We start from the raw sequence: 72,089 nt of genomic DNA, 5'->3' as shown, positions 1-72,089 counted from the left end.
AAAAAAATTCTAAATCCATTCTTGGATATAAATGAATCAAAAATAAATAAATAAATAGAATATTTATATTTATTTATTTATTTATTTTTAGAGTTGTTTGGATTCAATTCGTGTTTGAGGAGAAAATTATTTTATTCATTCAAATTCGATTCATTTAAATGATAACATATTTGTGTTTATTTTATATTCAGCTCGATTAAATTAAACGAACTTATTTATGAATAATAAATGAATATATTTACGAATATATATAAATAAAATATCTTCATAAACAATAAATAAAATAATTAAATAAATTTCAACAAATAAACCATAAATAAATATAAATGACTTAAAATGAATATAAACGACCTAAAATGAATATAAATAAAATTTAAAATAAGATTAAAATAAAAAATAAAATTATAATTTTTTTATTATTATAAATAATAAACAAATACTAAATGAATGAATTTTAAACTAACCTTAAATAAATATATTCCTAAATATAAATAAATTAAATATATTTTTATTTTTTATTTAATTTATTTAATAAATAAATATAAAAATATTATTTAACATTATTTATCAAACTTAATAAAAAATATAAAAATAAAAATTAAATATATTTACTGTAGATTTGTAAAAAATTCTATTCATTTACACTTTAAATAAGGGTTCAATTAATAAATTTTATCCAATTTTAGAGCACTATGGTAAAAGTGAAAGTAAAAATTTAAAGTATTGGAGTGTAGTTTGGTTAGATATTATCGTGGGATAGACACAGCTTCATTGAAGAAAAGAGCATCCAAATTGTCAAATAATTAATGAAAAAGAAGAAAAGCATCCACCGGCAAAAATAGACCATAGAGTGCACGCATATCGACATGAAAATGTCTTATCGGTATTGTGACCTTTTAATCTCGTTCTCAAATTTTTGTATCTAAACAAAAAAATAAATAAAAATTAGACATTAGACGGTTGGCTTGATTGTAGTTAAGCTCATGCAGTGGCTTGTTGGGGAATGAATGGAGGAAGGAGTTAGCAAGTGGCACAGTGTGCACACTTGAAATGTGTTGGAGAAGCTAAACTTGATAATTTATGGGATCATATCGTATTTCACATAAGATATAATTTTAAATATGATATAAATAATTTTAATAGAAATTGATATAAATAAATTCGATACAAATATCAGTGATGGAGTCACATTGAAACTAGCAGGGCCATGGCTCCCTAAACATTTTTAAAGGCCTTTACTATATATTGATACAATATATATAATTTATAAAGGGTTTTTTTAAAAATAAAAATAATTCTTTAAAAATGGAAAAATTATTCTTTGTGATTATAAATGTTTAGAATTTTAAGATTTTAGGTTCAAATTTTATTGTATATGAATTTTTTTTTCATTTTATGTTAAATTTATTTAGTTATATTCTAATTTGTTGATTGATTTATATGTTTAATTATTTAGTTATGTAATATTTAATTATAATTGTAATTTGTATTTATAATTTCAAAAAAAACCTTTTAAAAAATTCAATTCCCAAATTTTAATTAATTTGTAAAAATATTAATATTTATAATTTAATTCTCATTAAAAATTTTAAAAAATAAATATATTTATTAAATTTAAATATATTTAAAAATCGACAGATAACTCCGTAAGTCAAAAAATAATTAATCGATCAAATTTATGTCTGGAGGTCTTAGAAATCAACATCTTTGGATGCTCTTCTAATAAGAGGTCTGTAAACTTTGAAAATTTAAAAATCTTTTGCCTGAAAATCTTGAAAGTTGTGTCGAAGGCTTAGAGATTACACTCGAAGGTATTACAAGTCTCAAAATCTTTGAATACTTCTCCTAATTTGAGGCAATGAAACTTTTTTAAAATTTGAGAATCTTTTGCCTGGAGGTCTCGAAAGTTATGCCTAAAAGTATTAGAGATTATGCTTGGAGGTCTTGCAAATCTCCAAATCTTTGAACATTCCTCTTAATCAGAGGCAATGATACTTTAAAAATGGCTTTCGTATGATCGGAGATTTTTGAGACTTTAAAGGTCTTGTTTGAAGAAGGTTCCTCCTAAACAGAGGCTTCAAAATTTTGTTTCAAAAAGGTTCCCCTTAAATAGAGGTGTTGAAATTTTAAAATCTTGTTTTTCTTTTCTCTCTCTTTTTTCTTTTATATATATTCTTTTTTTTTTTTTGCTGCTAATGTGCAATCATGATACAAATATCCATTATCATCAAATGATGCTAATGGAAATGTCGATGCAAATGCCAATGCAAGAATGCGAATGCTTGGTGCAAATACACTTGACTTTTTCACAATGCAATTGACAATGTTCTTTTCATGTAAACGCCTCTACAACTACCTTTTCTTAAGATGCAGATGCCATGATGCAAATGCCAATTCTTCTTATGGTGTGAATGCAAATGTCTTATACAAGTGCCAATGCAAATGATGCAAATATGAATGTCTTTCTTATGATGCAGATACAAGCGATGCAAATGCAAAGACTCTTCTTACTTTTTTTTTTTTTGAAAAATTTCTGTTTAAATTGTCATTATCTCATTTTCACCCAAAAAATGATCTCAGTATTATGTACAAAATGCTTAAATAATCTTGAAAATTCTCAAAAGTGATAAAAAATTACCCCACATAAAATATCTTCGCAATTAATGAAAAATTTAGAATTCAAGACTTCTGAATCTCTTGGAAGTCGATGACTACTATTTGGAAAGCTTATGGATGGGAAGGTAATTGACAATTCAACTCATTTTATTGGTGGGCATATCTCATGGAAAGGCTCGATGAGGGTTGCAAGGATTTCTCTTTGGCTTACAAAATAGATAATTTTTTTAAAACACTTTTCTTTTATTAAAAATGTGATATTTCAATGTGAGTCAAAACTAGCCATTACTTTTCAAACAAGATTTGGGAAGAGAACAAGGCTATTTTTTTTTTTAAAAAGGTCTTTAATGGGTACTGGTCTTTCAAAAGGCTTTGCATCGAGATTTTTTATTTCTGATAGAAACTTAAAACTCTGAAATTCATTTTGGGGCCTAAAAAATGACTTTAGCTTTAAACTGTCCTCTTGGGGTTTTCACCTTAGAGTTATAATTTTCTGTCAATGAAGGATTCAACAAGTATATACAAATTTAAGGACATTACTCTTCAATCAAAGTGTCCACATTTGATCAAAATGAACGTTTCAAGGTGTGTAATGTAGGTCGAGGTTAGGGCTTCTGAAAGAATGGATAAATAGGCTTAAAATATATTATTCAGGGTAATTAGGCCAAGGATCCTTAGGAGCATTCTTTGACTTTCTTCTTTTACTTTTTTTTTGAAACATTTGGCTTTAATTTTAGCAACTTTATTCATTTTTTTTTAATTCTCATTTTCAAGGTACATTTTTTTTCCTTTTTTTTTTGAATTCTAATTGAAGCTTCAGATTCTTATCTCTAAGGTTTCTTTGCTCTTCCTTGGAAATGCCTAATTTCATTTTTAGCTATTCACTCTATTGAATTCTTGATATTCTAATTGAAGCTTTATTTATCTTTTACCCTAAACTTTCACCTCCGAGGGGTATGTTAAATGCTTTCAACACTTTCATTGAAGTTGATCTCTCAAAGGTATGCTTATTTTGCTCCCAATAGAAAATGATCCTTAGTCAGGGTTCATTTTGGAACGAAAATTTTAATAGGCTCAAATTGGTAACAAATAGATAATTTTTATATATGAGAAGGATAGAGAAAGATGGTCATTCATCATTTCAAATATGATCACTTGATTAAAAGAGCAAATCATCGAAGATGTCTTTTTTATTTTTTTTTTTGTGATGCCCCATCTTTTTTTTTTTTACTCAAGGTTCTAATGACGATCAAGTCGAATAGGATCGATCGCAGAGTTCAAAAAGGTTTTTTGGGCTTTAAAATTTTTCTAACATTTTTTTTTAGTAAAAAGAAGAGAAAAGATATAAAGGTATGAAACAAATTGTCTTAGGCAGAAAGGGATTATTTTTTCTTTTCCTTAATGTACCTTAAGACATGGAATAAAGGTTATTTAAGAGAAAAAAAAATCAGGTATTTTTGTGTTTATGATCATGGTAAAATTTTGACACACATTGAATTATCAATTAAAAATTTGAAAAAGTATTTGATTTTTGAAATTCAAAACAAACTTTTAAAATTAATCTCTTTTGTTCTTTGCCTAATAAAAGATTATCGGCCCTTTAAGGTGTGAACTCAAACTCACATTCCTTGAAAGGTTATGGTTGATGAGTCTAATCATTTGAATGAGTAAGGGCATGAAAGTATTTGAAAAAGTGTAGAGATATTTGATAAGCTTTTTCCTAATAGTAATCACCATTTCTCTTAAGAATCTTTTCATCTTTATTACAAAAGAAAACTTCTTTTTCTCTTTTTTCTTTTTTTGATTTTAATTTTTTTTTTTTGAAATCTTGAAAGTTACTTATGTGAGATTTTTTATTCAAACAAATGCACAAAGAGAATTTTCATAAAAAAAGATCCAAAATATTCAATTCTTTCAAAATAAGTTAGATAACTCCTAGAGACACAATACGCATGTCATACATACATAGTAAAAAAAAGATAAAAAAAAATCATTATATCCTGATTTTCAAAACTTGACACCTCTCTCTTCATCTCAACTTCTCACATTTGACAATTTGATGGAGTCAACAACTTTCATTGTTCTATTACCTTCGGAGTCAGAATATCATTCTTGATAAAATCTTTAACTTCTTCTTTCAACTGTCTGTATTTTTCAATTGAGTGCCCAATTGCCCCCATATGATAATCACACTTGCCATTGGGATCATAACTCCTTGTTGATGGATTTGATGTTATTTTTAGAGGCACAAGAGTGAGATATCGACCTTCTATTAGCAAAGGCAAAAGGTAAAAATTAGGGATGAGTAATTTTTCTTGATCATTCTTTGGTTTCTTTTGATTCTTTGTGGGTCGGGTGATGGCTTCAAATGTAAGAACAAGATCATGAATGGCTATTTGAGGATAAAAATTTACTGAAAGCCCAAATGCTGGCTTGGTTGACAAAGATATGGGTTTTGAGAGATATGACTTATGATAAGGTAATGAGGTTGATAAATAAGATAAAGATTGTATTGGATAAAACTATTAGATAGATGTCCCTCTATTGTGACTGCTTGCACCTCTCTTTTATTTTTTTTTTTATGTACTTTTCTCTTCAACATCTGTCGTCTCTTTTAACTTAATCCTGCCAGCATTTTATATAATTTCACTAGAAATCACCATGTCCGAAAAGTTTTTGGAGATATTCCCAATCATTCTTTCATAATAGAGAGTTTGTTCAAGGAATTGACAAACATAATAGTAATTTTTTTCTCAGACAAGGTTGGTTGTACTTGGACTGTTATGTCTCTCCATCTATGTGTATATTTTTTGAAAGTTTTAGTTGATCTTTTTTTCATGTTCTATAAGGACAACCTATTTGGCATCATGTTTTCAACATGCTTATATTATGCTAGGAAGGCCCTAGCCAAGTCATTTCAAGAGCAAATCTTATTTTGGTCTAGCTGTGTATACCATCTTACTACAGGCCCAGTGAGACCATCTTGAAAGTAATGGATTAACAACTTATCATCATGAGTGTAACCTATCATTTTTTGATAGTACATGATGATGTGTGTTAAAGGGCATTTCGTTCTATCATACTTTTCAAAATTTAAAGTTTGGAATTTCGATGAAATAACAAGATCAAGCACTAGACAAAGCTCGTTGGCATCAACCTTTTTTGTACACATCATGGCTTTTAATTACTTTCAATCTCCCTTTTAACAAATTAAATTTATCTTTCATCACTGTATCTCTTGATAGATCTAGCACCCTTTTTAATTTTTTTAATTTTTTAAGATCATTCATATTAGGCACAGCAGTGGAGCCATGAAGAGTATACCTAAGGTTAACATTTATCTGAACTGAGGGTAACTTAATAGAAATATCAGTAAAAGGTTGATGAGTAGTTGAAGGTGCTTGTAGCATATGGAGGTCTTGAACATATGTGAACTCAAATAGATACAATAGTGTCTCAACAACTATTTACTCATTTGCCCTATGTGTTTCAACAACTCTTTTTCCTTTGGTCAACTCTGCTAACATCTATTTTAATTCTGTCAACTATCTGTTCATGTTCTTTTGCATTCCCATAACTGTTTCACTGATGTCTCCTTAGGCCTTTTCTACTCTGTCCATTCGACTTACATCTTCATTTTTTATGATTCTGGTACTAACTTGAGTGCTATAAGTGCGCAGTCTTAACTAGTCTCGTTCTTAGGATAGCTATCCTTGAACCTTTTATTAATTATCAAAAGTAAGAAATGCATAACATGAATTTTATTATAAAAAATCTTTTGACTTTGAAGGTTTAACAAAAGCATATTCACAATCATCATCTTTTGTGCTTAGCTAGCATGAAGAACAATGAATTCAAACAGATGATGCATGATGTGCAAGTCAAATTTGTTATTATTAAAGAGGGAAAAACTTGAGTTTCATCCAATATTTTGGCTAGGTTATCTAAAGACATTCATTCCTCCTCAAAAGTTTGGTGAAACCATAATCACAACCATCTTTTTTTTTCACAGGCTCCTTTAGACAAGCAATTATTAAAAGTGGATAGAGGCATCAATTCATAAAAATTTAGGTTAAAAGAAGTTTTCATTCATTTCCAAAAGTATCAAGTTTACACATCATGAACTATTCTAAGGTTATGGCAAAAAAGTGCTAGACCTACTTCACTCCCATTTATCTCACCTAAGAAACCCAAAAACAATTGACTATGATTGCTGGAGAGGATACTCTTTTATTCATCATCATGGCCAACTTTACTGTTGCCTACAACACTGTTTACTATAGTGGCATAGATCAATGAAAGGTTCTTATGAACAACTGTCTTCATTTTGGTGTCAAAACCCAGATATCCGACCTTTATCAGTCCTTATACCTTATGTTTCAAAGTTGTGCAGTCTTCAAGAGAATGGCCTATAATGCCAAAATGGTATTCACATCGAGCATTAGAGTCGTACCATTTGGAAAAAGGTGGTTTACAAGGTTCAGCAGGGATAGGGGCAACGAGATAGCTTTTTAAGAGCAACGAGTATAACTCTGTGTAGGACATAGGTATTGGATCAATAAAGACTTTTCTTTTGGCGTTGCTAGAGTTTTTTTGTCCTATGATTGGTTTACTTTATTGAAAAGATGGTGGTATAATTGATTTTGAGGTGAATAAAAAAACTCTGGGTTAAAGATTGGGCTGATAAAATGGTGATTGGATAGCATGTTGAACAAACGATTGTGAAGTATGAGGTATGGGACGTGGATTTATGTGTGAAATTTTTAAAGGTTGCATGACACTTGGGGGCTTAAAAGAAGGTTGGAAGTAGTCATAAGAAGGATTTAGGCATGGGTTAGGACTCGAAATAGTTGGTGATGGTTGGTTGAAGCCAGGTGACTCCTTCTTGAAAATCAAACTTTTGAGCTCAATCATTTGCGTGGCTAGTTTACCCATTCTTCTCTTGAGTTCGTCCAAACTTCGATCATTGTTTAAATCACCCAATGCCTTAGTTTGTTCTGGAAAAGTGCTAAGACTAACAAAAGCTGATTGATTTTGACTTGATGGAATCGAAAGTGACAATGATCCTTGAGGAGGAACAAACTCAACTCCACCACTACCTTTAACCATTTCTATCAATTCAACCATCTGTTGCTTCATCTTTTAAAGCTCGAGCCATAATTTCTCTTGATTCAACTCTAAAGCATAATCCTTGCTTTCAATTAATCTTTTATTTTTGCCATTCTAATTTCTACCAAGACAGACATTTTATTCTAGGACTTAGACCAAAAATGCTAAATTACTACCCTTATTGAATGAATGTCACAAAAACAATGACACACAAAGTATGTTTATGAACACATGAATATGATGGCTAAAGAATGTCATGAAATGTATATATGCCTATGACAATGGATTTTTATATGTACAAGGACCCAAATAAAAATTTTTGTCAACCATGAATGTGTATGCAAGGAATCTAGTGTTATATTACAGGGATAGTGGGATATGAAATGCAATGTATCTTCTATAGACCCTATTATTCATGAATCTATATGCATGAAATGCAATGACATATTTACATGAATGATGAGATGTATTCTTATGACTAATGAGCATACTTGTATGGAATGCATGAACTTATCAAGTGCAAGTTATATTTTTACATGGAATGCAATGTTTGTGTTATGCCAACTTAGTGAAACTAACACTACCTTTAAACATGTAATGAGATGTAATGTGCGCACTACTTATTAAGACGCGTATGGTAGGCATGTATCATTTATCAATATGTGCATAACATGAGATGCATGTACTATCCATTGATATGGATGGGATGAAATGCTCATATCATCTTATCATGATGTGCATGGGATGAGATACATGTATTATTTCATCATGATGTATGAAATGCGAAAGATGAAACAAAAATACAAAAAAAAATTATTTTTTTACAAAAATAACTAGGACTTGAAAATTAATTTTTATTTGGCCAATAAATAAAAAATTTTTGAGAAACTCCTTTAATCTTTGAAAATGTTTTTTTAAAATTTTTTTTTACTTGTTGGATAACGCTAAAAATTATTCATTTTATTCTAAAATATTTTATCAAAATGTAAATTTTGGATAACTACCAAATGAATGAAATACATGTCAAAAGAAAAAAAAATTTCTCTTATTTCTACAAAAGGGCAATGCTCTATCGAAGGCTAGTCCCCTAAGGTTCACTATATGCTGAGTGAGGATTTGTTCATCTAAAGGTTCCCAAATTGTTCCTTACTGGCATCCGTACTGGACTAGTAAGGCATCCCGATTCTCACCAATTATAGGCTACGAACAAAAAGGGTTCAATTTGAGTGAAAGTGTTTCGCTAGCAAATGCGAAGGTTATTACCTCTCGAGAGCGTAGCTACTTCACTTCCTCTTAAAAGGGATGAAGTTTAGGTATAGAGCTTAAGCATGTGAGTGAATATGCAAAGTGTATGCAAAATAATGTATTAATCAAAATAACATAAATAAATCATAAAAATAAAGCAATGACCATCATGGAATTTATTTTATTTATTAACTTGTATATATATATTTTATGAAAAATTAAAATAAAAGAAATTAAATATCAAATAAAACCAATTAAATCCAATCATTGTTAATAGTGCATAATTAAAGTTTTGGCCTAACTCTCAAACGTCTCCAGTAGAGTCGCCAAGCTGTCGTAACGGTTTTGAGACCGCCAGACGTAAATATTTTAAAATAAAAAAGAATAAAAAGGAGTCACCACCAATCTTTGTTTGTGTGTGATTGGCCACCTAAAAGTTTATCTTTTTAATAAAACCATAAAAGCGAGTTTAAAGTTTATCAAAAAGATAAATTTTGGTCTACAAAAAATTAGGTTGGGTCCGAGAGTCGGTTACGTGTGGGAAAGGATTAGCACCCCCATAATGCCCATAACTTGGTACCATTTAATTACATGTTATTTTTGGTGTTGGATAAAAATGGTTTCAATTTGAAATTTAACACTAATTCCCTTCATTTGAAAAAATAAAATTTTGCTAAAGCTCTTTATTTAGGAATATTGAGAGAATCTTAAAGTTAAAAAATTATTTTAAAATTCTCCAACATCTAGGCAGAATTTAAAATAATTTTTTTTGCTTAAGATTTAACACGATAATCCTTAAAATGAAATAACAATTTTTATAGAAGATAATTGTTAGTGACTCTCCAACATCTAAGCAGAGTACCAGGAATCATTTCCTTCGGAATGTTATTTTTATTTTATTTTATAGTATTACAATTTTTTTGTTTTTGAAAAATGTATTATTCCAAGTAGTAAATAAAAATTAAAGACAGAATAATGCAAACAATTGCCAATGATAAGACGTTAATGTATGTATGCCAATGAATATTATGTATGATGAGATGCGATTTTAAAGTTGGATTCTTAGGTATAATGAGATCAGCCCAGCTCTCAAACATCTAGGTAGAACTTAGGTGCGATTTTTTATATTTAAGATCCTAATTTACTATTATACTTTTTATTTATTAATCTTATTATTAATGTGAATTAAGAACTCGTGTGAAAAAACTGAATGAAGTAAAGTTTCCTAAACACCTAATCATCTAGGTGGCATTCGAGAACAAATTACTTCAAATGAGATTTTCACACGTGTCTTTAGGATTTTCAGAATGTTTTGAGTAAGGGCTTGAGTAGAGGTTCTAAAGGTTAGGGTTTCAAAATTTTGAAGATTCGGATTTTAGGATTTTGGGTTGAGTTTTGAGAGTTTTAGGGTTTGGTTTTAAGGTTTAGATGATCTTAAGGCTTGGATTTTGGGGTATGAAAGGTTTAGGATTTTGATTTTAGAGTTTTGAGATTTTAGGGTTTTGGTTTTAAAATTTGAGGTTTGGGGTTTTGATTTAAGGGTTTGGATTTTAGAGATTTTGGGTTTTGGGGTTTGGATTTAAAGGTTAGGAGGTTTTAGGGTTTTGAAATTTAAGAATTAGCATTTAAATTTTCGTTTTGTTAAGAAAAGCGAACACCTCTAAAAATCTCCAACATTTAGACGGATTTTTGGAGCAAATTCGATTTTAGTGATTTTTGAAAATTAATTAAAAATTTTTTATATATTTTTTTTATGAAAATTTATTAATAATAATTTCTCAACATCTAGGTGAAATTATTTTTAGGAATATGTTTTATTCCCTCTAACATCTAGGCAGGAAAAATAATAAAAATTTATTTTATTATTATTATTATAAATTATTATTATTATTTAAAGCATTTTTAATTATTTTCTTACTTGTTTTCCTTTTTATTATTATTAAAATAATTAAATATTTATCCTAACAAACTTAAAAATTCATCATGCATAAATATAAAAAATATTCAAAATAACAAAAATAATAATATATATAAAAAAAATAAAAATTTTTTTTTACTTGAACTGGACTGATCAACAGTTCGATCAACAGCGGTTTGGTTGGACCGAAAATGGTTTGGTTTGGCATATGATTCGATTGAGCCGGTTTAGAAACAGTTCGGGTTGGTCTAGGGAACGGTTCGGTTCGATCTGGTCAAACTGGTTTAGAGCTGTTGATGAGCCGGGTTGTCGAGTCGGTGTGCGGACCTTGAGCCGAGTCCGAGTCCATGTGCGAATTTTTTTTTCCTAAAATGGTGTCGTTTTGACGTTTAGGCCTCTATATATAGCTAAAAGTTTTTTTGTTCATTCTTTTCTATTTCAGAAAAAAAAAAAGGTTAGAGCTTTGAGGGAAAGCTCCAGAGCTCTCGCCATCCGATAGCCGGACCATTGCGCCGGTCGTCGCCTGGGTCACCGCTGGCCATCACTGTCGATGGTTTCCAATTGTCGAAAAACATCACAATTCTTTTGGAAGCTCTCTTCAACGTTCTCTTTCCAGATCTAACTTTCTTTTCGTCAAAAACAACCCCGATCGTCGTAGATCGGGGCTCAAAGTTTTTTGAGTTTTTTGTTTCCCTATTTTTTTTTGAAAGCCCACACTGACAGTCTCTTTTCTTTGTTGTAGGAAAACTTGGCGCTGAGGTTCCTCCCTACGGGGAGGACTGTGTTGTTTTTTAGTTTTTCTATTTAGATGCTAGGGGGTTGTTTGCGATTTTTTACTTAGGGAGTTTGGTGGGAGTGAAAAAGATCTTGGGTTTCTAGATGTTTGTGTTTTTAGCTTCTGTCTGAGAGGGTTTTTTCTTCTTCTTTTTTTTTTTTTTGAAAAAAATGAGCTGGGGTTTTTGAAGAGATTCAAAAGGGGGGGACATATAGTGGTTGTTGGAGTGGTATAGTGGTTGTAGGGTGGCTGTTTGGTCTGGTGGTTGGATAGGGGTGGCAGCTGCGTCGTACCAACCCTCAATTTTCTGTCTCTTTTTTATTATTATATTAATAATAATATTTTTTAAATATATTTTATTATTATTATTAAAATTATTATTGTTATTATACTGAAAATGAAAACAGTATACTCGGATAAAACCGGTGTCTACATTATGTTATGTAAGATATGGTGCAAGCCTAGATGCTTTCTTTACCGACCACCTTAACATAGAAAAAATTTTAACAAAATACTAAGAGGCCATTTGATTCGCGAAATCTTAGATTAAAAAACATATGATCCTCGATAAAGTGTGATTTCAAAGGAAGAGTATTTTTTTTATAACATCCCATTTTTATATTTCTATGTTTGGTTGGGAGAAATTTGAGATTACTTAATCATGTATTTTTAATATAATATCCTTCACTATATAACAAACACAACAATATGTCAATTACTACATTAATTTCTACCAAAAAACGCAAGAAAGACAATATTCAAGTGGCCAATTATAAAAAAAAAAATTATTCATCAATTACTACATTAATTTTATCCAAAAAAATCAAGAAATATAGGAAACACGGTAATTGAACAAATACAATGAATAATTACTGCGTTTAGCTACAAAAAAATGTAATAATTGACAGACCCATAATAAATACTCATTAAATTAAAAGCTATCAAGTCAAATAGATAAAAAAAAATTAAATGCCAAATACTGCATTTCTATTAAAAGAAATATAGTAATTATCATATCTATAATTAATAATTGTTAAATCAAAAGTCATCAAGTCAAACGCAAACAAAAAAAGGCCAAATACTCTATTTTTCTGTTAAAAAAAACACAGTAATTGTCATGCTCATACTAAATGCTCATTAAATTAAAACCATCAAATCAAATACTACATTTTTGTTTAAAGAAACACATTAAATAATCACAATTCCTGCATTTCAAGGCCTCTAAACGCAATATTTGAGTGGGAAACTATTAAAAAAAAGAGAGTACTCAATTAAAAAAAAATTTAAAACAAAAACCATCCACAATTACTTAATTTTTCATATGTTGATTTTCATGGGAATAAATTAGAAATAAAATATTTTTTTATTAAGGTTAAATGTGGGACAAAACTTTTCTCTCGAAATCTTAAAAAACCACAAAGAGAGGTAGGTTTCTAATATTAGGACTTTGGGTACTGTTGAGAATCTAAGATTAGCCCCAGGAATTTGATATCCATGAACCAAACGTGAAAATTTGATTACCCAACAGTTATATTTTGGGAGTAAATCTCAGATTCTCCTCAACTAAACGCCTTCTGAAGAGAAATTTAGTTCAGAAGTAAGAATACTTTTGGTAATCTGATTCCTTTTTAACAAGATTATCTAGCACACTCGAGTTTGATTCAACTGACCGAAATATAAGATTCTTGTGTTTGATTAAAAAAAATATAAGATTACCTAATGATATTTTTTACGAAATTCCCTTTAGCTATGGAGGAATGAAAAAGACTTGCTCAAACTTTGTAGAACAGCATAAGCTGCCAATTAAACACATAACCCAAACATAAAGTATGTGGCATAAAACAAACATAAAGTATTATCATAGACAATAAATATCCTCACAGCTCATCCAAGGGGTAGTTAGGTACCAAAGAGATACAAGAACTTCTATACACCTCTTTCACCAAATCTTTAGAAAGGAGAAAAAAAAAGGCAACAAAATTTTCTTTTCCTTATTTTAGACTCTATACAAGCTATTGAGAAGAAAAACAAAAAGTGCCTAAGATGGCCTTAAAATAAAGAGTTTACAGAAGCATAAAGAATGAGAAATAAAGAAGATATAATGCTACAAAGAAATTTTGGTAGTAAAATTGAAAAAGAAAATGGCCTGTTGTTGACAATTGTTGACATCTTTTTACAATTCTAGTAGTTCCATAATCATCATGATTCGATAATGACATTCATTTCCTCCACATTCAGTGATTTTGGATACTTAGACAATTGATTATCAAACATATCATACACCAAATCATGATTAATTGAAATAAGTTAACAAGATTTATGCATGCAAAAGTTAGGAGTGGACATGGTTAACTGAATTAGAAGTAGCATGAAAGTGATAAAAGTGAAGCAAAAAAATGCTAATAAAGTCAGCAAAGAGATGATTAAACATTACCAAGCACTTGATAAAACAAAAAATCATTAGATAGGGATAAAAGGTGTGATAAGGATTTAGGCAACCACTTCCAAGTTATTAGGAATTGGATTCGTGGAGATGAGATCACTGTTAGATCCTAAATGAAGGCTTTCTAGCTTTAACTGCAACATAAATGCCAAGATTAGAGACTAATAATTTTAGATGGGAATAAAGCGAAGCTGTGAAAAGAAATAGCTAAATACTAAAACATGAGAATACAAAAAAATCTTGGATGAGAACATAAAAACAAAATTCTACTTGTAAGTGATAGGAACAAAGATGTTAGAATGAAAAAGAATAAGTTCAAAAAGAAAAGAGAGCAAAAAAAATATTTAGTAGGTAGCTAACATATTACTAATTTTCATCAATTAAAAGATTAAGAATATTATAATAATATTGACTGCAATAGCCAGTAGCCGAACCTGCTAAAATTTGAAGATTAAAAAAATTGAATGCTACTTAGGTCCAAAAAAGGCAAAATGCTCTTTAATGCAATTCTCAAACTCTATGATACTATGAGAATGCTTAAGCCAACCATGTACAATTATCTAATAAGGAAAGTAATAATCATCATTTACTTTCATCAGAGCAAGGTTTTGATCATATTGTATGTTAACATAATTTTCTTCATCTTCATCCATGGACTTCAACATTGGTTCCTTATTTGATGTAGCTTGTCTTTTTATTGGTTGGTGAAACAATGCCTACCCAAGAAGTCCCAAAAAAAAGAAAAAAAAAGAGAGAGAAATGAGGCTAAAATCTTATCTGAATTGATAGAAGTTTAAAGATGAAAGAAAGTAGCAAAAGCAAGTAGTATGGGTGTGGTGTTATTGAAACCTCTTGAATGGGTAAAGGTTGAGGGGTTTAGGGATCTTATACTAAAAAATGAAAATGAAGAGAAATAAAATTTTATGATATTTTTATTGTAATTTTGTTGACATCTAAAAGTAAAATCATACTAAAATGTCATTAATGAGGGCAACATGAGTAAAAATTTTACTTTCCCCACAAAATCTCATAATACCTAGTTGGGAATCAGATATCCACTAGCTTACCCCCCAAAGAACACTAATCTAACATTTTCTGGTGTTCAAGAATGTTGGTGAACCAAATAAGGTAATCACATAATGTAAAGTTAGATTCTCTTGGTAATCTTACCTTTCCCAAACCAAATGCCTCATGATAGAAAAAATATGTTAATTTTTATCTAGAATGAGTTTCAAGTCTAAAATGGATTCTTATATGATCTGTAAATAAAAGAAAAATGAAAAACTGCAAAAGTTAGAAAAAACATGTTAAGGGCATATAATGGTCAAAAGGGCATAGTGATCTTTTTTTCTCATTTAGTTTTTAGCTGACAACCAAGGGTATTTTGGTCATTTATGTCAACTTGACATGTCACATGGTCTGACATCTCTAGTGTTATCTCAACTTGGCCCTGTCTTAATTATCCCCTTTTTATCCCCCTCAACTTATTTATAAACATGGAGACTCATACATCATGAAACAAGTTCATCTAATTCATATATTTCTCTCTTTCTTACTGTTTCACTTCTTTTTCAACGTGGTTCTTATTGACTTATACGTCAAAATGCAAATGCAGGAAACATCCCCTATTTTTACCTTTAACCGTCATTTTCTTCTGTATTCATAGGAATACCTTGAGGTTGGAGCTTGGTACCAACATTTAGTGTGCCAAGTAGGGGATGGCATTTTCATATTGGTCGAGTACAAAACAATGCCACCAAAAAAAAGAACCCAAGAGGAAGGAAAGGTAGTTACCTCGGTTGGAACAAAAACTCACCAAAGTCAACATTCTATCTGCTTAGCTTAACCATAGACAGTCTAACCATAGAGTAATTTCAAACCCTAACCAAGCAAATACAAGCACTCAAGCAGATGCTTCAAACTATAATCCCACCATAAGTTTCCAAAGTACCAGACTTAGTCACACCAAGCTGAGAATCTATTGTCGAGCAACCAAGCTACGAAGAGGCGAAAGCCTCTTTGGCCTTAAAAAAGAAGAACACACTAATCGAACTCTTTACAACCCTAGTTACAATTTTACACAGACCACAACCCAAAAGTCCAAATAAATGGATAAGGAATTTCAACCAAATAGAAATTTTAAAGCTTGGATGCAAGCTATGGAGAAATAGCTGAAAATGAAACTAGTAGCATTTGAGGATGAGCTTAAGTTCCTAGAGACCTCACCTTTTACTAAAGAGATTGACAGAGCCATGCCTCCTAAAAGATTTAAGATGCCAACCTTGAAGACATATGATGGTACTTCAGACTTTTTTGATCATTTAAAACTTTATAAAACAAACATGATGATACGTAGAGTAGACGAGGCTCTGATATGCAAAGGTCTAGTCATTACACTGAAAGGTGCAGCTTGGTCTTAGTATAATAGTATGGAGACAAAGTCAATCACTACATTTAAGGAGCTTAGCCACTTATTCCTATCCATCCAAATTTGTATGTAGCCAAAGAGCTAAGAAAACAATATTGAGCCTGTTGCTGATTCACCAAGGGTGAAATAAAACTATAAAAAGCTATGTCATGTGTTTTAACATGAAAGCTCTACAAGTTAAAGACTTAAAATAGACGATCACTATTGGTACATTGACTAGTGGATTTAATGATAAGGAATACCACTTAAAGTTGACATTATTTTTAGAACTATCCAAAACTCTGGCTGACATCCTGCTAATAATAGAGAAATACATTAACGTTAAAGCTATAATGAAAACAAATTAAAGTGAGAAAGGCTTATCCCCCTTCTTTGATGGACGAAGTGAGAAAAACTCATCCTCTCTCCTTAACGATCGAAGTGAGAAAGGCTCATCCCCTTTCATTGATCGTAAAAAAAGTAAAAAATTCTATGATCTTCTTCCAAAAGAAAGATAACACAATGCTAAAAGTGCTAGTGAAGAAAGAAGCTACATTATACTGAATAGTTTATGTGAAAGGATTTTGACGCAAATCAAAAGAAATCCCAACCTTAGATAGCCTAAGCCACTACAATAAAACATAAGACGGGATCTAACAAAAAGAGGTACCTTTCATCAGGACATCGACCATAATATCAAAAATTGTGTCGACCTAAAAAATGATATTAAAGCTCTGATAAGGTGAGGTCAGTTGAAAAGATTTATAGATAGAGAAAACAAGATCAATTTAGAGGAAACTACAGAAATAACTATAGAATGCCCACCCGTGGCAAAGAAAGAAGATCGGATCAGGGAAGAAAAGATGCCTAAAGAGAAAATCCAAATAAAAAAAGAACCAATCTGACAATAGCAAGTCAATTATCGGGGTGATTAATGTTATCACAGAAGGTAGCTCTACCTCGATGAAAAAAAGTTTAATCCGAGCATGGACAATGGTAAAAGCCACCTTAGCTAAAAAAAAAAGATTGGAGAGATGAGCTGATCTTATTTAGCTTGAAAGATTTGGAGGGGATTCAATGTCCACATGATGATGCTTTAGTGATCACAGACTTGGTGTACAATTATGTGGTCAAAAAAATCTTATTTGATAATGAAAGTTCGATCGACGTTATGTATTATGGTCATTTTAAAAAAATAAGTATTGAAGAACATCAGTTAAAATTGATCACCATAACATTAGTAGGATTTGAAAATGAACAAGTACCAATAAGAGGAACTATCAAGCTCTTGATCTTCTTGGACATAGAGTCGAAAATGGTTACCTCGATAATAGAGTTTATAATAGTAGATGTCCCATTTGCTTATAATATAATATTAGGTCGACTTAGCTAGTTTGTTATGCGGCTTATAGGCTCAGCTCTTCATTTGAAAGTAAAATTTCTAACACTTACAAGGGTTAGAAAAGTACCGGAAGACCAGTTCACAACATGACAATGTTATGTCATGACAATGAAGGGTAAGATTAGGAAGCAAACAAACATCTTGGCTATATCGAGGTGAAAGGCAAATAGGAACCGACATAAAAAACTGACAAAGAGTAAAAAATTGCTAACAAGAACACAGAACATAAGACCAATCTAAAAGAAGTGCACTCGTAAGTTGCTTTGAGCTCCTAAGCTCTGTAAAAGTTTAATTTTGTTTAATTTTTTAAATTTTTTGAAAAAATAGTAAAAATGACCAAGCTCTTAAGTCAACATAAAAAATTGATGTTACTTGGACTAAGCTATCACGCTGGTCAAAATATAGTATTAAATTAAAAATATACTTCACTTTTACTAATACGTTGAACAAGTTATTCAATACACTAATAATCACATTGAGACCTATTTTCACATGAAATGATCTTGACTTAATGAAATAAAAAAAGATAATTAATCAAAGATAGGGCTCGAACGCAAACTGACCTGAGCCAACTGAGGACTTCATGACAATTTTGTTCTAGAATAGCATTCCATAAAAATAAATACAGATCGAAGCCAAGCTCTAACCTAAGGACCAATTTATTCAACTCATAAAGGATAATGTTGACCTATTTGTTTGGACACAATTCGATGTGCCCAAAATTGATATTGAAGTAATGGTCTATAGACTACATACTAATCTCAAGGTTAAACCAATTCGATAAAAGAAAAAAACTTTTACCTTTGAAAGATAACAAGCCATCGAAGAAGAGGTTGACAAATTATTATAAGCTAACTTTATCAAGGAGGTATACTACCCCGAGTAGATAGCCAATGTGGTCATGGTCAAAAAACACAATGAAAAATGGAGAATGTGTGTAGACTTTACCGACCTGAATAAGGCTTGTTCGAAGGATGGTTTTTCTCTCCCTAGCATAGATCGACTAGTAAATGATAGTACTGGGTATGACTTTTTTAGCTTTATGGACACTTATTTGGGCTATAATTAAATCAAAATATTGAAAAAAAGATAAGGATAAGACATCATTTATTACTAAGAAAGGCCTTTACTGCTACAAAAGGTCATACCATTTGGATTGAAAAATATAGAGGTGACTTATCAATGGTTGGTCAACAAAGTATTCAAAGACCAGATTTACTACAATATAGAGATGTATGTGGATGATATGATAGTTAAAAGCAAGAGTTTGATCAAGCATCTGAAAGACCTAAAAAAAACCTTCAACATATTAAGAAAGTACAATATGAGACTTAACTGAAGCAAATGTGCTTTTGAGGTTACATTAAGCAAGTTTTTCAATTACATGATTAACCAAAGAGGGATAAAGGTGAACCCTAAGAAGGTTTAAGTGATTTTAGAAATGAAGGCACCGACCTTGGTAAAGAAAGTGCAAAGGTTAACAGGTAAAATAGCTGTACTCAACCAATTCATGTTTAGATTGGCAGAACGATATCTTTCATTCTTCAAAATTTTTAGGAATATCTTTGACTTTAGATGGACTCCTCAATGGCAAAAAGCTTTTGATGAATTCAAAGAGTTCTTAGCCTCTCTGCCTATCCTATATAAATCGAAGATTGACGAAATGCTGTACTTATACTTGGTCAGCATAGATCAGGCTGTTTGCTTGATTTTTATCTGAGAAGAAGAGGAAAAACAACAGTCGATCTATTTTGTAAACAAAGAATTGACAGGGTCTGAGGTTAACTATAGTAGTATAGAAAAGTTGGCCTATACCATTGTCACTTTAACCAGGAAACTTTGGTTATACTTTCAAGCCCACATAATCCACGTCTTGACCGATCAACCATTGAGGCAAGTCTTACAGAAGCTTAAAATGTCAGGAAGGCTAATCAAATGGGCAGTGAAGCTTAACGAATTTGACATACACTTTTTGCACAGATCGATATTAAAATCATAGATACTGACAGACTTCATAGTAAAGTGTATTTTGATGCAATCGAAAGGATAGCCAAAGAAAGAAAAAGAAACCCCAGATAAAAATGATTGGAAATTATATGTCAACGGATCTACTACAAACCAGGATAGTAGAGCCAATCTCATTTTGAATAGTTTGGAAAGGCTACAATACCCATATGCCTTAAGATTTAAGTTTAGGGCGTCTAACAATGAAGTGGAATATAAGGCATTGATAGCCAACCTAAGGTTGGCAGCTAAGCTAAATTTTTAACACATAATCACTTACAACAATTTCTAGCTGGTGGTCAATTTGATAAATAGGAAGTTCAAAGCTCAAAAAGATGAAATTTAAAAGTATCTTGATAAAGCACTAAACTTAGTATCTAGCTTTAAGAAAGTTGAGGTATAAAAGATACTAAGGTTAGAAAATTTAATAGTAGACTTCTTGTCTAAATTAGCTTCAGGAACAGCAATGAGAAGTCCAGACCAAGTTTTAGTAGAAGAACTAGAGCATAAAAGCACTGAAGATAAGCTTATGGAACAAGTCACAGAAAAAAAACATAAATGACACTAATTAAAACATACCTGACCATGAAAGTATTATCCGATGAAAAAGTTCAACCTAAGGCATTGATGAGAAAGGTCCCTTAGTACACAATAATAAAAAAAAATTATGCAGGAGATATTTTAGTTTATTTTACTTGAGATGCATTGATGAAAAAAAAGTAAAGTACGTCTTGCAAGAAATCCATGAAGGAATATGTGGAAGTCACCTTGGACCTCGACCTTTAACTTATAAAGTACTAAGGTAGGGCTATTATTGACCCACGATCAAGAGGTATCTAACCGAACTAGTGAAGAGATGTGACAAGTGTTAGAGATTTACCTACATGCAACATTTTTCCTCAATCGAACTCATTTCTATCATTAGCTCATGGCCATTCATACAATGAGGAATGGACGTCTTTGGACCATTCACCCCTGCCATAGGCCAGTAGAGATTTGTCTTAGTGGCAGTAGATTACTTCACGAAATGGTTGGAAGTTGAAACCTTAGCCACTACCACGGAAGCACAAGTTAAGAAATTTGTATGAAAAAACATAGTTTGTAGATTTGGGTTACCTTGGTTTATAATAATAGACAAGAGTCAACAATTTGATAATCTAAGATTTAGGGAATAGTGCTCAAATCTTCACATCGACCTCAAGTTCATATCGGTAACTCACCCTCAGTCCAATAGGCAAGTTGAAGCTACGAATAAGACAATATTAGAAGCTCTAAAAAAGAAGCTCAATGCAACAACAGAAAAGTGGAACGATGAACTACCAAGAGTTCTATGAGCCCTACGAATGACCATGAAGGTGCCCATTAGTGTAATCCTCTTTCACTTGTCATTTGGAACAGAGATCGTAGTGTCAGTTAAGATTGGTTTGTCAAGTTTAAAGTTGCATTAACATAAAAAAAATAAAAAGATGCTTAGGGTCGACCTCAACCTCACCGAAGAACAAAGAGACATAGCCTTATCTCAGATCGTGGCCTACTAGCAAAATGTAGCCAATTATTATAATAAAAAGGTCCAATGTAAACACATCGAGAATGACAACTTGGTACTAAAAAAAGTTGAAGCCTTAAGGGTAGATGATCGAGATGGCAAGTTGGCCTCAACGTGATAAGGACTATATATTATTAAAGAGGTCATCCACGATGCAACTTGCAAATTACAAAATCTAAACGGTGATGTCATCCTAAGGACATGAAATGTAGACAACTTAAAGATTCACTATCAGTAACTCAATTTCAATTGAGCTTGCACTTGTATTATTTTATCCTAAGGATATGAAATGCAAATAAAGATCTATTATTATTAAATCGGTTCTAACCAAGCACACACATGAAATTATCTTCAGTAAGCTTGTGTATAAGTGATTTGAAGTCATTTGAAGAAATTTGATCTAGAACTCATAATTACGTTAATCTGATCTAAAGTAATTGTGCAAGTCTATAGTCTAATTATTTACCTTTGGATCAATAAACCATTCATGAACTAATGTAAATAAGAAAGAAACGATAGTAAAATTGAGCTAAAATTTAGAAAATTCTCTTTTCTATTTCAATGTAACAATGTACATTAGTTGGAGTATGAGAGATCTTTACAAAAACTTGACCTCAAAGTCAAAAAATTTACAAAATCAAAAACAAAAATCATCAAATTCATTCATCATCAGTAGCAATAACAACAGTGGAAGGAGTACTCTCGCTAGCAGTAACGAAAAGAATGACCTCAGCTTTAATGACCTTTACGTTTTCTTCATCTGTCCCTATGGCAACCTCAACTCTTTCGCGAAGGCCTCATCTTTATGCTCATTTTCTTCTTCCCCATCTTCCTTGATTGATTTTAAATAGGCCTCAATTTGATATTATTGATATCATTATCAAAAGGTTAAAGTTGAGAGAGAAAAATTTGAACTACACCTCTTTTTTGGCTAGCTGAAAGGCACGAAGAATATTTTTTTTAGAGAATTCTACCTTTACCCGGAGACACTTATGAGAGGCTTTATACTTATTCATAACCTCTATTTTTAACTTTCCCTTGCTCTTGTCCCGAGCCTCCAGCTTGAACTTTAGCCTCATAATTTCGGCATGAACATTATTTAGTTTTAGCTTAGTTTGTTCCTTCATCGATTCAATTAAAGCCTTATCCACTGAAACAGCATCCAATTTCATTATTAAGTTATCTACTTTTCTCCTCAGCTTTACCTCTTTCTTATAGGATGCAGTGGGCTCAATTTGGCATTGCCCAATGCCTTTGAGTTTTTCTTGTGCTACTCAATGAAGGTACCATGTCTTTTTCAACCCTTAGCATATACCCTATAGCCAGATAAGCATGATAGAGGGCTTGAATGTTATTCTTCATCAACTGAGGAGGGAATTTCTTTTGGACTGCACGAAAAGGCCTTAGACTTAGAAAAATAAAAACAATAACAATAACAAAAACCTAAGCTAAGGTAGGAGTTACTCACCAAAAGGAGGAACCATGAACTTACAGAACCTCCTAACAACGTCGGGGTTGGAGATGGGATCATCCATTAGAGCAAACTCCAACCCCACAGATATTCTTTTTAAGTAGGTCTCAGCACTCTAGCCTCGGGGTTCTTAAGAGCAGAGTATAACATCTCCACTTATGGTCTTTTGGCTAGAAGGGGTGGCATCAACACTGAAGTGGGGGACAGGTCCTGACCTACCCTAGCCTTTGATTTTCAACTTGGAAGAGTGCGAGGTATAGTTATGCTGACTACTTTATCTCCCTCACGTGATGGGGTCCTAAGCTAGATTCTTTTCCTTCTTAGGCCTTGAGGTATGTAGATATAAGGCGACATTGAAGTATTGTCCAGCTTTAGCCATATCTGTAAAACCAAGCTAACAGTTGATGAAAAGTTAACTCAAAAGAAAAACCGATGAGGTTACTTCAAATCTACCCTAATACTTTATCTTGTTTATTATTTTCGAAGAGATCAGCCTGTAAACGTCGATAACGAGCTCTCCTTACATGTGAAATCTAAAATTTTATCTCGATCTGATAGATCAAAGATGAAGAGGGCCACCGATGTATCCACAAAGTAGTCGGGTGTACTTCTTATTTTCAAGCTTCAACATCGGGTTCACCTTCTTTATTAGCTTTTTGTTTCTCAAGGCATGTAAACAGTAGCTTTCAATTCTTTATTAAGCTCGATCAATTAGCGATAATCTTTTTATTTGGTTGAGCTATGATATAAAATCACTTATTATCACTAAGATGTTTTTAAAGAGAGAAAAACTCCCTGAATAAAGGAAGAGAAGGAAGAATATTTAAATGTTAACAAAGAATAATAAAAGAGACTATGTATCGAACATAATTTGAGGTGAGCTGAGTGATGGTTAAATTATAAGAATTAAAAATTGAAATGAATAAAGAATGAAGTGAAAACCTCAGTTCGTCCATGATCGAATCCCAATATATGTAGAGCCGATGTGGCTTTAGTCTATCAATGACCTAGTCTGAAGAGTTTGACGTTATTATACTGTACCCCTTTTTTGGAGAAAAAAATGGCACCCAATGCTCGAACGTGATAGGCTGAGCACATGTTGAGACAGTCTTTAGGATTTGCTTTGCACTTTAGCTCACTCATCATGTTCTTAAGGATCACATCGAGGTCACATGGAATATATACAAAGACCTAGATGAGTTCATCCTACTTTGTAAGACTCTTCCTTGTGTCATCACTTTCTCTGGCCGAGGTACTCTTTTTCTCTTGTCTCTTATTGGAATCTTCTTTGTTAGAAGAATCTGGCTCTTAGGTGAGAGATGAATCCCGAGAAAGAACAATGGATGAAAGTGACTCGATCCTGAAGAAAGAGGGATAAGGTGAAGACCCTTCAGGAAAGGACGAGATGTCAAGAAAAACTGATTGAGGGGGAATAGTAGAAATGGCAAGAGGTAGAGGAGATTGAACCCCAAAAAAGGGAATACCTAAAGAGAAATGAAGGTCGACTATAGAAGATGAACCAACTTGAGAGACAGGGATATGAGGTGAATTTTGAAGTTCGAAGTTGATCTGAGCACATAATTTTTCAGTGCTTAAAACTTGCTCGCCTCTTGTTCGAGCATTTTGTTCATTATGCTATTACTTTTCCTTGGACATCAGGTTAAACCAATAAGTCTCTTTTCATAGTTGTGGCCTCTAATAATAGGGGAGATTAGGTTGTCATCTTGCTGCTTTCGCTAACCTCCCCTTGGCTTTACCCTATAACTCTCAGCTCTTCCAGAACTTATACTAGAAGATATGGTCAGAAATACGTATTGAAGTAGGTGTAGAAAAAACTTGAAAGGCTGAAAAGCTATTAAGATAAAAAATTTTAGATTGGATTAAGAGCAAAGAAAGAAAAAAGTGAAAGGTTGAAGCCCTACTAGCCCATATATATAAACGTGCTGTAGACTAGATGAATGACACGATCTTCACCACATGTCAGAGCATGGGCGGGTAGATGTCTTTTCATTTTCCTATTCAAACCATCTCACTTTTTATTTAATATTGTCAGATTGACCTAACTGGATAAACCCTATATTAGATTGACTGAACCGGAAATTGTTAAGGATAAATATAGAGCTTGGTTCACTTCTAGGGTTCAAAATAAAGATTCAAGTCTAAATTTTTGAAAGAAAACACATGTTTCACCATGGCCATACGAAGTCCAACAATAACCTTGAATTACCCTAGAAAATTATCACCTTGGTAATTTTTAAATCAATTATGCACTCATCTCAAAACACACGTGTGAGATTTGATAACCGTTATGTCAAACTGCAGCTCAAAGCTAGTTGTCGTCCAGAACTGACTTCCCCCTACAACATCGACCTTCGATGAAATATGCAGCCATTTGCCTTGCATTGAGGATATCGGTAACAAATTTAACAATTTGACACTCAGATCGCTTGATAGGGGATAGAGTGTTAAGGGCATATAATGGTCAAAAGCGTATAGAGGTCTTTTTCCCTCTCTCGATCTTCAGTAGACAATCAGAAGTATCTTAGTCATTTACGTCGATTTGACATGTTAGATCGATTTGACATCTCTAGTACCACCTCTGCTCAACCTTATCCTAATTGTTCATTTTTTGTCCCCCTCAACTTACCTATAAATATGGAGACTTAGGCACCATGAAGCAAGTTCATCTAAATCATATCTTTTTTTCCTTCCTACTTTCTCACTCTTTTTTTGACCTAGTTCTTACTAATTTGTGCCTTGAAGTGCAAATGCATAGAACACTCTCTGCCTTTACCTTTAACCACCCTTCTCTTCTACATTCACAAAAATATCTTCAGATTAGAACTCGATATCAATAAAACAGAAAGAACCTGTTAGATACCAGCAACTCCAAAATACATATGGAAGACTTTAACATCATCATCTAGTCTATTTGAAATTCCATCATTCTCCAAATTCTGACAGTCCAAGCTGAACATAACAAGCTTTAGCTTGTCAATCCAGCAAACTTTCAATCATGATCAAGCTAGAAAGAACCCACCACGAGCAACAACCCTAATAGGATTCAGCATTACAATGAGAAAAGGCTAAAAGAATCTTACTACAGGACAGAACTTTAAACAAATATGCACATCAGGGAGTTTGTCAAAGCGGCCATTAAGACCTCCAGATTTGACTTGCCCCTCACATAACCAGCACACAAGAAGGTCCTTATCAACATGAAGTAGAGATCCCATTATAGCAAAGGCACCCACACAACAGAAAACTTTCGTCATTACGCTCAGATTAAAATTTCACTCACCTTTTAACAACGATTGTCTTTATTCTTAACTGAGCTTTAATTTAATCTCAAGGCTAATGAACCTAAAATCAATAAATTAGCAATCTTCAATATGAATATGTAAGAAAGTACAAGTATTCATATGGCCCACTGGATTAACATAGTTTGCCCTGCATGAGACTCACCACCAGGTGTGCGTCCAAAGCCATCATCCAGGTTTTTGCAACTAAGATTATAATTAACAGCTTTCTCAACATTATTTTATCCAGACAACGTAATATTGAAAGGCAACAGATGGCAATATAAGAGAAACCTAAACCAAGAAAATCAATTTGGTAAAATAGGATTTACATCTAACATACTAAATTAGAAATATATCATACGTTCCAGGAAGAATATATACCTTGTATCCACCTCACCCCACGTCCCCTAAAAAGGATCCATCTTCATTTTGCAGCCCAGTAATAACTTAGAGATTTAAGTAAAACATGTAAACGAGGACACTTTAAATTTGAACAGCCAACTGTAACGAGTCTACTAAATTAGGAATAACATAAATTAAAGTTATGCAAATCGTTTTAAAATAACTACAGAAAATGGATAATCATCACAGAATAATAGAAACTCTCTAGTGGAGCAAATATAATCATCAAAAGAATATATGAACGATACAAGTTGCAACTTTATCAATGGCAAGAACATCTAACTAGTTGAAAAGGGCCAACACTTTGCACGGGGCTTAGAGCATATAATATATGTGGGTCATGCCTAATATTACCAGCAAAACCCCCTGTATGATCAGGTATCAGCGAACTTCTTTAATATTTTGATCCACTAACTTAAATCTAGACAGTTTTTTTTTTTTAACTTTACGGTAACAATACTACCAGTTAAACAATAACTTCATCTGCATTAACAGTATCGAGCTTCCTTAGAAGATCCAAGGTGGTAAATCCCCGATTTGCCCCATTCATTCGTAGATGGTCCATCACCATCGGTTCAAACTAAATTTTCTCCGATTGAGAAATTATCAAATTCTATTACACTGAAGTTTTTTAAGATAAGGATTAGTCAAATCATTAGTACTCTTTAGTTTATATTTAAATAAAAAAATTAATTTAAAAAAGAAATGAGTATGTGACAACTTATTAACCTCATTTATAGAATTAAAAAAAGTGTCAACCGCCAGCTCTCGCATGACCTACCATCCATTTTCCACATCAATTTCCTCAACATTTAAGGGTTTGCAAATCTGAGTAAAGAGAGTCAGACACCATATTTTGTCCATGTAAACAAAAAAAAAAAAAAAATCAACCCCAATCCTTGTATTATTAAATTCGCATGATTTCGTATTTTTACTTTGTTCATTTTAACACTTAGACCAAAATCAAATTGGAGGCTGGCAGCTTGAATCACTTCGCCGAGCCGCCCATTTTCTCCCTTTCCACCCCTCTTCAGGAAAAAAGGGAGAGAGAAAGGAACTAAATGCCAGCACGCCCAGCCATCCTAACAGAGCCGAAATGGTGACCAAAAGTCATCATCGGCGTTTGCAAAAGGCGCAATATCAATCCCAGAAAATATGGGATTTGAACCAACAAATTGTTCTATAAATAGAGATAGAGCTATCAGAACACAAACAGCAATACGCAGAGAGCAATTTACATAGAAACACCCATTGCCACCAGCTTTACCAGCAATGAAAACAAACAAAAATCCTACCACCACCAAGCACAGCCTACAAACCTCCATTTAGAACTCTCACTGCCCATTTTCCACTTTCCACCACCACCATCAGCATAACCACAACCACCGACACAGCCATACTAACACAACCTTCAATCGTCCCGAATTTCTCAAACCAAAACTAAGCCTAGCTTAAACCCTTCCAAACGAACATCAACAATAACAACCCAAGATCAACTAAAGCCAAGAAAAGGAGCAAAGTCAGACAACTAATAAAAAGCCGACATGGCAGCAAACTTAGGAGCTGGAGATAGGCCCGAATAGGGAATTTTTTTGGTGCGGAAGGCTTTTAAGGTGTGCGCTGGTGATGGGACAAAAAGGTTTTTCCCAGCAGTTGGCAGCGGCTGTAGCGGCGAACGGTGAGTAAGATAACCAAAACATTCATACGCAAGATAACAGTCAGGGTAAGAGAGAAATGGAGCTCGCCTGGGAAAATAGATCTAAGTTCTGAATAAAAAGAAAGAAAAAGGGAAAAGAAGGGCATTTAGAGAGAATTAATCTGATTAAAATATGTTGGAGGACGAAAGGAAAAACAGAATATTTGGTTAGTACCTGCAGCGGCAAGCGGCGGAACGAGGCTGTTCTAAGGGAGGAGAAAGTTTGAGAGAGAGAGAGAGAGAGAAAGGGGGAAGCCCTTCTTCCCAGGACCAACGGAGCCTACCACTAGCCCAACTGATTTGGGTCTAGCCCAATAGCACCAGGAAACCCAATTGAGGTTTTAGTTGATGCCCAATCACCCATTTTTCTTGTTATTATTATTATTATTATTATTATTATTATTATTAGGCCATTAGAGGTAATCACCCTATTACGAGTAAAACTTTCAAATAACTAACCTTTAAGAATATACATATTTTTATTTATCTTTTACTATTTTACATCGAAATGTTTTTTTTTTAAATTTATTGAATTATAACACTGACCCTTAAACATTAACACTCCATTTGATATGAAAAATAAAAAAAGTAGAAAATAAATAAATTTAATCATCAAATTATAAAATAACACATGTTATTATGAATCTCAATTATATATTTTTGGAGTATATGAATCTCAATTATTAAATTTGAAAAAATTTTCATCTTTTCCATTTTATTTTTTTTTTGTCATGTTCTCTACTAAACCTAACATAAATGTTTTTTTCACAAGATGATAAATGCATGACTAGAAAACAAAATTCCCAGGGAGAATATTTTGATTGGTTTGCAATGTTTTGCTTTATAATGGCGACAACAAAATAAGATGGAAGATTCGTACTCTCTTTCATTTTTTTTTAGAATGTTTAAAAATTATGTATTTTTTTTAAATGAGATTTTTAATTTTTAATTTTTTAATATTAAAAATTATAAAATTTTAATTTTAACATTAAATACATTAAAATTAATTTTTTTAAATTATATCAAAATTGATACTTAAATAAATCGAGACCCAAAAAATATTGAAAAATAGGACAGAAAGAAAACGTGGGTGCGAAAATGACGTTTGTGGTTACTGTACTTGTCCGTCCTATTTGCTAATTCTAGGAATTGATAAGCCCATTTCATTGGCTGATAATCAAAATCTAGCATCTCCTTCTAAAGTTGACGGGAACTTTGCCATTGGAGTGAGAAAACGATATGTCTTTGGCATGAACTTGAAGTTTATAAATGCGTTAGACAATGTAATATTTGTAATGCTATTAATCAATTATTTATTATTATTTAAAATTAATGATGTTACTAGTGTAATAATATTAATAAATATATTTATAATTTAAATATTATATTAAAAATTTATTAATTAATATAATATTTAAAAAAACTATTCGTGAATCAACTGTCTTCATTTGAAACTAAAAATATTAAGAGCATATATCATGTTAATAAATATAGTCATAATTAAGTGCTGCATTAGAAATCTATTAGTTAATGTGATATTTAAAAATTATTTGTTAGTCACATGCCATCATTTGGAGCTAATAATATTAGGAATGTGTATTATATTAATGAAGATATTCATAGTTTAAGTACTATATTGAAAATATATTAGTTAATATGGTATTTAAAAGGCTATTTGTTAGCCATGTATCATCGTCGAGCTATCAGGGATGTGTACTAATTCATAATTTAAGTATTAAATTAAAAATTTTTAAAATTCAAATATTACATTAAATATATATTTTTAATTTAAAAATGATTCATTTTTTTAATCATTATCCTTAATATAAATTCTTTTAATGATTTCTTGAAAAGGAAGGAGAAAAAGCCAAATTAAATAGAAGATTAAAAGCTCAAAATTATGAAAAGCGATTTCTAGAAAAAGGAAATAAATACCAAGTCTTTTTTTTGAAGAAAAACAAAATTGAAAATTTAGGAAAATACTTCTATTTTTTGTTATTTTGTATCATGTTCAACATATTTAGAACTATTTTTACATTTTGTTAAAATGAAATCCAAACAAACATAATCTCTAAAATCAAATAAATTTTAGAATGTTTAAAGATGTGATTAATAAACTTTTGATTCATTGACATGAAATATATACATTTAATAGGTTATAGTGTGAAATTAGGTTCGTTTGCCCTTCATATTCTTTCTAATTATTTGGCATAGTCATAGATAAAAGCATGTGATGATATATATTAAAGAGAATTATAAATTTTCATGATTATTGTTAGGGGTATTTAATGGTCAAAAAGGTATTGTGGTCATTTTCCCTTATTAGAGGTTGTTAACAGACAATTAAAGGTATTTCATGTCAGGTCGACCTGAGATGTTTTGTGTCATATAAGCTCGACCACGTCACTGTTGTCCCCTATTGGTTCCCTGTCTCTTACCTATAAATATGGACATCTGGGTATTATCATTCCATATTCCTTCTTATTTTAACCTTTTACATTTTTCTCTTTTCGGTCTTTTTTATTTTGATCTCTGACTTACACGTTAGAGTGTAAATGTAGAGAACACTCCTTACCTTTGCATCTAACCGCTCTCTTCTTTTTCTTTTTCTTTTTCTTGTTCTCTTAGGAATACTTTCAAGTTGGAGCTTGGAATAAACATTTGGTGTACCAACACATGTACCAACTTGCTCCAACATAAGCTAGTCTAACCATAGAGCAATTCCAAACTCTAATTGAGTAAATACAAGCCCTCAAGCAAATACTGCAAACTATAACCCCACCCCATGCTTAAAAAATGTTTAATCTAGTTAGCCCCGGTCGATAAGCTATATAAAGGCAACAAAGCTACGAAGAGGTTGAAGTTTCCTCTACCTCTAAAAAAGAAGAGCATGATGTTTCAACCATTCACCATTACCCTAGCCAAAACTCGACACATGCCATAACCTAAAAATAAAAAAAGCCAACCTGGAACCATAATTAAGCAGAGACCTAGAAGCTTGGATGTAAGCCATAGGAAAGAATTGAAAGGAAATGCAGTAGCTTTTGAGGACAAAGTTCAAGTTCTTAGAGACCTTGTCTTTCATTGAAGAAATTAATAGAGCTATGCTTCTGAAGGAGTTCAAAGTGCTGACTTTGGAAACTTACGACAATACATTTAACCCTTTTGACCACTTAGAGCTTTATAGAACTAATATGATGATGCAAGGTACATATAAAGCTTTGATATGTAAGAGCCTGGCCACTACCCTCAAAGGTGTAGCTTGATCTTGGTATAACAGCCTAACGCTGAGGTCGATCATAACCTCTAAAAAGCTCAGCCACTCCTTCTTGTCCCGATTTGTAAACAACCAAAGAATAAAGAAAATAACATTAAGCCTGATGTTAGTTCATCAAAGTAGAAATAAAATCTTTAAAAGATTATGTTATAGGTTTTAATGCGATAACTCTATAGGTTAAAGACCTAGAGCAAACGACCACTGTAGTCGCCATAATAAGTGGATTCAATGATAGAGATTATTATCTCAAACTAACCTTATCTTTGGAGCCACCTAAAACGTTGGCCAACGTTCTATTTGTCAAGAAATATATAAACGTTAAAACTATAATGAGAAATAACCGAGGTGAAAGAAGCTCATCCCCTAACCCTGATTGTAAAAAAGGTAAAAATTTTTACGATCCTCCCCTTAGAGGGAGATGACATACGGTTAAGAGCCTAAGCAGAGAAAGAAACTAAATCGCACTGAATACCTCATGAGAGAGAATTTTGATGCAAATCATAAGAAATCCAAAGTTCAAATGGTCAAAATAGTTGAAACATAACATAAGGAGGGATTTGATCAAAAGATGTACCTTCCATAGAGACATAACCCATAACATCAAAGACTGTGTTGACCTAAAAAATGAAATTGAATCTCTAATTAGAAAAGGTTGGTTAAGAAGGTTTGTGGATATGAGAAAATAAGAGTAGAATAGGTCAAACTACAAAAGGGATCGAAGAAAACCCATATAGGACAAAGAAAACAAGCTAGAGAGAAATAAAGGAAAAAAGTTTAGAGGGATGAGCAAAGACAAGAAAAGGGTTGAGTTACTAATAATAGACCAATTATCGGGGTAATCAATGTGATCACTAGGGGAAGCTTTACTTCGACCAAAAAAAATTTGATCAAGGTATGGTCATGGCCATCAGTTCCTCGATAAAGAAAGAAAAAGATTCAAAAGATGAATCGATATCATTCAGTTTGAAAGATTTGAAAAAAATTCAATACTCTAACGATGACACTATAATGATCACCATTGTGGTATACAACTATATGGTCAAGAGAGCAATATCTTTCATCAATCGAGTTCATTCTTATCATTAGTCTTTAGCTCTTCATGCAGTGAGGGATGAACGTCCTGAAACCTTTCACCCTAGCCATAAGAAAAATGAGATTTGTTCTAGTAGTAGTAGACTTTCATGAAATGGTGTGAAGTTGAGGCCTTAACTACTACAACGGAGGCTTGGATTGAAAATTTTGTTTGAAAGAACATAGTCTATAGGTTCGACTTACCTTGATCAATAATAATAGATAATGACAAATAATTTAAAAATTCAATATTCAAAGAATAGTTTTCCAATCTCCATATTGACTTAAGATTCACGTCAGTTACCCACCCTCAATCAAATGGACAAGTAGAGATCACTAATAAAATAATATTGAAAGCCCAGAAGAAAAGGTTGGACAAGGCCAAAAGCAAGTGGGTCGATGAGCTCCTTAGAATACTATAGGCCTTGAAGACAACCACGAAAGTCTTCATAGGAGAAATTTTTTTTCAATTAGCATTTGAAATAGAGACTGTGGTACCCATTGAGATCAACATTCTGAGCTTAAGAATCAAACTAGGGTCAGGAAAGAAAATGAAGAGGCTCTAAGGGTCAACCTAAATTTAGTAAAAAAACAAAGAGATATGGCTTAACACTAATAGTAGCTTACCAGTAGAAGGTATCTAATTATTACAACAAAAGAGTCCAATATAAGAACATTAAGAAAGATGATCTGGTGCTTAAAAATATTGAAACTTTAAGAGTTAATGGCGAAATGGTAAGTCAGCCCTAACCTGGGAAAAGCCTTATGTTTTTAACGAAGTCGTCTATGATGCGACTTATAGATTATGGGACATGAACGATAGTCTCATCTTGAGGACATGAAACATAAAAAATTTAAAAGTGTATTATCAATAGCTCATAGTTAACTGAGTTTATACTTGTAATCTAAAAATCATTAAATGAAGTTACAATGTTTATGTTCACTGCAAGTGGTTTTGTCTGACCTAATATAACTGTCGTAATGTCTAGATCCGGGGATCCATCGCTAGACATTGACTTTCAGGGAGTCGCCACCAATCTTTTTTTATCTAGGTGCGATTGGCCACCTAAGGAATCTGTCCTTTTAGGGAACACCTAAGCTTAAGGGTCCCTAAAAGAATAGGTTCGGGTCTGCTTAACCAGAACAGAGTTCGGGAGTTCGGTTACGTGTGAGGAAGGTTATAGCACCCTCACAACGCCCATCAAAAGATGGTACCAGCTTAAATTTGTATTATCCAAAAGCCTTAAAATTTTACCAAGTAATTAGTTGTTGGAAATGATTCTCAATTGACTCTAATACTTTTAGCAGAAAATTGAGAAAATTCCCTCACCTCAGGAGTATGCAAGAAAAACTACTGTTTCACTTGCAGGGGCTCTGTCGTCGGTTTTATTAAAGAAAAATCAAAATCATCCAATTAATTATTGGAAATTATTCTCAATTAACTCTAATACTTTTAGCAGAAAATTGAGAAAATTCCCTCACCTCAAGAGTATACAAGAAAAACTACTGTTTCACTTGCAGAGGCTCCGTCGTCGGATTAATTAAAGAAAAAAATCAAAATCAGCCAAGTAATTAATTATCGAAAATTATTCTCAATTGACTCTAATACTTTTAGCAGAAAATTGAGAAAATTCCCTCACCTCAGGAGTATGCAAGAAAAACTACTGTTTTTACTTGTAGAGGCTCCATCGTCGGATTAATTAAAGAAAAAAGAAAAAAAAAATTCAAAAAAAAAAAAAAAAAAAAAAACCTGGAGCGGCTCGGCTATCGGCTCGGCTCGGCTCGGCTCAAGGAAGAAAAAAAACGGCTCGGAGGAGCGGCTTGGAAGCTCGGCTCGGCTCGGCTTGGCTCGGAGGGAGGCTGGCACGCGCGGGTCAGAAGCGGGTCGACGCTCGGGTCGGGTCGGGTCACGGCAAAACGCGCGGATCCTCTGGTTACTTAAGGCCAAAACGACGTCGTTTTTGGAGGGTATTTAAGGCACTCTCCTCTGTTTTTCGGCAGAACGCTCCTCCCCTCTCTCTCTCTTCCTTCCCTTTTCTCTCCCTTCTCTCTAGAAAACCGAAGAACACCGGTGCCGGATTCTGGAAATGTCGCCGGAATCTGGAATTTTTGCCGGAATATGGCCGGAATCTTCGCCGGTTTCTGGGAATCTCGCCGGAAACTGGGTTGGTCACCGGAATCTTCAAGTTTCGCCAGAATTTGTGCCGAAAAATTCAAATGTCGCCGGAATTGTCGCCGGAATCTGGAAATTTCCCAGAAATTTCCAGAAAAAATTTTCGCAAAAAAATTTCTAAAAAATTTTTTCAGATCCCTACAGCTATCCTAACACTTCTCGACCTTCTTTAGCCTTCGAAAACTCTTTTAAACACTTTTTTTCTCTCAAATTCAGTAGCTTTGCTCACTGTTTTTTTTCTGTCCTCTTGAACTGTTCCAGGAGGTGCTTTATATAGGGATTGATCAGGAGTTTCTGATCAATCCCAACTCCTCCTTGGACGGGGATTCAGTCTTTGAATCCAATTGGACTCTTTAGATTGAATCCCCACTCCCAGTAGGATTCTTCAGCTTCAATCTCAACCTTCCAAAAAAAATCAAATAAATATAAAAAAAATAATAGATAATTAGAACAGATAAATAAAAAGATATTATAAAAAAAAAATATCTGATAATCAGAAAAAAATCAGAACAGATAATTTAAAAAAATAATAATAATAAAATAAGATAAACCCAAAAATATCTTACAAAAATAATAATAATAATAATAATAATAATAATAAATATATAACTATATAAATAATATACATATAAATCTAATCTAAATAAATAAATACAGATATACATATATTAATAATAATAAATATAAAAATACAAAAGAAAAGAAAAAAAAAAAAAAGGAAAAAAAAAAAATAATAATACATGATTGAATTGGGCCTTACCCATTTGGGCCAGGCCCAAATGATCTGGGTCAGGCCCAATTGATCCGGGTCAGGCCCAATTGATCCGGGCCCGGACCTGATTGGGTGTCTACAGCTGCCCCTCTTTGCACATTTTCTGTGAAACAGAAATTGCGCAAAGACGTAGACACCCAATCAAGACTCAACTCAACATTTTTATTTTTGATTTTTTTTTTATTTTTGTTTTTATTTTTTTTATTTTTTTTGATTTTTTTTTTTGATTTTTTTGTTTTTGTTTTTTTTTTTTTTTTGTTTTTTTTTTTTTTGTTTTTTTTGGCCGAAGCTCCTCTAAACAGAGACTCAACGACTTTTGAAAGTAAATTGCTCCTCTAAACAGAGGCAACGGACTTTGGAAAAATAAACTGCTCCTCTAAACAGAGGCAACGAACTTGGAAAGTAAATTGCTCCTCTAAACAGAGGCAACGAACTTTGAAAAGTAAATTGCTCCTCTAAACAGAGGCACCACGACTTTGGAAAATAAATACTCCTAGACAATCATGTCCGAAGGAGTTGAAAGTTGTGTTTGAAGGGATTTCAGGAGATTATGCCCAAAGGTCTTATAAATCAACCCTGATACCAAGAGACATCCTATTTCGAGGATTAGGAACTTACCTGACAAGCTTTCTCTTTTTCAGTTTTGCAAAATATCTTCATATTTGTCTTCTCCATGTGGGATGTTGGAACACCCCTGCTTCTGAATTTGTACACTATATTCTCTTGAAAGTAGTGTATGCTGTGCAAATGCATATGAATTTCAATGCATGCTATGCAAATGTTGACCAATTAATTCATGTTCAATGTATGGTACTCAAGTTTCTCTAACTCTTTTTTCTTGGGTGTCAAGCCCTTTGATTCCTCAAGGATCCAATTGCACTGCTCTTCTAAGATCGAACCAGTGTAGCTCTCAATTGTCTCTTCCATTCACATTCTTCTTGTAAGAAATCTCTTCCTAGATTCAATGTCCTAATCAGGAGCTGAACGTCTTGATTCTGCCTTTTTACTTTAGACTTATTCAATGTAATGTAAAAATCTTTCCTGTTGTTATTCATTCATCAATCGTTATTTCAAATTCAAAAAGTAAGAATGCATTTGCACATTTCTTCGATGGTGGGGTATTAAAAGAATCTGAATGTTGAGAAACAGTCATAAGAAAAAGACACAAAGAATGGAATAGAATGTCTCTTATTAGCAAAATGTTGGCAAACTTTGGTCAAGAAAGAAGTACAAGGATAGGTATGGGGACAAAGCCCAAAATGAACAATCAGATAATCATGATAACACATCTCAAAGTCTTTTCTGAAAACTCAACCCTCTGATGTATTTAACAACTTGGAACTCTTCCGAACTTGTTGGCCCCCATATCAGCAGACTTTTAAATTCGATGCTGTATCCTCCTTATCTAAGCTGCCTTTTCAGGTTTTTAACTTAGACAAACCCCCTATGACTCAAACCGCCCTTTTTGGGTTTTCGCCTTGAGTCCTCCTTTTTCATTCACTTTTTCTTTTTTCCATTTTTTCATTTTTTCATTTTTTCATTTTTTCCATTTTTTTCATTTTTTTTTATTTTTTTATTTTTTTTGTTTTTTTTTTTTCAAGCATAGTATTTCTTCACAGCATCAGAATTTACAGGATGGGGTAAATCATTTCCATCCATCTCAGTCAGTATCAATGCTCCACCCGAAAAAGCCCGTTTCACCACATACGGCCCTTCCCAATTCGGAGTCCATTTTCCTCTACTATCGTGCTGGATTGGGAGAATTCTTTTCAAAACCAACTCTCCTTCTCGAAAGCAACGAGGCCGAGTCTTCTTATCATGAGCCCTCATCATTCTTCTTTGGTATAACTGACCAGGCACAGTGCAGTCAATCTCTTTTCTTCTATGAAATTTAACTGCTCATAACGTTCTCGAATCCATTCAGCCTCTTCCAACTCAACTTCTTTTAAGACTCTCAAAGAGGGGATCTCTACTTCCACTGGTAGTACAGCTTCCATCCCATAAACCAAAGAAAATGGGGTTGCCCCAGTAGAGGTGCGAACTGACGTTCGATATGCAAGCAAGGCAAATGGCAACTTCTCATGCCAATCTTTGTAAGTCTCGGTCATCTTCTCCAGAATCCTCTTTATGTTCTTATTGGCTGCCTCAACTGCTCCATTCATTTTCGGACGATAAGGTGCCGAGTTATGATGCTTGATCTTGTATTGAGCACATATTTCTTGCATCATCTTACTATTTAGATTCTTGGCATTGTCTGAAATAATTCTCTCCGGAAGTCCATATCTACAAATGATCTCTTTCTTTATGAACTTGCAAACCACGGAGCGTGTCACATTTGCATATGATGCTGCTTCCACCCACTTTGTGAAGTAATCTATCATCACAAAAATGAATCTGTGCCGGTTAGAAGCTTTTGGAGTGATTGGACCAATGACATCCATGCCCCACATTGAAAATGGCCATGATGGTGCCATAACATGTAAAGCAGATGGTGGAGCAAGGATCTTATCAGCATATATCTGGCATTTATGACATTTACGAGCATAGTCGATGCAATCATTCTCCATCGTCAACCAGTAATATCCCGCTCTCATGATCTGTCTTGCCATCATATGTCCACTAGCATGTGCCCCACATATTCCCTCATGCACCTCTTTAATGATTTTCTTCGCTTCAGTCTCATCTACACACCTCAATAATACTTTATCTTTACTTCTTTTGTACAGGACATCCCCATCCAGGAAAAAGCTCATAGCCAATCTTCGGATGACCCTTTTATCATTTTCTGTTGCATGAACTGGATACTGCTGATCCTTGACATACTGTAAGATGTCATAATACCAGGGTTTTCCATCTCTTTCCCCCTCTACATTAGAACAATACGCTGGTATATCCTTAACATCTAACTTGATGGGCTGAATGTCCGTATTATGATTAATTCGAATCATCGCGGCCAGAGTAGCCAATGCATCAGCAATCACATTCTCTTCCCGGGGTAAGTGATCGAACTGGACATCTTCAAATTGTTTTGTCAGCTCTAGAATATACTTATGATACGGAACGAGTTTTGAATCTCTCGTCTCCCATTCTCCTTTCAACTGGTATATGACTAGAGCTGAGTCTCCAAATACTTTCAGTACTTTCACTCTTCTTTCTATAGCAGCTTGCAGGCCCATGACACATGCCTCATACTCAACGATGTTATTTGTGCAATTAAAATTTAACCTCGCTGTTACAGGATAGTATTGTTCTTCTGGAGAAATCAAAATTGCCCCAATTCCATGCCCCAAGGCGTTAGCAGCTCCATCAAAGTACATTCTCCAACATCTTTCCATATGCTCCCTTTCCTCCAGTCGGGAAATAGTCATTAAGTCTTCGTCAGGGAATTCCAGCTTCATCGGCTCATACTCTTCAGTAGCACGATCTGCAAGAAATTCTGCTATAGCGCCTCCTTTTATTGCTTTTTGGCTCACATATATAATGTCATATTCTGAGAGCATTACTTGCCATCTAGCGATTCTTCCTGACAAAGAAGGCTTCTCGAAGATATACTTAATTGGATCCAATTTTGCTATGAGCCACGTAGTGTGATAAAGCATATACTGTCTGAGTCTTTTGGCAGTCCACGCTAATGCACAACACATTTTCTCCAATGAAGAATACTTGGATTCATATTCAGTGAACTTTTTACTCAGATAGTAAATAGCTCTCTCCTTTCGGCTAGCTTCATCTTGCTGCCCCAGCACACATCCCATTGAATTTTCATTTACAGTTAGGTACAGAATTAAAGGTCTTCCTGGAACAGGTGGCACCAATATTGGAGGGTTCGATAAATACTGCTTAATTTTATCAAACGCCTCTTGACATTCTTCGTTCCATTTCCCAGGATTATTCTTACGGAGAAGCTTAAATATGGGATCACATTTGTAAGTAAGCTGAGAGATAAATCGAGAGATGTAGTTCAATCTCCCCAGAAAACCTCGAACTTCTCTTGGTGTGCTGGGGGGTGACAAATTCTGGATGGCCCGTATCTTATCGGGATCGACTTCGATTCCTCTTTCACTGACCACAAAGCCTAGCAACTTTCCTGACCTTACCCCAAAGGTGCACTTGGCTGGGTTTAATTTGAGCTGAAATTTCCTTAACCTCTCAAATAACTTTCTGAGGCTAGTAACATGATCTTCACCCTCACAAGACTTTGCAATCATATCATCTACATACACATCTATCTCTTTATGCATCATGTCATGGAAGAGTGTTACCATGGCCCTTTGATATGTTGCCCCAGCATTCTTTAACCCAAAAGGCATGACTTTGTAGCAGAAAGTTCCCCACATGGTCACAAAAGTAGTCTTTTCCATATCATCTGCAGCCATTTTTATCTGATTGTACCCCGAGAAACCATCCATAAAAGAGAAAATCGAATGCTTAGCTGTGTTATCTACCAGCGTGTCGATATGAGGCAAAGGAAAGTTATCCTTTGGGCTAGCCTTATTCAAATCCCGATAGTCTACACACATTCGTACTTTTCCATCTTTCTTAGGAACTGGGACTATATTGGCTACCCATTCTGGATACTTGGCCACTTGTAGAAAACCTGCATCGAATTGTTTCTTCACCTCCTCTTTAATCTTTAGCAGCATTTCGGGCTTCATCCGTCTCAGTTTTTGCTGAACTGGCTTACATTCTGGCTTTAGGGGCAATCTGTGCTCCACTATCCCTGTGCTCAGTCCTGGCATATCCTGGTAAGACCAAGCGAATATATCTACAAATTCACAAAGTAGATCTGCCAACCGTTGCCTATCTTCAGATGTAAGTGAAGTACCCATTCTGACCTCTTTTTTATTCTCTTCATCTCCTAGATTCACTAAGTCCACTACCTCCTGATGAGGCTCAATTGGCTTATTCTCTTGTTCAATCATCCTCATTAGGTCCGGAGGCATAACATATTCTTCAGAATTCTCTTCATTATCAAGTTCATCAGTATTGATTGAATTCTCAAAGCTAACCCCTTGATTGTTATCATGATTATCTTCATGTTCATTTAAAGACCTGCAATTGAATGAAATGGGGATATGTTGGCAAGATGTGCTTGGAGAGATGAAAAAAAATGAAGACACAAGAAGAAATGAATGAAAATGCATCCTTCATATTTTTTATTAAAAATAATAAATGATGAATGGCCCAAACAAAAAAAGATCACCCCATAGCCTTGGGCCAAAGCTATTGAGATGTCACAATTACATTTTATCAAAATCAAAAGTTAGAGGCATTTCAATGGCACTCCAATTGTTCAGCTCATAGTCTTGTGGACAAAGGCGAACCCATTCTTCTTTGTTGAACTCCACTTCATCTTCAACAGCATTAATGGCTAACTGGGCAAAGTCCTCTTCCACACTTTTCTTTGCACCTGGGTTCATAAATCCTCCAGGTCTGAAGGTTTCGTACAAGTGTGGGATAAACATCAGTCTTGCTGTCTTTCTTGATGGCCTTCTTTTGACTTCCCACTCTGCCATCTCATATCCTAAGCCTGCCCTGTCGCTATTGTCTGCTATTGTCGGAGGTTCTTTAATTCCCTGCAAATTTTTGCCTAGCCCAAGTCCTGGACACCAGCCTTTGTTGATGACTTGGCTCACCACTATCTTTGAAAAAGGCTGACTTTGAAAACCTTCACCTACAGTATTGACCAGCTCAAAAGATCGATAGGAGCATTCCAAAGCTTCTTCAGCAGCCTCTACATATGGAGTGTTCAGTGGTTGGGTCACTAGCATGTCTTCCTCCCCAACTACCACTACTAATTGACCTTCCACATTGAATTTGATCTTCTGATGCAAAGTAGAGGGCACAGCTCCTGCATGTGAATCCATGGCCTTCCTAACAGACAGCTGTAGGATGGAGAGATATCCATCACTTGAAATTTTATATTGAAGGTGCACGGCCCAATTTGTAAGGGCATCTCAATATCCCCCAGGACTTCTTTTCTGGTTCCATCAAAGGCTCTCACAATCATCTGACTGTCCTTCATATGAGAGTAATCAATGGGTAACCTTGCCAAAGTTGACATAGGCATGACATTGATGGCAGAACCATTATCGATAAGGACTTTGGCTATGATATGACTCTTGCACTTGACTGTGATATGCAGAGCCTTGGCATTTCTTTTTCCCTCCGAAGGAATCTCATCATCGCTGAATGAAATGTGATTTGGCATGACTAAATTTCCAGCCAGGTGGTTCACATATTCAACAGACACGTTATGTGCTACGTATGCCTGATTCAACACTTTCAACAGGGCATTTCGGTGTGGCTCTGAGTTCAGCAATAGTGATAATAATGAGATTCGAGCTGGCATTTTATTCAGCTGTTCCACAACTGAATATTCACTATGTTTTACCAGCTTCAGGAATTCACAAACCTCCCTTTCTGATACTGGCTTTGGCTGATCTTCTTCAGGCTCTATCTCTGGATTATTTCGTCTTTCTCTTTCTTTAGCCTTCTCTCTTCTAGCCTTCTCTAGCATTTCTGGGGTGTAACATCTCCCACTTCGAGTAATGCCTCCTACACCAGTAATGTTAGAAGCATCGGCTTTGGAGACCTCTTCTTTTTGCCCCTGCACTACAGCGTCACATCCATATCTCCAGGGTACAGCTTTATCATCTTTGTATGGGAAAGGAGTTGGAACTTTAAAAGTTACCGGCCTAGGGAGGAGCTTGTCTATGACTGATTTTGGTTTGTTTCCACACCGAATTGTCACTGGTTTGGGAAACAGCTTTTCAGGCCTATCATTCATGCACACTTCAGCATTCTTCAAGCTTTCTTTTTCTTCGTAGACCTCTATCTGATGTGAATTCAGGAGTTTTTGCACCTCTCGGTGAAATTGTTTACAGGTCTCAATGGAGTGGCCTCTTGCCCCACTATGATACTTACAACTAGTACCAGCTATATATACTCCATGATAGCTGTGTGGACTTACCAGTTGCATCATGTCTGCCTTTCGTAAGACATCAAACAACTGATCGAGAGGTGTCTTAATATCTACCACTTCTTTCTTCACATGGCGCTCATGCTCTTCACCTATAGCATTCACATTATGATTTGGCAAAGGATTGCCACTAACATTTGGTGCAGTCATCCCTCCAGTATCAAAGCAAATCATCCCATCCTTAATCAATCGTTGCACTTTATATTTCAGGGTAGTGCAATTTTCGGTGGAGTGACCAGCAATCCCATAATGGTAGTCACAGTGGGCAGTGGGATCATACCACTTAGGGTAAGGTGGCTTGAGGGGTTCCAATTTACTTGGAGCAATCAAATGATTGTTGTAGAGCTCCTTGTATAATTCCGTATAGGTCATGGGAATAGGGTCAAAAATAGGTCTTTCGCGAGTGGTTCGTTGCTCCCGCGAGCCACCAGCAGGGTTAGTTGGGCGAATTTGTGGTTTTGGGGTGGGTTGAATGTTAGAACTGTACATGGTGTTTTGGGGTCTATGAGAGGTTTGATAGGTTTGGGGGTATGATGGTTGGTATGGGTGAAAAGAAGTGTTATTTACAGTGGGGTGATAGGGCAGATATTCTGGTGGGGGGTAGGGCGAATAACCCCTAAGTTGCTGTCTATCAAAGCTCACAGCCTGAGCTTCAGTTTCTTTTTTCTTTGGGATTCTTTTGCTAGATGCTTCATTCCCTTCTAGCTTGCCATTCTTGATGGCACTTTCAATGATTTCTCCTGAAATTACCATATCGGCAAAATTCTTTGTTGCATTCCCTATCATCTTTTCATAATAGGGAGGTTTTAAAGTGCTAACAAATAGCACTGTAGTTTCTTTCTCGGTCAGAGGAGGCTGTACCTGAGAAGCAATATCTCTCCACCTCTGGGCATACTCTTTAAAAGATTCGTTTGTCTTTTTCTCCAGATTCTGTAAAGACAAACGATCTGGAGCCAAATCGATGATATGTCGGTATTGACTGATAAAGTCATGCGCCATATCGCTCCAAGAGCGAATGCGAGTCCTGTCCAGTTGAACATACCATCTGGCCGCAGAACCAGTAAGACTGTCTTGAAAAACATGCATCAAGAGTTTCTCATCCTGTGCATGAGCTGCCATCTTCCTGCAATACATGGTGATATGGGTTTTGGGGCACTTTGTACCATCATATTTTTCAAATTTTGGTACCTTGAACTTATGGGGGATAACCACATCAGGAACTAGGCAGAGCCCCGCAGCATCAACTGACCCATAGAAGCTAAATCCTTCCATGGCCCTTAGCCTTTGCTCTAGCATGCTAATCTTGGAACTCTCCTCAGCTTCCACTCTCATCTTTTCTTTCTCCTTCTCTTTTAAATCATCTAGATCAGGAATTGGTTCTACTGCCTTTTCAGTGAAGACAGGATTTATATAACTGTTATACTGCCCTGGGTTGAAAGTTGATGGCATTCCAGGATATGTTGGATATGCGAAATGTTGTGGTGGGACCTCTTGGGCAGACGGAGCCTGAGGCGGGCCAAAACCTGGAGGGTACAAAGGGTCAGCCACTTCTTGCTGGCTTGTACTTCCTTCAACTCCTTTTCCTTTGTTCATGTTATTTAGAGCCTCCAGAATCTTGCTTAGCTCACTTTCAATCTTCTCCTGAGCTTTTTCTAGCTTTTCGAATCTATGAGAATTTTCCTGCTCCATTTGCCTTGCTCTGGATCTTGTGTTGAAACGATGGGCAGGGTTTTCGCTAGATGGAGCTATCCTTGGAACCTTGAGTACCATACCTCAGAATTAGTAACTTTGCATGATTATCACATGGTTAAAGTGTAATGAATGAGAATGCAATGAATGAAAAATGCATGTATGCAGAGAACATTTGCCTTAAAACGGTATTCAATCTAAAAAAATTTCATTTATTCCAAAAAACTTTGATCTACATTGAGTTTATCCCTCTAGAATTATAGCCATAAAATTGTTTGATCTGTTCATATTGGGCTTTGGCTTCTTCTATGAAGTTCAACAGACGCTGTCCATGTTCTCCTACTGGGGCCACCACTTGTCTTAATGCTTCTGCCTCTTCCACCATCTCTTTTGCCTTACATACCCCTTTATGGATCTGGGTTGTTAAGTGCTCAATGTATTTCTGCCTCCCTAGGTTCTCTCTTTTACCACACCAGACTTGGTATGATAATTCTCTATGTTCTCTAACCAATGCAGCAATGTGGTCTCCTTGTTCATCCAACCTTTGACTTAGCCCGCTCAAATAACTGTTTAGCATGTTAATTTCTGCCTGTGCTTCAGTACTTTCTTCTTCTAATTCGGCATACTCTTGCTTCAGTCTTGTGTTTTCCTCAGTCAGCTCGACAATGGTTATCCCTTTGGCCCTTTCTCTCACACATAGCCTCTTATGCTCCTGGTGTAACCTTGCTAGATCTTCAGTAGCTGCATCACGTTCTCTAGCAATCTTATGAACTTTAACTTCATAATTTTCAGCTCTACCTTTCCACTGGGCTTTTTCTTCTTGAAGTTCTTGAATCTCTTTCTTTAACTTGATCTTTTCAAATTCAAACTCTTTTGTTGCCAGCTCTAACTCTGATGGTATCTCTTCAAGCTTTTCTTCTGTCGGTGGTTGAGAGACTTCATAAGTGAATACCATTTCCTGTCTTCTCTTTGTTCTCCAAACCAAGTAACCTGGAGTGACTTTTTCAGTGAATGGTCCAGGACTCACTCTTTGGGGATTTTTCCATGCTTTGATCATCTCATTCATCCTCTGAAATGCTTTAGGCTCACTATAAGAGAAATCTAACTGATGAAGCCCATAAGTCATAGGAATAAACTGTTCTCCCCCTAATTGTCTCCTCACTAAGAGCGGTGCATAATTCGTCACTCCCCATAAACCCAGAAGTGGAACCACTGTACTATCTCCACATTGGTATAACATAGGCTCTCGATTCATCCATGGGACTAACCATCTCACTCTGGCACCTTCCAACTTTTGCAAGAAAGTTATCCATTCTTGTTTAGACTTCTGCTTTGACCACCCACTTTCACAGAACTCTTTGATCGGAAAGCGATTACGGATATAAATCTTCGAGAAAGCACCATTTCCATGTTCGAAATGGCTTTTCATCCACACATACAATAACTGTATGCATCCTATGAAGCGCCCTCCATTCTGACGACAATAACTCAAGGATCTGATAGTCTCTGCTAATATCACCGTTGAGGGATTACAGCCATTGATCACACTCTCGAAGAAATCAACTACCTCTATCTCAATATGTCCCAAAACCTTTGGAAAGATTACCAGTCCGTATATAGCCAAGGCAAATATGTCCAACCCCCGTTCTTCATTGGCATGTTGCATCAGAAACTCATGAAAGAACTTCCAAGGTAGGCAGACCTGTTCCTGTTTCTTCTTTGTATGAGAATCCACAACTTCCTTGTTTATCCCCATGAGTTGAGCCAGACTTTTACGAAATCCTGACTTATGCTTTTTGACATATATCTTGTCAGGAGTCTTGAGATACAAACCCAACAAGACCGAATATTCTTCTATGGTGGGAGTCATATCAACTTCATTAAAGATGAAACACCTGTATGTAGGATCCCAGAATTGTGTTGCAGCTCTAATTAGTTGGTCATCAACAGCCACTGCTAGAAGGTGTGCTATATGCCCATGTTTCTGACAAAACTGCTCTTGTCTTGACGGACTCATCTTCTTCCAGATGTCAACCAAATCTTCTAAATTATTCTGTTTGAGGAGGATAGATGTTTCTTGAGACAGAGTAGACTCATACCCAATTGGCAAGCAATCTCCCATCTTCAGTTGGGTCTTTTCTGACAAGGCCCTTACCTCATTAGGTGTCCCACAGGGTGCTAATACTGATGAAGAACAAACTAGGCGTTCATTGGTGTCCATGAAAAAAAATTTGTTGAAGACCGTTTTTCAGGCAAATGTTCTTTATGCAACTTTATGATGTGCACATGAACCAATGCAAAAGAAAAAAAAAGGTTAGTATACCCAGAAAAAGAATAAATAACTAAATAAATTTAAACATCACACAAAGTAAAAAGGATGAATCCTATGCTTTTGGTCAATTCTAACAGGGAAGGGTGATGGCTCTATCTATGGGTTAGGCACTCTTAAAGTTCACTATATGTGGTTTTAGGGTCAAAGTCTAAAGGTCCTCAAATTGTTCCTTACATCCTTGTCCATCACAGACTAGTAAGGCACCCTAATCCTCACCCATTACAGGCTACAAGCGGAAAAGGTTCAATTTGAGTGGGAGTATTTCGCTAGCCACTGCGGAGGCATTAGACCTCACGAAAGTAATAGGTACTTTACTCCCTCCTAAAGGGACGGAGCTCGGGTGTAGAGCTCATGTTATGCACATGCATATGAATGACATAATTAACAGACATGAATGAATAATAATACATATATACAAAAAGGTTCAATTTTATTAGGCTTTTGGATAACACAAATTATTTGCTGGCCTGACTCTCAGGATCCCCAGCGGAGTCGCCAAGCTGTCGTAACGTCTAGATCCGGGGATCCATCGCTAGACATTGACTTTCAGGGAGTCGCCACCAATCTTTTTTTATCTAGGTGCGATTGGCCACCTAAGGAATCTGTCCTTTTAGGGAACACCTAAGCTTAAGGGTCCCTAAAAGAATAGGTTCGGGTCTGCTTAACCAGAACAGAGTTCGGGAGTTCGGTTACGTGTGAGGAAGGTTATAGCACCCTCACAACGCCCATCAAAAGATGGTACCAGCTTAAATTTGTATTATCCAAAAGCCTTAAAATTTTACCAAGTAATTAGTTGTTGGAAATGATTCTCAATTGACTCTAATACTTTTAGCAGAAAATTGAGAAAATTCCCTCACCTCAGGAGTATGCAAGAAAAACTACTGTTTCACTTGCAGGGGCTCCGTCGTCGGTTTTATTAAAGAAAAATCAAAATCATCCAATTAATTATTGGAAATTATTCTCAATTAACTCTAATACTTTTAGCAGAAAATTGAGAAAATTCCCTCACCTCAAGAGTATACAAGAAAAACTACTGTTTCACTTGCAGAGGCTCCGTCGTCGGATTAATTAAAGAAAAAAATCAAAATCAGCCAAGTAATTAATTATCGAAAATTATTCTCAATTGACTCTAATACTTTTAGTAGAAAATTGAGAAAATTCCCTCACCTCAGGAGTATGCAAGAAAAACTACTGTTTTTACTTGTAGAGGCTCCGTCGTCGGATTAATTAAAGAAAAAAGAAAAAAAAATCAAGATCAAAATCAAAGTCAAATAAAAAAAAATTCAAAAAAAAAAAAAAAAAAAATTCAAAAAAAAAAAAAAAAAAAAAAAACCTGGAGCGGCTCGGCTATCGGCTCGGCTCGGCTCGGCTCAAGGAAGAAAAAAAACGGCTCGGAGGAGCGGCTTGGAAGCTCGGCTCGGCTCGGCTTGGCTCGGAGGGAGGCTGGCACGCGCGGGTCAGAAGCGGGTCGACGCTCGGGTCGGGTCGGGTCACGGCAAAACGCGCGGATCCTCTGGTTACTTAAGGCCAAAACGACGTCGTTTTTGGAGGGTATTTAAGGCACTCTCCTCTGTTTTTCGGCAGAACGCTCCTCCCCTCTCTCTCTCTTCCTTCCCTTTTCTCTCCCTTCTCTCTAGAAAACCGAAGAACACCGGTGCCGGATTCTGGAAATGTCGCCGGAATCTGGAATTTTTGCCGGAATATGGCCGGAATCTTCGCCGGTTTCTGGGAATCTCGCCGGAAACTGGGTTGGTCACCGGAATCTTCAAGTTTCGCCGGAATTTGTGCCGGAAAATTCAAATGTCGCCGGAATTGTCGCCGGAATCTGGAAATTTCCCAGAAATTTCCAGAAAAAATTTTCGCAAAAAAATTTCTAAAAAATTTTTTCAGATCCCTACAGCTATCCTAACACTTCTCGACCTTCTTTAGCCTTCGAAAACTCTTTTAAACACTTTTTTTCTCTCAAATTCAGTAGCTTTGCTCACTGTTTTTTTTCTGTCCTCTTGAACTGTTCTAGGAGGTGCTTTATATAGGGATTGATCAGGAGTTTCTGATCAATCCCAACTCCTCCTTGGACGGGGATTCAGTCTTTGAATCCAATTGGACTCTTTAGATTGAATCCCCACTCCCAGTAGGATTCTTCAGCTTCAATCTCAACCTTCCAAAAAAAATCAAATAAATATAAAAAAAATAATAGATAATTAGAACAGATAAATAAAAAGATATTATAAAAAAAAAATATCTGATAATCAGAAAAAAATCAGAACAGATAATTTAAAAAAAAATAATAATAAAATAAGATAAACCCAAAAATATCTTACAAAAATAATAATAATAATAATAATAATAATAAATATATAACTATATAAATAATATACATATAAATCTAATCTAAATAAATAAATACAGATATACATATATTAATAATAATAAATATAAAAATACAAAAGAAAAGAAAAAAAAAAAAAAGGAAAAAAAAATAATAATAATAATACATGATTGAATTGGGCCTTACCCATTTGGGCCAGGCCCAAATGATCTGGGTCAGGCCCAATTGATCCGGGTCAGGCCCAATTGATCCGGGCCCGGACCTGATTGGGTGTCTACAATAACCATAGCTAAGTTTAACTTGAGACTTGAAGTTAAATATGATTATGTTTGTTTTAACTCTTGAGCTTAGGTTTTAACTGACTTAACGTAGTCTGGCCTAAGACTTGTATCAAGATAAATTCTCAAGTTAATTTAAATTATTTTTAAACATTTAGTTCAATTTTAAGCTCATTTGAACCAAGTTGAGATTGTGAATTATTTTGAATCAAGTTAACATTTGGCTGAGTTATTTTGAGTTATTAGAGCTAGGCTCACTAAACTTAAGCCACAAGGTCATTTTGTAAACTATTGTCTGAGCTTAAATTTGAAACTTGAATTAAATACAAAAAAAAAGTGAAACTAAACTAAAACTTAAAACAAAAAGTTTTATTTTTCATTGACGATCCATGAATCAGTACAAAAAATCATTAATTAATAGAATTTTAGTAAAGTGATTTAATTTGAGGTCACAACAAAAAATTTAACCTCACTGTTAAACAAAGGTTTACAAAAAATCAATAAAAAGAAAGAAAAAAAACTTCTCAAGCATCAGCAATAACAATTTGGTCACTATCAATAATAACAGCAATAGCAAGCCCCTTTTAAGCCTCGAGGGCAATGGTAACTTTAAGCTCGGCATCTATAGCTATATCTTTATCCTTTTTTTCTTCTTTCTTTAAGCTCGGCATCTATAGCTATATCTTTATCCTTTTTTTCTTCTTTATTAGAATGGTGTGGAGGAGGACTCTATCTAATGTTATTCAAGCTAATGTCAGAAAGGTCAAGGTTGAAGTTAACAAACTTGAACAACACTTCTTCTTTTACAAGCTCAAAGGCACCAAAGACATTTTTCCTTGAGAACTCTAGCTAAAGTTGAGAGAATTCTCTAAAAACTTTGAACTCTTGGATGATTTTGTCCTTGTAGACCTTCTTGGCCTTCTGTTTAATTTTTTCTTTCTCCTTCATCTTAGCTTTTAGTTGAGACCTTAGCTTTACAATTTCAGCTTAAGCTTTGTTAAGCTTTAGCTTGGCATAATCTTTTATGAACTTTGCTGAAGCCTTCTTTATGTGCATGTTTTCCAACGTAGCTATTAGCTCGTCTATCTTCTTTTTATTTTAGCTTTTTTTGTGGGAAGTGTTGAGGCTAGACCTCAAATTACCCATGATTTTTGTGCTTCTCAATGTTTTTTACCCTAAGTAGTAAGGTCTTTCTCAACTTTAAACACATAGGCCATGGCTAGATAGACATGGTGTAAAGCTTGGTTAGCGTTGTTAATAAGCTAAGATGAAAGTTTTTGGTTAACTACAAAAGATGAACTCAAACTTAAGAAAAATTGTAAAGTAAATAATAATGAAAGAGCTGAGCTAAAATAAAATGATACTTATTGCTGAAAGGGATTGTGATATTATAGAACCTTTTAGCCACATCAAAACTTTCAAATAGATTCTTACTGGGAATGCACCCTAGGCTGGTGCAAACTTTCTCTAAGCTGGGCTTCAAAACCATGGATTTAAAATTTTTAAGGGTGAAAGAGGAGGCCGTGGTCCTAGATTTCTTTGCAAGAGAGGGAGCCACTATGGAGAGCTTCTGATGTGCTATCTTTTTATGCTTTTTGGTGAGCTCGATTATTTGTTCAGTGTGGGATTCATCATTTTATTTCCCTTTTAAGAAAAGGCACTGAGCTAAATCTTTTAATTTTGGCCCTTTTTGGGCCTTGGCTCATAGGGAAAAAAGGTGAAGTTGAAATCCTTTAATGGATTGAAAGATATATTTACAAAATCGAGTTGAAAGTTAAAAAAAATCAAATAAAATAAAGATCCTATGGGGCTATCTCATACCTACCTCAATACTTCGATTTGTTTATCACTTCAGAAGAGGTCAACTCGTAAGCATTTATGATGAGCTTCCCTCATTAGGTTTAATCTATTTTTTATCCTAATCTATGAGGTCCAGAATGGAAAGAGCAATAAACAAATCAACAAAATTGCTGGGCTCATTATTATCTCTTAGGCCTTGACCTTAGACTCATTGCCTTTATTTTTCTTGTCTTTTTAGAGGTAAAAGAGGAGCAGCTTTGAATTTTTTATGAAGCTTGAACAATTCGTGAACAATTTTTTCTCATCAAGCTATGACGTGAAACCACATCTTATCACTGAGTGCTTTTTGATGGAAAAAAATTCCCTAAATAGAGAGAGGTTAGAAAGAATGGCTAAGTTTTGACAAAGAACTATGAATCCTACTATATATCGTATTAAGTTAAGAGTGAGCTAGGTGATTGTTAAATTGTAAGAATTAAAAATTAAAGAAATAAAAAATAAAGAGAGCAACCTCATACTGACCATCAGTAAATTCGAATATACCTAGAGTCGATGAGGATTTAGCTTATCGATGACCTAATCTGAGGAGTTTAACATTAATATACTATAGCAAAAGTTCACTTATACATGATAAACTGAACACATATTTGGGTAAACCTTGGGATTGGCCTTGCGTTTTAAATTTTTTATCAGGTCTTTAGATACTATACATAAAAAATGAAGGGTATATACAAGAACCTTGGCTAGCAAATCTGGTTTTGAATAGCTTCTCTCTTCACTATTGTCTTTCCTAATAGAGGTATTCTCGTCATTCTATTCCTCTTTGGAACCTTCATTATCATCGGAGTCTTCGCCATTAGAAGAATTAGACTTTTGAGCAGGAACATGATTCTGAGTTAGAGTAGTGATCAAGAACACCACAACCTTGGGCAAAAAAGAGGGATAAAGAGACTTATCGAAATATGAAAGGATGGTAACAAGAGTTGATTGAGAAGGAAGAGAAAAAATGATGGGAACATTTATAGAATAGGGAGCAGAAGAGAAAGAAGGCTGATGAGACTGAGCCCCAAAAAGGTAGAATAGCTAAAAATGAAAAAAAGTTGACTACAAAAGATGAACTGACCTGAGAGATGGGAAAAAAAGAAAGATTTTCCAATTTAAAATTTATTTGAGCACATAACTCATCCATACTTAGGACCCGTTCTCTTTTTGCCAGAGCATTCTCATCAATTCATTGCTATTTTTTCTTGGACATTACATTAAGCTAATAGGCCATCTTTTTGTAGTCCCAACCTCTAAATGCTAGTAGGACTAAATCATCATCATCCTATTAGAGTCGACCTCTTCTTGGCTCTACCTTAAAGCTTTCTACATCTTTGGAACTAATGATAGAAGAAATGATGGAAAGTACACGTATTGAGGTTAAATAGAGAGAACAGTTGAAAAAAAAAATTGTAAGGTTGGGAGAGGCTAGAAAGCTTTTTAAGATAAGAAAGTTTAGGTTGGATGGAGTGTAAGAAAGTAGAAAAGTGAAAAATAAAGGTCAAAATAACCCTTTATATAATCGTGCCCTAGATTATACGAATAGTCTAGATTATGCCACATGTTAGGATGTCATTAGAGAACGTCTTTTCACATTTCTCGCTCTAAATTTTACCATATAAACAACCTCTCTCTTGATTTAATGTGACCTCAACCAGCTAAACGAATTAGATTAGTTAAACTAGTTATGTCTCGGGTCGAACAGGTCAAGTGAACCAACGGTTGGGTTACCACTAAAGCGTAAACAAAGATTTGAGTTCCTAAAAATGTTCAAGTCTCACATTGGCTAGGCAAACTCCTCAACCCTCCCAAACCTTTTTGTCTTCACTTTGGATCACCCTAGATAAAACACTTCAGTGACTTTCAAACAAGCCATATATTTAACCTAAAGCACACGCGTAAGATCATACCCATATCAGGTAGGCACACACCAAGATAGCCTAGATCAAAGTAACTAACAAATATCACCCTTTGATATTGGCCTTTACATCAATCCCATGGATTTACGACCTTGGCCCAAAGGAGATCAGATCCTTGGTAACCCCTTTTAAGCGACAAATATATTTGGAGAAGCTTTTTCAATTATAAGATTTTTAAAGTTTCTAAGCCTCTATTTAAAAAAGTTTTTTCAAAGATGAGATTTTTAAAGTTTCTAAGCCTCTATTTAAAGGAACTTTTTCAAAAATGAGATTTTTAAAATTTCATAGCCTTTATTTAAAAGAGCTTTTCAAATATGAGATTCTTTACTTTAAAAAAATAATAAATTTGCAAAACCTCTAAAGGCATAAAAAAAGAAGAGAGAAAAAAACCTTTTCAAGCCCTAGTCTCGAATAAAATCGATGTCTTTATCTTTACATTATTATTGATTCTTAGAAATGTGCAAAGAGAGGTAATTATAAACACTTAATTTCGTCGGTGCAAATTCTAGCTCGTTGTGAGGCTTTGAAAGTCTAACCCAATTCAAGTTTAACATTTTTTTAACATGGATGAATGTTTTAAACTGAATTTCAAATCAATTTGACCTAAATGCCTTGTGATCAAACTTGGTTAAACAAAGTTAAAGTTAGTCAAATCAGTCAAATTGAATCGAAATTAAGTTAATTTTTAGATTTCATAACTAAAAAGGATTAATAGGGCTCGGGATTGAAATTTGTGATTTTAATGCAATAAAACCCTAATTGCATTTTGGGAAGGGTAAAATTACCAAAACTTAGGATTTTTTATGCATTAAATACTTTGATCGCACATCGAAAGGTGTGAAATTACCAAAAATGCCTTTTATGAGTATATTTGTAATTTTAACTTTCTTGAGATTTACTTTTCACAAAAAGCTCCAGATCATGTTTTGACAATATTTTATAATTTTTTGTGCATTAAAAGCCTTGATCACACCTTGAAATGTGTGAAATGACAAAATACCATTTAGGGGTATTTTTGTAATTTGACCTTTCTAAGGTTGGTTTTTAGCGAAAAGCTCTTGGTCATGTTTTGATATTATTTTATGATTTTTAGTACATTAAACACCTTGATCGTATCTCAAAAGTTATGAAATTATCAAAATACCCTTTAAAGGTATTGTCATAATTTAATCTTCCCATGGTTAGTTTTTTCACAAAAAGTTCTAGATCACGATTAAGTATTATTTTATAATTTTTAGTGATTAAAATCACGAAAGCAAAGAAGAGATCATAGGTTTCCAAGAAAATCACATAAAAAGGTTAAACTTTTAAAGGGCAAAATGGTCTTTTCTCACTGTTCAGTAGCACTAAAAGCTACATTTTGTTCTAAATTTGTTATGGGCCATTGATCTTTCAAAAGGCTAGATCTTAGGATAAATAGTGATTGCTTGGTGAATAAACTTGAGAAATAGTATGAGCCATTGCATGATGAAATGATGAAAGGCTAGCATACATTTGCACGACCTTTATATACTCATCATTTAGGGCTGGAAAAAAAAAAGAGGAGGCAACAATATCGATAGTGTAAAAAAGAGAAAAAAAAAGAGGAAAAACATTTTTGGGAGAAGTTTTGGAAGGTATAATTCTATTCCCATTGTCATGCATTTTCATGTTAGTTTTTATGCTTTTTTATATTAGTTTTCTTTAATTTTTGTGATTTTCCAAAGAGGAACAGCCTTCTTCATGGTTGTTTTCCTCCATAAATCCAAGATTGATCTATTAAGGCCAACCAACTAAGCCAATAGTATGGATTGAAGTGAGAATGATGAAGTAATAGTAAAATTCCACCATTAAAGGCTTATAAGATGTTCGGCCTAACCTCCCCATGCGACGGCCGAACATCCCTTAAGTTCATTTCCATGTTTCACTTACTTTTGTTTATATATATTTATGAGAATGTGGTTGTATTGAATGTTATTTACATGCTAATTATTACTTTTATGGATTGTGTGTTGTGTTTGGTTAGTATATACGTTTATAATGTTTTCCTTTTTTAATAGTTTGTTACATGTTTTGTTGAAAATCCTTTGATAATAAAATGCCTTCATGAGTGAGTTTTCTAAGTGCTTGATGCATAACTTAAGTAAAAGGAATGTTGGAGTGATTGTGGTTAGGCTATAGGAGGCTCTCAACCTCGTATTGCCATTGCTTGGCCGAGACTTCCAATGAATCTCTTAGCCAAAAAGTTGACATTTTCATGCTTGTTTGCTTATGTCTTTGGTATAGATTTCTATGTTTTCTATGTGTTTGATAAAATTTTCAAAAAATAAAAGTGTCGAGTTAGAAAATTTTCTAGTAAATTTTACTTTGTTTTGCATGTGTTTGATTTAAAGCAAAACGATGGAGACATTGTTCTATTTGAGTGGCCAACACATTTGGAGCTTAAAATGGCCTTAGAGGTTTCGGTCAAGCCCTCAACCATGGCTTGGTTGAACTTTCATTCCCCTTTGAACCCTTGGTGTTTGATTTTATTTCAACTAGGTTTATTGCATATGTGCTAGTTTATGATGTGTTTATGCATATGCTTAAGTTTTGGTTTCCATGTTTATTCTTATTTCATACACTAAATGTTACATTTTTATATTGACTTCTTGGTTATCTTATTACATGCATTGTTCATGCAAACCCCAAACCACCATGCAATTCCAAACCCTAAAACCAAACCACCATGCAACTCCAAACCCTAAAACCAAACCACCAAGCAAACCCGAAACCATCCTAAACCCTAAACCAAACCCCAACCCTAAACCCAACCTAACCTTAAATCAAACGTTAAGCCCTAAACCCCAAACCAAAACCATAAACTAAACCCTAAATTCTAGCCAAACCCCTAAACCCTAAATCAAACCCTACACAAAAACTTAAACCCTATACCAAACCCTAAGCCAAATCCTAAACTCTAATCTAAAGTCTTAAACCCTAAGTCAACCTAAGCTGAACTAAACCAATCCAAGTTAGCCCAAACCAAACCTTAAACTGGCTTAAACCAAATCAAGCCCTCAGAACCAAACATAATCAATCCTAAAACCAAACCACATCAAACCCTAGTCCTAACCAAGCCAAACCTAACCCCCAGCCAAACCCAAGTTAAACCAAACCATACAGAACTAACCTAAACCCTAAACTATTCCAAACCTAATCCGAATGTAAACACTAAACCAATGCCAAACCATATACCAAACTTTAACCCAAGATAAACCTTAACTTGAACCAAACCCTAAACCAATCCTTAACCCAAGATAAACCCTAAACTAGACTAGCCCATAAACTTAAACTAACCCTAAACCCTAAATGAACCCAAACCAACAACAAAACCAAAAAGCCAACCTTGAATCCATCCTTACGTATTTGCATTTCATTGATATATTGTCACTTGCATCCTTGAATTGTCATTTCATTCATGCATTTACAATTTGTCATTCATGATTTTACTTGTCACTCACATACATTTATTATTATATCCATACCTACCATTCGCATGCTTTGTAAATAAAACCTTTTAGATAAAATGTTTCAAAATAATAATAAAAATAGGGTAATATTTCAAGTAAAAATAACCCTTAAGATTTGGCTTAAATATAGGGGGACTATTAACAATTACTGTTTATGCTAAGTATTTTCTTAATTTTGTGAGACATTTTAAAAACTCCTAAAAGTAGAATCATTTTTGAAGCTTTGCTTAAATATAGGTGAGTGAAGGAAGTGTTCCAATATTTAAGATTTTTCATCTTGATCCAAAAATAAATTATTTTTGTTTTTAAAAATAAAATGATTTGTTTTCAAGACATAAAATTTGAAAAGAGTTGATTTTTGGAATGAATAATGAACTAGCCTATAAACATTGAAAGTAGGACCATTTTTACAAAAACCTAAGGATAATACACAATCAATTAGTACCATTTTTAATGGGCACTATAGGGGTACTAACCAACTTCTGAACCCAACCTTATTTTTCGTAAACTAAAGATATTCTTTTAATAAACTTTAAACTTGTTTTAAATATTTTATTAGAAGGATAAAATTTTTAGGTGGTTAATTTCACCCTAAAAAAAATTAATGGTGACTCTTCAGGTTTGATTTCTTTTAAAATGTTTTTTACTTGTTTTCCCATGGCTAGCAATCGGGTTCCTAAACCAACACATTGTGACACACATCAATGAAAAGATGAACCTATGATTGATTACACCCATAGGTGGAGACACCTAAGCCTTAATTGCAAAGATATATTATTTGAGTCATTTTCTCTTGATACGTGCATACAAGGCATGAATTAGGGATTACGCTACATTTTTCAAAGGATAAAACCTTAGACCTTTGAAGAATTAGCTACCTTTACATATGAAAACTATTAAAAATCAATGACCTTTTGTGCAAGAGGCAAAGAAAGGTAAAAAGTAGCAAGATACTTGCAAATGGGGCAAAACTTTTATTAATAAAAGAGATAGAAAATAGTCTATGGTTACGAATATTAAGGCTCTTAAGATAGCCTCTAATTCAAACAAGTATTAAGAGATAAAATATACTCCTCAAGATAAAATGCTCTTGAAGTCCAATCTAATTTAGTTGCCATAAACTTGAGGAAACTAATATACCTAACTATTGTCAATATCATCACTTGGTTAGTCATCCATTGGAGAATTATTTTGAATGATGCAACTCTAAAAGGATGGAAAGGTATAATATGAGGAAAAAGCTATGGCATCAAATTTGGCTTTAATAAGCATAGATTCTTAATCAAACTTGTTAGGCAAGACCCATAAATTTTGGTTCTTTTGACCCCATCTTAATAGCTCTAAGCACAAGCAAAGAATTAGTCTTCAAAAAAAAAAAAAGGTAACACTTATCCTTAAACTGATGATCAAAACAATGATGGTCAGACCTTAGTTATGCACTAAAAAGGTCAAAAAAAGTTATGATGATTAAGCAAGCAGCCAAGAAGCCAATGCCAAAAATGATACAAATAGAAGCAACTTCATCTAGGATGTGGAAATTTGATGGAAAATGTCAGGAAAGCTAATCACTTTGGATGGATACATGCCAATTCTATCTAAAGAAGAAAGTTTGATTACCATGACTTATTACCATGGTAACGAAGAGGTTGGAAATAAAGAGAATAACATTAATGAAATAGCATTTAAAGCTAGCTATTCTTATGCTACAAAGATAGATTTTTTTGATAAAGATCCATTCATCATAATTGACCACTCTTTGTTGTCAGTTTTGTTCATGAGCAATAAATCAATTGAATCTTAGTAGATGATGGATCTGCTATCAACATCCTTCTTTTGAAGGCAATGAAAGAACTTAGTGTTCCTTGGGATGTATTGTCATAAAATCACATGATGATTTAAAGTTTTAAGCATAAAGGATAAAAAGCCCTTTAAAAGTTAGCTTTCTACTTTTTATTAGTGATATGGAATCAAATATATTATTCCTTGTGATTGATGTGAAGACAACATATAACATGTTGTTAGGGAAACCATGGATACATCAAAATGGTGTAGTTTTTTCATTTTTTCACCAAATGCTTCAAATGTTGCAAAAATTCTTAAGTAAAGACAATTATTGCAAATTTTAAGCCATTTTCCACAACAGAGAGGCATTTTGCTAATGCTAAGTTTTATTTGGAAAGTGCTTTTATAGTAACAGTATTGTCTAATCAACAAAATAACAAGGTAAAGCGCTTAAAGTGAAAAACAAAGGTGAAAAAGTTTGGCTTCTTTTACCAATTGTCAAGATGATGAAATTACCCAAGCTTTAAAGAATTTGACTCTTTCTCTTTCTAGGTTGGAGAAATCAAAGGTCTCTAAACTTGCATTTATAAGGCCATTAGGGAAACTTCTTGTCGAACATGATGATCTACCTTTATATCATGCTAAAGGTTTTAATCCTAATGCCTACAAATTTCTTATTAAGGCTAGAGACAAGCAAGAATATGTTTTAAAATTGGTTCATGAAACATATAGGCCAATAAAAGAAAGTCCACACAGTTCAATCCACACCTAACAAGTTTGGTAAAAAAAGATTGATCATGTTGGAACTTATAAGCTTGGGCTTGAATCATCTCTATTAAAATTGAAGATTCTTAAAAAAACTTTAAGATACATAAATGTAGAAAGCGCCCTTGATTAGTGTAGACGCTCCATTTAGTTTGGGGTTTAAATCAATTGGCCCGATTTAATTTTAGGCCTAAAAGCCCAATTGTCAACATTGTGTTTTTTTTAATATACTTTGTTTTACTATATATTTTTATTTATCCTTTTTATTTTATCTTATTATTTATTTTATCTTACTTATTTGCTTCTTCGTTGTTTATCTTTAATTGTATTCATTTAATTTCTTTTTGTATATAATTTTTTTTAATTTATCTAGTTATTTCAAAAGAGATAATTGAGAAAAAAAAGAATGAATGGCCATAAATCAAAAAGGAGTGGCTGGTGCTAATGTAGATTTATCATGATTAAATTTAAAGTTAAACTTTTCAAAGATAAATTTTTTCTTTTTTCATGATAATCGAAATTTTTAAAGTTGAAAATCAATCTAATATTCTCCTTATTATGCCCTATAAATAGACCTTTAAATCACATAACTAGGGGCACAGAACAAATTAGCAACCTTAGGCAATCAATTCCAATCAAGCAATATCCAGCAAGACTTAGCAATCATAGTCCCAAAGTAAACCAATTTCCAAAATGCCAAATTAAACTAATTTTCAAAGAGCCTTAATCATTAATAGTAATCATCACAGAGAAAACAAGAGAAAGAGCAATTGAAGAGAGCAGGTAGCAATAAGAGAAACACAATAAACATAGAGTAGCATAGCAAAAGAAAAAGTGATCAAACCAATAAAAACATTATGGCAGAAAGGTTTTTTTTAAATTGTGTGGAATTTTAGTGTTGATTCAAGAAGTTGGAAAGGTTCAAATCGAAGGTTCTGGTGTTTTTCCTAGCAATTTTTGAAAATTTTGGGAATTTCAGATTTTGTTTGAATTTTTTGGTTAGATTCAAATTTTTTGGCCAAGTTCCAACATGATTCCCAAAAACCGACGATAATACCCATAATCTGGCAGACCACCAATGAAGTTTTGCAAAATTTGATACAAACCCAAATCATGATTTAGCCCCGACAAACCTCTTATGAACTTTTGCAAAACCTAGCATCGGATAGTATATTTAGAGAGAGAAGTAGAAGAAGAAAGGGAAAGAAAAGAGAGGGAGAAAGAAGAAATCTAAATTTTTTTTTATTTTATAATGACTTAAAAATGACACCATTTGGGAGTTGCAAATTCAGTCACGTGTTTTCCCATTTAGAGGATCCAACTAGCATGCTCCTGACCTGAAATCTATATCCCTTTAGCTTTTAAAGCCGAGTCGCTAAGTCAGCCAAGCCACTAAGCTTTGAGCTAACTGTTGTGCCTAAAGTCGAGCATCATTTTTACTTTTTTTTTTCTTTTGCTTATGGTTATTTTTATTTATTTATTTGTTTATTTATGCATTTATTTATTTGTGAATATTTTTCAAAAATATATATAATAAAAATATTTTTGGACAAATAAACTTTACTGACATATTGAAAGGTTTAAATTTTTTTAAAATAAATTATTCAATAAAGTAAAGCCTTACCAATATATTGGAGGGCTTGCAATTTTATTTTTAAAATAAAGTTTTAACATATTAGAAAACCTTATGAATTTGTCATGAAAAAAATTAAATTTTAAGAAAAACAAAAATATAGTTTTCAAGAAGCCTTACCAACATATTAGAGTGCTTATGGTTGTTCGAAATAAGATTTTACTAACATGTTAAAGAACTTTATGATTTTTTTAAATAAAAATTAAGATTTAAAAGAAAAAAGAAATTGTTTCTTTAAAATCCTTCTAACATATCAGATGGTTTTAAAATAAAAAAATAAAAAAATTAATAGTTTTCAAAATAAAAACGTAAACCTTACCAACATATTGGAAGGTTGAAATTTTTGTTTTGAAAAAATAAATGTTGCATAAATAAACCTTACCTATATGTTGGAGGGTTGTATTTTATTTTAAATATAAAAATAAGATTTTACCAACATATTAAAAATTTTTATTAATTTTTTGATAAAAAATAATAGTTTAAAAAATAGATAATTTTCATGAAATCCTACCAATATATTGGAAGATAATTTTGACAAAAAAAATATTTTAGAATAAAATATTTTTAAAAAAATTAGACTTTGAATCTTCAATGATGAAATTACTAAGAGTGTTGCAAATAGCAATCTCTATGTAAATTCGTAGGTAAAAAAAACTTTCTAAATTTTACCAACATATTGGAGAATTTAGAAAAGATTTTAATACCAAGATTCTCAAAAATCACACTTATCAGAGATGAAAAGTTTTTCCTAAAAAAATTAAATGAATCTGATGGCACAGCCCTTTCAAAGCATGACAAATAGTCTCCTTGAATACTCTTAGGGAGCATTTGGTTTGCGAAATCGTAGATTTCGAGAAAAATTGTGATGTTTGGAAAAGTGTGATACCTAGGGTTTTATTCCATTTTTATGGCATATCATGTTCAAATTTACTCATTTGGTTGGAGTGAATCCACGTATATTAATTTTTAAATAATTACCATAATCTTGTTAACATATATGATGGCAACTTTTCATTCATTTTTATTAATAATAAATACTTAAATGACAAATGATGCCTTTAGTAGCCAAAAAAATAAATACTTTTATGATTGTTATTTTTATTTATTAAATATCATCAATAAAAAAATATTGGAGATTATTTAAGACATTTTTTATTGAAAAATGCCTTACATAATCCTTTTCATTTTTTTAAAGGGCATTATTTAGGGTAGTTCTGGATAAAAAAAAACCTTAAATAATTGCCTTTAAAAAAATAAAAGAGATTATTTAAGGTATTTTTAATCCAAAAATATCTTAAATAGTCTCATTCATTTTTTTTAAAGGGCATTATTTAAAAATTCCTTTAAAAAAATATTAGAGCATTATTTAAGGCATTTTCAAACAAAAATGCCTTTTAAATAATGCCTTTTGTACAAAAACACTTTAAATAATCTATTTGTAAAAATATAAAAGGATTATTTGAGTATTTTTCACAAAAAATAGCCTTAAATAATCTTTTTATAAATTTATTAACCGTAAACCCTAAACTCTAAAATATGAAAGAATTATTTAAGATGTTTTTTTGTATAAAAACACTTTAAATAATCTATTTATAAAAATATAAAATAATTGTTAGTGGCATTTTTTATACAAAAACGCCTTAAATAATCTTTTATAAAAATATTAACCCTAATCCCTAAAATATAAAAAGATTATTTGTAGCATTTTTTGTACAAAAATGTCTTAAATACTTTATTTATAAAAACAAAAAAGGTATTTTTTCATGCCGAACGCCTTAATTGCAATATAATGTTTTTTGTACAAAAACCTGCAACTGAGTTCTAGTCACTTCCAAACATGTTTTTCAAAAGAGTAAGAGCTATTTCATAATTTTTTATTCAGGTCATATTTGCAAATAAGGCAACTGCCTTCCTCCAAAAATCCTAGAATACCAAAGAGAGATGTGAGTTTCTAATTTTGAGACTTTAAGTACTATTGGGAATCTATTACTTTCTCCCGTAATTGGATTACCCTGAACTAAATGTAAGAATCAAATACCCATCATCAAGATTTTGGGGAAAAATTTGTAGAATCTCCTGAATAAACACCACTTTAAGGTTAAGGAATGTCCTAAAATTATTATCAACATATTAGAGTAATTTTAAAACAAATTCTAATAACTAATTATTTGGTAAGATTTTTAAGGCTTTAGATAACACAAAATCAAACTGGTACCATCCCCTAGATGAGCGTTGTAAGGGTGTTGTAACCTTTCTTACATGTAACCATACTCCTAAACCTAGTCTTGGTTTCGTAGACATGAATCTACCTTTTAAAGATACATGAGTCAAGCTTAGGACATCTTTTTGGAATGGGACAGATTCAGTTGGGTGACCAATCACACCTAAACCAAAAAGATTGGTGATAACTTCTTAAGTCATGTCTAGCGATAAGTCATGGATTTATAGATTGTGACAATTGGTGACTCTATTGTGGAAACCAATAGTTAGGCTAGTAAACTCGTGTTATCGAAACCCTAAGTTAAAATTAAGAATTTTTCTTTGAATATTTTATTTATTTCTAATCATATCATATTCTATCATTCATTTGTATTTGCATAATATGAGCTCTATACCCGAACTCTACCCTTAGAAAAGAGTTAAATACCCATGCTTTTGTAAGATTTCATGTTTCTATCTGGGCTAGCGAAACACTTTTACTCGCATTGAACCCTTTTCATTTGGAGCTTGTGATGGGTAAGGATTGTGGTACCTTACTAGTTTGTAATGGACAATGATAGAAAGAATAATTTAGGAAACCTTTAGAGTTAAACCCAACCACATATAATTAGCCTTATGGATTTAACCAATAGGTAGAGCCATGTCCTTCTCTTTTGTAGAAATGATCTTAAATTAGGTCATGTACCTTTTGTTATATGTAAGTTGTGCACTAACTTGTTTTATTTTTTTTATTGGATATGAACTTTGCTTTTGTTTGTTACATCTTGTTTATGAGAATCATATTTTGGTTTGCTATTATTTATTTATTTATTTGCTTATTATTATCTACTTTTAATCATTTCATTCATCTTACTCATCCATAAAGCATCCTTATTCATGTAATACATCCACCATATCATTGCATAATATAGAAATCTTCTATTTTATTTAGGTCAACAATTTAGAACACATGGGTGATCAATTGAAAGCACGGATCCATGCCTTGGAACTAATCTAAGAGGAATTAGGGCATGACCTATGAGAGGTAAAAATATAACTTGCCAAGTTGGTGGAAAAGGTTAAAAATCTTGGAGTGGCCTATTCTTAAGAGTCCTCATCAACTCATTTACAACTACTTCATCAGGACTAAAAGGCCTTTTACAATACTAATACTTTTTCAAGTCATGCCAATGCATCTGATGACCTAAGAAAAGATCAAATCAAAAAAAATAAAAAAAGATAAGGTTTTCCAACATTGACCAGACTCCATAAATTGGCTTGTATAAAAATTCGTATCCCCACCATTTATTCTTCAATAACCTTTTTTGGCACCTTAAATAAGACCTGCTTCTATTGAACCCTATAGACACCTAATTTTGTCTAAGATATTTTTATTTTTTATTTTTTAAACTAGGTCTATTTTTGTAATTGAGGTTCGGTCATAAATTTTTTGGGTCCATTAATGGACCATTTTTAAATGTTCAAGGATGATGCCTAATATGGGCCCTATAGTGAGGCCTGGTGTATAGGCTCAATAAAATATTAATCTTTAAAGCTCATTAATAGCCCATAGTTGGCCATTAAACAAAAATTGAATAAACTAATAATAATAAGTATATATAATATATAATGAAAAATAATAATATAATATAAAAATAATAAATGATAAATAAATTAAAATAATTAAAAATTAGAAAAAGCTTGGTAAAAAAATAATAAAATAAAAAAATCAAATTTGAAAACCTATAAAAAAAAAGAACAAAAAGAAAAAAGGCCCTAAAGCATTAGGTTTTTTGTTGAAGGCTAGCTAGGAATAAAGGCCTATTTGGACTTGTGTAAAATAGCTAAATCGTGAAAAAATAAAGAAGAGAGGAACACATGAAAAGAACTGGCATGATAAGTGAATTGTAAAAAATAAACTGCATAAAGACAGGTGAAACCATACAAAGGAAAACAATTGAAATGAAAAACTACATGAACATGGGCGGCATTAGCATGAAAACTAGCAAAAATTGAAAGAGGTAAGCAAAAACTGTACAAAGAAGAGTTAACCAAAAAAATTAAAAGGGTACAGTTATAAAAAAAAGGCCAAACATAACAAAAAAATAGAAACTAGAAATGGGAGAAAGCAAAAAGAATAGAAAACAAAGCATGGTGCCAGCAGGAGAGGAAGAAAAGAAAAAGAAAAAAAAAGTTGATAGAAAAATGCAAAATAGGGGAGGCATGATTTAAAAAGAAAAGGGCAGCTTCAAAGAAAATAAAAATCAGCAGCTATAAAAGAAAGCAAAAAATGCAAAAAAAAAAAGTGGTAAAAATGGAAAACAGAAAAAAATAAGAAAAAAGATATGGTGTGGAAGAAGTTTTCGTGAGAAAAATGGTAGTAGATGACAAAAATAAAAAAAGAAAATAAAAATAAAATAGGGTAAAAATGCACCAGGGGAGTGGCAGGAAAGCAACAAAAAATGGTAGAAAGCAGTAGCAAAAAAAGTAATCGAAGAAGACCAAAAAGAAGGAGAAAGCTCGTAAGTAGTACTGAAGAAAAATAACTAAAAAAAATGTGACACCAAAGTGTCTACACATCATACAACTTGGGCTGAGACTAAGGTAGACTTATACAAAAATATGATGGGTCTATCCGTGGTCCAAATCCACACATAAATAAGGTAGGTTGGAATAGGAAGATTACGTTCACACTAGCTGAAAAAAAAAGATCATGAATATGGATAAGATTGTGGTTAGGTTCATTATCATGTAATCTGTAAGAGTAAATGAGCAGATTATGTTTACATGTAAATCTCATAATTTTAGGCATGATTCTAGCAATGCAATTTGATAGTTTCCATGCTTAGAGGAATGTTCCTAGCCTATATATTTTCTATGATAATCTGGTAGAAGGGAGAATAGAGTTTTCTTTGTCTTTAAGCAATCTTTTAGATTATTCTTTAAGTTTCGTATCTCTTAGGTAGATTTTCTAGAGTGATGAACTTTTATTATTTTGTATCCTTGATTAGAATTCTTAAGGTGGTGTTTCTTTATTCCTTAGTTTCTAATCTTGATGGTGAACTTTTATATCTTTTAATCCAATAATCATATTCTGTCATTATTTAAATTCTAGTAAGTTATCTTCTTTGTGAGTTTTTTTGTTTACAATAATCTTCATATCTCAAATATCAATTCTTAGCATCAAATTGGTATTAGAGCTATGACAAGTTGTCATTATCATGCCCTAGCAGAAGAGGTTGAAGCCAATACTGACATTGTAGTAACTACCAATGTTGACCCAAATGATGCCTTAATAAAGGAGATACGATAACAAATCCTTTAACTACAACATCAACTACATATACAAGAGGAAGAGAAGAGATAAGGAGGCAACAAAGGAGAAATGAAAAAGATGAAAGAGAAACTAATCCATTCTATGGAAACAATAATGATTTTATTGATAACACCCTATCTCACCCATAGCAAGTTAGAGACTATCTATGTAAAAACTAATTTTAACCTAGCATATTCAATCTGAAGATTAAAATTCTTGAGTTCAAAAAGACGATGCAACTTGAAGAATTCTTTGATTGGCTACACACAGTGGAATGCAAATTTGAATACCATGATACCTCTAAACATTGTAAAATGAAGTTAGTGGCTATCAAACTCAAAAAACATACATTTTTTTAGTGGTAAAATCTAAAAAAGCAAAGGGAAAGAAAAGGCAAAAGAAAAATTATAACTTGGGAGAAGATGAAAAGAGAGTTGAAGAGAAAGTATGTCTTAGACAACTTTCAATAAGACATCTTTCTTAGGCTCTATAACTTGAAGCAAATGGATCTTTCAGTGGAAGAATACATTAACAAGGAAAGCATGTTTAAGACCAGTGTTTCTACTAAACCTCCTTTAAATCTACCCTTAAAGAAAGAAAGAGCCATTCCCAATAAGCCACAATCTAATACTGTCAACACTCAAACCCAAAGAGACTTCAAGTGCTAAAAAATTGGGCATATACATTATAAGTGTCTAAAATTTCAAGATAGTTACGTTGGTTGAAGATGAAGTTCTTGAATATGTTAAAAGAAAAACTAATGAAGTATACTAGGATCTTGAACAAAGTGTTAAGAAAACTTATGGTGATCTTAAGTCCTCACTTGTTATACAGTATAGCTTGAATGATATGCATATTGAGGAAAAAGATAGCCCTTTTAAAATTATTCTTAGTAAGAATACAATCTATCTTTTAGATTTAATTCAACTTTATGCTAATCAAAATTTTGATAGAGATGTAGAAGAAAGAGCCAAGAGTATCAAAATATTTCATGAATAGATTCAGAATAAAATTTTGTAAAAAAATAAAAAATTATAAAAGGTTAATAATCAAGCATCGAAGACATGTGAAGTTTAAAAAACATGATTTGGTTTGGATTAACTTTCGAAAAGAAAGATTTTTTCCAAAAAAGTTTGACAAATTACAACCTAAGGCAGATGGTCCATCTAGAGTCCTTCAATGCATTTAAGAGAATGCCTACAAGATAAAACTTCTTGACATTTATAGAGTATCTTTCACCTTTAATATTATTGATTTATCACTTTACCATGGTGAGAATACTAGTTTGACTTGAAGACAAGTCTTTTCCAACTAGAGGAGATTGACATCGAAATGTCTGCATATCATACAACTTGGGCTAGGACTAAAGAAGACTTATCCAAAAATAAAATAGGCATATCCTTAGTCCAAATCCACACATAAATAAGGTGGGCTAGAATAGAGAGATTGTATTCACACTAACTGAAAAAAAAAGATCATAAATATGGATGAGATTGTGGTCAGGTTCATTATCATATAATCTGTAAGAGTAAATGAGTAGATTATGTTCACATGCAAATCTTATGATTTTAGGCACGATTCTAACAATGCAATCAGAAAGTTTTCATGCTTAGAGGGATGTTCCTAGCCTATATATTTTCTATTATAATTTGGTAGAAGGGAGAATACATTTTTTTTTATCCTTAAGCAATCTTTTAAATTGTTCTTCAAGTTCTGTATCTCTTAGGTAGATTTCTTAGAGTGGTGAACTTTTATTGTTTTGTATCCTTGATTAGAATTCTTAGGGTGGTGTTTCTATATCCCTTAGTTTCTAGTCTTGGTGGTGAACTTTTATCCCTTTTAATTCAATAATCATATTCTACCATTATTTAAATTCTTGTGAGTTGTCTTCTTTGTGAGTTTTTCTATTTACAGTTAATCTTCATATCTCAAATATCAATTCCTGGCATCAAAACGCTAGGAGAAAAAGTCAAAACCAAATAAGAGAATAAAGACAAAAATAAAAAGGTAAGCCGTTCGCTGAGGTGGTCCTTTTATTGAAGAAGGTTTTAGTTTTTCTTTTGTTGTGATAGGAACTTCAAGGTTCCATTCTTGACCTATGTTCACTGGTATGATGAGTGTGTATATTTTCACATTAAAAATATTTTTTTTTAGAAAAACAACTTAAAGAAACAAAGGAAGAGAGTGGGTTGTGAATAGAAGCTTAAAGTTTTTTTGTTTTCATATTTGAAACCTTAAAGTTTTTTTATCATGTCTACTATTTTCATTTTAAGCTTGTGCTTTATTTCTTGTCTATCAAGTCGTCAGTTTGCAGAAGCCTAAGGCTTCATCCAATTTGATGCATTTCACTTGTCCATTCCATTTATGGGATACGCAATGAAAGTTTAAAGCTATATATGTTGGTAGTTTAGAATGTGGTGTATTTCACATTGAGTAGAAAGATAATTTATATATAGTTTTAAAAAGATTACTTATGTTATTTAAGTAATTGAGCTGAGTGCTAGAGTGGGCCAAGTCATTTGGGCTTGCTAAGAGTTTTCGTAGTGGGTCAAACAATTTTAAAAGTTAAAAATAGGCACTTGAGCTTGTTTAGTAAATAGATTTAATTTTTAAATCTTTTATTTTTTTATTTCAGAATATTACTAATTTTGAATAAACATCTTTGGACAGAGAAAAATATGATAGTCCGAATAAACATATTCGAATAAGAAAACATGATTGTTTAAATAACGTTTATTTAAACAAGAGAATATGACTATACGGAATGTCATGACTTTTTGAATTGGCTTGATTGCTGATTGTTCATTTATTATAAATATATCTTTTTGCCTGACCTATTTTACTACTTTTGATTTAGAGAGTTTGTTAAAGTTTTGTTGTATTCTATAGGCATAATTGCCTTTAAGATTTTGTTTTTCACGCCTCAAAGCTATATTTCTTATTTCTTATTATTTCTATTTTCTTAAATTTTCTAACCATATACGTTTATGAAAAAGTTTTTTATCTACATATAAGTTTATGCATAAAAGTTTATTTGTATGTAAGTTTAAAGTTTTTGGCCTTTCATCTACATATTGGTCATTTATAAGGTGGGAAGAAAAAGCTTAAAATTTGCTTTTTGCTCACATTTGTTAGTCTGGTGCTTGTCTCTTTTTGTTGTCTACAAGATTTGGCATTTCAAGATTTATGGCACATTGTTGTTCCTGCATGATTTATAATTTTTGATAACAAATATGGTAGCAAATATAAAGAAATAAGAAGCGTATTGGTAGGGACAGTTTATCTAGTATGCCATGAGGTTTGTCTTGGTTTCTTTTTTTTTTTTTTTTGGCATTTAGTTATTGCATGGGCTTAATAATAATAATAATAATAATAATAATAATAATAATAATAATAATGTAAAAAATGTATTAATTAATTAATTAATTAATTACTTATTAATTAATTAATTAAAAATTTTGCTTTTCTTGCCTAAATATTAGAAGAAGTCCAAAATTGCATTTTAAAAATAATAATAATGTATCAAAAATAATAATATAATAACTTCATCTATATGTTGAGAAATTATTAAATATTAAAATAAAATAAGAAAAGATTAATAAATAATAATATTTTTAATGAAAAATAAAATAAATAAAATATAAAAAATCCATTTTTTAAATAGAAACAGATAAAGGTAAATTAGTAATAATAATAATAATAATTAAAAAAATGTATGAAAATATAAAAAAATTAATTTTATTAGGAAAATTACAAAATATGAGCTTACTTTAAAAGTTTATCTAGATGTTAAATTTTTAGAAAAGTTCATAAATTTTTGAAACCCTAAAAGAAAACTCTAAGCGAAACCCAAAATTCTAAATTGTAACCTTAAACCCTATGTGCACTAAAGGAACATAAAGATTTGATGCATTTTTTTAACAGCATTTTATCACAAACGCTACTAATTAAAGTATTTTTATAATTTTAGTAATATTTTTAAACAAAAGCTATAAAATAAACACATAGCGGCACTTGAAATTATAAACGCCACAAATTAAAAAAATTTAAAGGCATTTGTAATTAAAAGTACCGTTAATTTACGACATATAGTGACATTTATTGTAAAATACCTTAATTTTTTACAATTTAATGATATTTGTAAATACAATCGCCACTAACTAATCAACCCATTCCACATTACTTAGTGGTGTTTTATATTTAAAAAGGCCTCCAATTTGCATGATAAGTTTCCAAAAAATCAAAAATCGACCCAGCCCCATCTTTTCCCCTTTTTCCTTTCTACCATTCGATTCCTTTCTGTCATTCTCTACTGTAAATTTCCCTCTCGATTTTCCTTTATTTTCCCTTCCTTTTCTTTTCTCATTCTTTTCCTTCAATTTTACTTCCACCAAATAACTAATTTAGCAAAATTGTGCTATAACCCATTTCGGCAACCATTGGCAGTAAGGCAAATCCCAGTTCAATCGACGGTGATTTCTTGGTTATCCATTTAGCTTTGCTCTCATTTTGATGATTTCTTCCATGGTAAACCTATTTTCTTCTATTTAGGGTTTAATTATTTGTTTTAAATTTAACAAATATGTTTGTGGTTTATAAATTCTCATTTAATAGTGGAATGTGTAAGTCTGTTTATTGGAAGAAAATCGAGCCCTAGAATTCGAGGAAAAAGAAGTTAATTTGATGGGTAGCAACAGCGGCTATCGGGTATTTGCAGAGGTAGGGTTTTAAGTAGAGTTCACTTGGATACAAAGGAGAAAGAAAAAGATATATGTATAGAGAATGAGGAAAAAGATACTGACTTCTAAATTCTTGTCAAATTCTTGATCTGACTTCTAAATTACTCTTAAAGTTACCTTTTTGAGCAGTTTAATTTCAGTAGATATTGAATTTCATTCTCTGCAAAATTGTATCCCTATGGTCCCCCTGATGCTTCGCTGCTTAAACTAATAAGGAAGGTTAGTGCTCAACTATATGGTGTTGCTTTTTTATTTGTACTATGCCAACGATTAATCTGCTAGGCACAAGTGTTAACTAATATTAAACCATTTATCTCCAGATTTTATGTCATACTGCTAGCTCTTGATATCTTCTACTATTTTCTTTGACACTACAACTTCAATAACTATTCTCAAGTTACTTCAACAATCCACAAGCAATAAATTTGACAATAGATGGATAGGGTTGGGTTCATACAGGAGATCTTGGATACTTTGATGAGGATGGGAATCTCTATGTTGTTGACAGAATTAAAAAGTTGATCAAGTATAAAGGTTTCTGGGTAACTTATTTGATTGCATTTTTTTTATAAAATTAATATGGCTAATTTGCATTTTCTATCAAATAAAAGTTTTGGTGAAAAGAAAGACTCCTCAATCTTCATGAATATTAATGTCAAAAGGGATAGAGATATACATAATAGTTTCTACATCCAAGTATTGGCTAAATTATCCTCTATTCCTTTAGGAACAATTTTAATAGAATTGTAGTAGAAAAATAACTAATGAGCATTTTTTTATGGTTTTCCTTAGTTAATATATCTTCCTTAGAAGTATTTCCTAGAATAAAATTGATTCACATAAGCAGTTATTTAGAGTTGTCTACTTTTTTATGAGTATATAAATATATGATTCTATTTTCAATTGAATGATAGGAAAAAAAATTATTCTATTGTCTTTTGACTAGATCTATTAATATGAAAATCATCCTTTCAAGTAGAGTATCTGCATAGAAACTTTTAGAAAACGCAATGGATCTATTGAATAGCAAAAATGCAATTTAAAGCCACGAGTCAAGAACTAGCTAAGTCTACTGAACTTTTATTGAGAAGTTCTCTTTTTGTGTAAAGGCAAGCTAAGAACTAGTTTGGCTAGCTAATTGACTGTAAATGGCATTATAATTAA

General features: G+C 33.1%; 2 long non-coding RNA genes and 1 pseudogene across 3 annotated transcripts in view; 1 reads left to right on the top strand and 2 right to left on the bottom strand.

Annotated features, from left to right (window-relative positions):
- Positions 1-25,809: 25,809 nt before the first annotated feature.
- Positions 25,810-27,414, bottom strand: LOC111308111 (geranylgeranyl transferase type-2 subunit beta 1-like; annotated as a pseudogene).
- Positions 27,415-27,815: 401 nt separating this feature from the next.
- Positions 27,816-28,972, bottom strand: LOC149519973 (uncharacterized). Its single transcript, XR_016327052.1, has 2 exons — positions 28,512-28,972; positions 27,816-28,406 (listed from the first exon to the last, which is right to left on the bottom strand). It is a non-coding gene; the product is annotated as an uncharacterized LOC149519973 (long non-coding RNA).
- Positions 28,973-70,390: 41,418 nt separating this feature from the next.
- The window catches only part of LOC111309248 (uncharacterized), a 5,607-nt gene continuing 3,908 nt past the window's right edge, over positions 70,391-72,089 (top strand). Inside the window, exon 1 of one of the 2 annotated variants that reach the window (XR_016331009.1) lies at positions 70,391-70,713. This is a non-coding gene — a long non-coding RNA (uncharacterized LOC111309248). Of the gene's footprint in view, positions 70,714-70,911 lie in introns of those variants that run through there. The other variant, XR_016331008.1, reaches the window with a different exon arrangement.

The sequence above is a fragment of the Durio zibethinus genome, chromosome 2 (genome assembly GCF_047325235.1).
Source record: "Durio zibethinus cultivar Kanyao isolate XHJ-2024 chromosome 2, ASM4732523v1, whole genome shotgun sequence".
NCBI lineage: Eukaryota > Viridiplantae > Streptophyta > Magnoliopsida > Malvales > Malvaceae > Durio > Durio zibethinus.
The sequence above is the reverse complement of the archived record's forward strand: the minus strand, read 5'-3'. Positions and strand labels throughout refer to the sequence as shown.